General features: G+C 39.7%; 1 protein-coding gene across 3 annotated transcripts; it reads right to left on the reverse strand.

The window, feature by feature from the left end:
• Positions 1-247: 247 nt before the first annotated feature.
• Positions 248-49,522, reverse strand: BACH1 (BTB domain and CNC homolog 1). Of its 3 annotated transcripts, none has more exons than XR_008820007.1 (6): positions 45,232-45,386; positions 32,168-32,465; positions 27,190-28,578; positions 25,229-25,435; positions 1,513-6,584; positions 248-445 (listed from the first exon to the last, which is right to left on the reverse strand). XR_008820007.1 is itself a non-coding variant. In XM_056327191.1 (6 exons), exons 3-6 carry the CDS (start codon positions 32,405-32,407, stop codon positions 19,722-19,724), a joined length of 2,298 nt encoding a protein of 765 aa, XP_056183166.1. In that variant the 5' UTR covers positions 32,408-32,465; positions 45,979-46,130; positions 49,395-49,522; the 3' UTR covers positions 16,680-19,721. The 3 variants fall into 3 exon arrangements, 2 of the variants coding, with proteins under 2 accessions (XP_056183166.1, XP_056183165.1); XM_056327191.1 differs by lacking the exons at positions 248-445; positions 1,513-6,584; positions 45,232-45,386 and adding exons at positions 16,680-20,183; positions 45,979-46,130; positions 49,395-49,522; XM_056327190.1 differs by lacking the exons at positions 248-445; positions 1,513-6,584 and adding an exon at positions 16,680-20,183.
• Between the last annotated feature and the right edge of the window lie 22,567 nt (positions 49,523-72,089).

Raw genomic sequence — 72,089 nt, forward strand, 5'->3', positions numbered from 1 at the left:
TGTCGCACCATGCTGGCTACACCCAAGGGAGCCGACAGATGCCATGACATCAATCCTGCAAACTCCCTGGTGCGTTCCAGCACCCACCTGAAGCATAAACAGAAAATGAGGCCAAAAGAACCCCCCCAATGCCCCCGACCTGTGAACACCCTTTCCAGAAGGCAGCTGTCCCTCCAGCAGGCCAGTGTGCCAGGGTTCCAGCCATTGCTCTGAGGAGCGAGGCACACAGGCGTCCCTTCAGCACTCACCGTGACAGCCCGACCGGAGCCTGTTGAACATGTGTTGCTGGTAACAGACAGGACTTAATCCTAATAACTGTGTGATGCAGATCCTGCCAGAAGCTCAGAGTTTAACGCCACCCAGACTGATTTTCCAGCATTTGCTCATCTGCTTGTTTCAATTGCTCTGTAAAATTTTCACTCGTTCCAGCTGCAACCATACGGGCCTGGTAAAGAAAAGAATGCATTTGAAATGACGTGTCAAACAGACGACATGTCAAACTGCAAGCAGCACCTAAAGGGCCCAAGTGCTTGTGGGTGATTTGAGGGTACACGAATGCAGCGTATGTCAGGCTCCAAACATAAGCATCCCATGTATCAAAAATGACTCTGAAATGATTGCTGAAAATGCTGGTGTGGTCAAGCAGCAAAGTAAAGAAAGCCAGGATACTTTAATAGTAAAAAGGCATCCTTCCAGAAGTGGAAGCCATGTCCAAACAAGGAAAACAGAGAAGCATTAACTTTAGCTAGTTAAATATAAAGCTATAATAAGAAAAACACTGCAGACAGATTTTTGAGAATTTTTCAGACTTTTTAATGTGTGGAAAATCAACCAGCCTGTAGAACCTGGAAAAGAGAGAGATGTAAGAAAAATACACAAGTAAGTTAAAGCCAGAGCAGAAATGCTAGATCAATTCTTTGCGTTTATTTTCACCATGTGGAAGAGCGGAGATCCCTGCTTCGGCTTCCAGCCAAACAGTCGACTTGAGAAGATGCTAAATAGAAGTGTCAGTAGAAAAGTAGAATAAATAGATAAAACAGATAGTAACAATTCATGAGGACAAGACAGTTTATGATGATGTCTTAAGAATCTCAAATATTAATTCTTGAAGTAATTAAGTATGGTGTGTTTTACCACATGGCCATCAGAGAAAAAGAAAGTGATGACAACCTCTGAAAAGAGCTACAGGAAGATGTAGGGAGCTGCAGTTTAGTAATTCTGCTGCCTGTAGAAATCAGATTGGTTGAGATTATAACGGGAAGAATTACAAGAAACTTTAGTGATATGATGAGAAGGGGCAATATGACCAGAAGAGGGAAGTTACAAACCTGTTCAAGTTCCTCAAAGGGGTCACCAAGCACGTGGCTGTGAGCAAACCATATTTGGGTTTCCAAAATGGGTTTGTGTAACACTACCTGAACAAAGCTTTTTGTAAGGAATAGGTCCTCTTAAGGATTAATATCAGGTTAAGAGATGGGAAATAAACAGCAGGAATAAATTATTAGCCTTTACCATAAAGGAAGTTGCCACACGCGTTCCTTTACAGATGAAAGAGGAGACATCTCTGTGTTCAACATGCTCATCAATTATCTGGAAAAGAAAGTGAACTATAGGATAAAGATTGCTGATTCAGCACAGTAAAAAGATAAAATGGACTATGAAGAATTGCAGAACGACACTAAACAGCTGGATGGTAAAATAGGCAGATTAAATTCAATGTTGCTGAAGACAGTGTTGCATACAAGGAAGAACAATCTTAATTAACCATACACACTAATGATCTCCAAACTTGCTGTGTATCACTAAGGAAAAAAAAAATACATACCCAGAGTGGATAGGTTTTTGGAAACAGCTCTGTGCTCAGTGGTGGTCAAAACAATGAACAGAAAGTTAAACAAGATCAGGAATAAAGAATAAACCAGAAAGCATTCTTTAACAGTATGTGAATACACATCTTAAACAAGGCATGAAGTTCTGATCACCATATCTGAAAATGGATATACAGCTGAATTTAGGAGGTAAAGTGAAGAGAGACAAAACAGCAAACGTGAACAAGAAACCTGTTAATCTTCCTTTTACATAATGCAAACACTTAAAGGTATCAGAAGAATTGGTCAGGCAGAAGATGTAGAAGCAAAATAAGAGGAATGACATTTTTGAGGGTGTACTTACACGGTGACACTCACTAGCATGTTAAATGTACACCTTGTCTAAAAATCAAAAGGCATACCGAACCATTAAAGAGAAAAATGTAAATGCAATCTCAGGCTCAGGAAGCCCATAGCCTTCAGATCACTGGGAGGAAACGGCAGGGGAAGGATGACACTGTATTTGCCCCAAATGATGTAGCCACTGGCAGGGAGTGCACACACAGCCAGATGGGCCCATGTATGGTCAGGATCGCTGTTCCTACACTCCACATTTTGAAAAAGTCCACCAAAAGGCAGGAACAAATTCATGCAAAATGGTAGGGAGTCAGCTGCATCCCAGCTTTACCAGTGCATGAACAAATTTACCCAGACTCTGCCCAGTCTTTATCTGCTTACCCCTGACATGAATTTGGCAATATCGTTTTCAGGAGACGGAGTTTATTATGAATACCGTACCTGCCATGATTGTTGTCGGTTGGAAATCACATTCTTCCATTTCCATTTCTGTCTGCAACTTGAATACCAGTAAGTGAAGCCAGGAACAAGGGAAATTCAGATATAAAATAACTGCAAGTCTGCCAAGAGCAGGATGCCAAGAAATTCATAAGCAACAACTGTTTTCCCTCCTTCATGATTCTCCCTGTTCTGCATTTGTTTCCCCACATATTTACTAAAAAGGCACATGTTAAGTTCTTTCAGAAAACCTAGCTAATTTGAATTTTATTTGCTGAATGAAAGCATTTTCCGGTTGTATGCAGTATGTCCAAAACGATTGAGATCAGCAAGCAGTTTCCAAAAAAGATTGTGGAAAACTATTACCAAAAAAAAAAAAAAAAGGTAAATTTTTTTTTAAGCCCAATAATTTAACGCTTGTCTTCCACCATCCTGAAGAATATTTCTGAAAGATACTAGGTACTGACAACAGTATAGTACGTTCACATAACTTGTATAGCAGTATTTTTCAATGACCCTTAATAAAGGCAACAGTTTCAAAAATGATCTCAAGGTACAGAGCAGAGAGGGAAGAGTGTGTATTAATACATAAATGAAGATACTATATTTCAATAAAGAACACAAATTTTACTTTGCCTTTTTCAAAAAAAGATGTAATTTGGCATAGAAGTTTGATGTTTTGGATAAGACATTCTGCACAGATACATAGGAAAGCTAAAATGTGGGTTCAAAAATTTGCATTGCTATTCTTAACTCTTAAAAAAATCACAAGTCTTAAGATGAAAAGTTTTAAATAGATGATTTGGCACACTGTCTTACAAGGGGGAATAACTTCAAATTAAAGCTTTAATTACTACAGCATTTAGTAACATTATTAAGGTATCTTTTGTGGTTACAATCCTGTAAAGCATAATTTTAATGTAGCTGAGATGTCCCAAATTCTATAAATAAAAAGTGGAAAGGACCTAATTTATTATACTGAAAACCAGGGGAACATTTACTTTAATGCATTACAGCATGAGCTTTAAATAACATTTATGACAGTCTGTAAATTTATTACCAAAGTAGTTATTTGCATTAGCGGATTCCTGGATATAATCACTCTCCAGACTTCTGCCCTCCCCATCCCAGGTTTTCACTAATTTCAGCTGAAATGATTTGTGGTTCCAAAAAGAAATGAACATCAATTATGGAGTTTTAAAACTCATTTTCAGATACCCAGTGGTGACAACTGTATTAGCCTTATCACATTCTAGTTACTCATTACATTTTCCTTCTTTCTGGATCTTTGGAATCAATTGGCTGAAACGTACAAAGGAACTGGGACGTATTTACTTCTTGGGACTCATAGGAATACTCTGTAATTATCCGAGTGACTAAGACCTTTTTTCTAAACCAGACACATTTACTAAGCTTTAATGCATTTCGTGACAGTGCATAATACAGACCAATACATTTCTGCTGGAGTATAAACTGAGGGTCACAAAAAAATGTAGGGTTCCTAGATTAACTGGGACACAGGTATAAAAAAAGAAAAAGTCAAAGAAGGATAGGGGTGAGATGAGCTCTAAATACAAGACAATAGCTGGTTTTATGCCGAGCGCACAAAACTGCAAGGAGAGTAACATTGTTGACTGAAGGACATCAAATCAAGCTTCAGGGAAGCTTTGCGCTAATCCTGTGTTGTAATGACAGCTTAAAAATTTGGTCCTTTGATGAGTTCTGAGATTGACTTAAACCTCTTTAATTTGGCTTGCTGGTATTTAATCTTTTAACTTTGCATTCTTAATCAAAACTCAAAGCAGATCTTTAATCTTATATGTATAAAATGGAAGATTAGAGGACCCTGACCTGCCTCTGGCAGACAGCTGTTTACTTCCCCTTTTCCTTCTCCTTCCCACAGTAATAGCAAGTGAGAGTCATTTCAAACCTGTAGGAAGGTCTTAGGAGAAAAGGCAAAGTACGTAAATATTCTCTGACAGAGAAGAATTGAAACCCTTCTCTCTCTTCAGTGAAGAATTGAAATCCATCAGAGCCTCTGCATGCGGGTCTTTCAGAACATAGTTAATGTGATGGGAAAATAATTCTCTTTTGCTCAGATTCCTCACAGAAGAGGGAGAGCTATATTCAGATTTCCTTCACCTCTAGAACACCAGAGACATCTGCAGACTTCAGTGCCTACTCAGGTTTAATAGCACACAATATACAAGACAAAGGTGAGTCAACAAAATGCTATGTACAAAGTAAGGAATTGTCTTTACCGATAAAAAACAAATCTGTGAGGATACACCTACCAAACATGTCTGATTTTATTGTAAATTCTTCGCAGTAGAGACAGGGTTTTTTAAACAAGAAATGTATACAGCAACTCCTTTAAGACGGCCGGTGCTCTTACACATCAAGAAGCACCTTTAAACCTATTTAGTACTCAGAGGAGATTATGGTGCCATTAAATCAGGGCACCTTAGATGGCCCCAGTTGCTGGGACCTCACTGTGGGTTCTTATGGGAGCTCACAAAAGACTTTAAACCAGCACTTCAGCAGACATGCAAGGCATCACAAGGTACAATGACATCTCCTTTCCTCTTCCTGAGTGTTTCTAGCCAGCTGGACCATGCATGCAACCTCCAGCATCAGAGCATTTGAAAAGGCAAAGCAAGGACCCTGGACCCAGGTCCTTGGAGCACTGGGCTAGAAGCTTTCTAGGACACCAGGCTGCTTTTCCCTGTGACCAGTCCAGTAATTCATCTCACTTTGCCACAGCAAGACAGCCCCACTCCGGGGTTTTGTCTCAGGCTTAGCATGAGGAGAAGGATCATTACGGTATGAGTGACTAAATTCACGCAAGAGCAAGTGGATACCAGGTATTGCTAATTGCAAGAGAGACCTAAGATAAAAGAAAAAGTCACCTCTCCTTTTGTGAACTTCATTTATTCCCCGTGTTGAGTTCCCTGTCTTGTATGGAAATTTCCATGTGTCTGAGTTGCCTGAGCAAACAGTTGTTGATTTTCACTGCACATAGCTGAGCTGAAGGCATTTAATGTCACGAAAATCTTAATCAGACGCATTAGGAGAACAACAATCTTGATTTCACAATTCATTTTAAATTCCTTACACTCTCCATCATAGTCCTGGAAACACTGTATTTTACATCATGTTATCCTGGTTTATCTGTTTCTGAATTATTCAAATAACTTAAATAGAGGCAAAGTCTATGGAAAAGTAATTTCCTGAAGTTCAGTAAGAGTTTTGAACTATGTTCAACTTAGTTTGATGCGAGTGAGCTAGAATTAAACTTTTCTTAATCTGGATTGTTTCCTTAAAGAGCACATACAGCTGGACAAAATAGCAAAAATTATCTGGGGTTTTATTTAGAGGGGGTAAAGGTCAAAAGGGAAAAGACATTTTCTATACAGACCAGCAAATGAACAGAAGGAAATTCCTCATTGAATAAAAATGCTTCCAGCATGGCTTCTGACATCATGGCTTTTATGCAGTGCATTTGTAAGCATAAATGTCATTCACATAATCCAAGGATTAAGATGAGATCATCTTCCCTCCCTTGAGGAAGATAGCTCAGGGTTAAGAAATTTTTTAGAAACAACCCTGACCAACACAGGTTAGACCTTTCTCCTCCTTCCCTAATGAAAGTATATACAGCTCCACTTAATGATCTCCGTATTTAGCAAGAGGTCTATTACGGTCACCAAATTGGTAAGATATTTTTTTTCTTGCAGTGGCTCCTGTCACAACTCTTGGTCTTTGAAAGGAACATGAAGATCTAGTGTGAATAACAAAGGAGATCTTTAAAACAGAAGTTGGTTGTTCAGTTTTTTTGGAAGTTACAGTTGGGGTTTGCCTACGTGAGAAATGAAGAAGTTGAAGTGTTCTGTAAATATTCAGAAGTGTTCTCACATCCTTCTTATGATTTCTGGAAGTATTAGCAGTGAAGTCAGTAAATCATCATGTGATTGGGCAGTCCTAAGTAGAATGAAAAAAACAGCTGATATTAAAATTTTGCTATTTATTAGCTGTTCGGATGCTCTTATTGTTCTACTGCTTTTTTTTCTTAAATCAGATGAAAAGTATAATTTGTCATGTCAAATTTTTAGTAACTTTTCTCAACATCATTCTCCTCACACAATATTTATAAAAAAACCCCAAACAAACAGTGGCTGCACATACACAAATCCATGGTAACACATGCCCTTCCCGCAGTGTGCTTGAGCAAAACAGACTGGTCATCTACAACATGATGGAGAAAGAAAAGAAGGTGCCAGTCCACCAAGAAATCAGCCTAACAGCAGTCACCCTCTGCTTCCCTCCCCAGTCAGAACTGGCAGAGGTCTTTCACCTTCAGCTTCTGAAACAAGACATTTCCTTGAATTCAGGTTCTACTATTACAAACAGAAGTATTCAATACTTGATTCTTCCTGGCTGTGGCTGTCATCTATACTTCTGTATTACCCCTGGCTCTCTTCCTTGGGAATCTTACTTTACTAAGTAGGTTTCTTTGCAAAGAGGAGGGAGGAAAGAGTAAGGAAACAGTTCTTGTTCCATTCCCTTTTAACTTCGAACCAAATAACTCTTTGAATCAGGCTTTCAGTGGTACTTAAGACTAAAGGATTGGACTCACCTGTTTCAAATGACTGCATGAACTTTCCTTCTCTCTACCTGTTTCTTATTTGAAAGCCTACATTAAAATAGATCAAATTATAATAATCTATTTTTTGTGGTTTTGTTTCTTCCTTTAGACATGATGCTGCGCACAGCCAACAGACAGTAGGAGGAAGTCAAGAGCTGAACTATGGGATTGCTCCCCACAGTCTTGCTATGCTCAAATGCAGCCAAGTACCTTGTAGACAGGGATGGTGAGGGTCAAACTTAGAGCTTCAGCTCAGCTTCTAGGCCCAGCTGACAATCTTTAAGGTATAGCAGATATAAGACAACTGTCTGGACACTAGGCAGCCTCAAGTACCGAATTGGCCTGCTTACAGGCTTAGTTTACTAATACATACTATGGAGCTAATATATATTGGTTCTGCAGCACTTGTGAAAATCCATTTGCTAACATTTGAAACATACAACTAGCAACATTAACCCGCTATACAAAATGCCCAACTGGAACAAGACCTTGCTTTTTAAGCATTCAATTCAATGTAGATTTATTTGAGGAATACTTGAGAAATACAAACCCCGGAGACTTAATCTGCTTTTCACGGAAGCTGTTATCCCGTTGTCTAACACTTTCAGAATATTTGATGTCCACAGTTACTACAATGAATAAAGCTTTAACTAAACAAGATGTCTCCCTATGATTTTTTCAGATTTTCTTTTCGTCTTTCTAACTATGCCAAGAAGGCTCTTGATGAACAGTCACAGGGTCACTAGAAGCTCAGCAGATTTCTGATCCACTGATCTCATCCAGCTGAAATAAATGTCTATGGGCTGTCTGGATGTGCCCATCAATTCCACTTGGCCTGATGTTGAACTATGGGTGTACTAACTTATCAGACCTGTGGAGGTACACTTGGATGAAAGCATCATTCAGTAGCTGCCAAGGCTTGCTTCCAAGCTCACCATCTGGATAGGTGGGTAGTCCAGTTTCAAAGCCAGCCTTACAACAGCCTTTAAAATGCAACACCAAAATTGTCCATCTCAAATTATACAACACAAGAAGAACTACTTCCTTTTAGCAATGTGTAGGTTCCCCTAATTTCAACTGTATTTCCTGATTCATTTTTCCTGAATTAAGAATTCTTGTTTTGTCTCACAAACTTGTGATTCTTCTGATTCATTCAATCTGAAGTTCCCATTGCTGAAGTTAATCTGATTCCTGGAATGACAAGTCTTCTGGGAAAAACCACCACTGAGTCCTTAAACTATAGTACCTACATCCACTTCCAGCCTCCCTTGAATGAAGCTGGAGAGCTGCCAAAGCTTCCACTACCACCATTTAAAGTTATCTTTCCCAGTTTTGTTAGGCTGACTAGCAGCTTTCCATTGCAACATGTAAAGGTACAATGTATGGGAGATCCACATACATGAAATAGTACTGAATGCCTATCTTTAGGCAACCAAATCCCTCTGCCAGCATCACTGATGGCAGTAGCAAAATTATGCACAGTCACAGGTACTTTATCTTGGAGTTTACTAGGCATCTAGTTAGGTAGGGATATTTCTGTGCAGCAGTCAAACTGCTTATTGCAATGACTGTTCCCAATCTTCTTCAGTTTCTTGACCCCTGGAAGAGCACAGAATTTGAAAGCATATGCACTGAGCTTTTCAAGCTAGCTTTAGTTCATTCAGTGTACCTCAACAACAGGAATCCTTTCCAGTTAGCAAAATGCTTCAAATTGTTTTAATACTTATTTTGCAATTTTGCTGCAAAGCCTCGTTTTAACCTACATTTTTGTGCCCTCCTGCCGGATCCGCTAACATTGCAGCCATATTACACTACTTAGCCATGAGACAGTTCAAGCCTCAGAGCACAGCTGAAGAAAAAACACCTGGCCTTATGATTTCCATGCTTGCAGCCTTCTGCATAAGACAGCTGAAACCCATGCATCGCATGCACCAGGGGACCAGACGAGAGGTGACAACAATTCCATGCCATTACAGAGCAGATCTGGCCTCAACAAAAAGAGGGATTTCTAAGTGGCCCGTAGACTTTGGCCACAGTGATGACTGCTGTCTTCCCTGCTTCCGATTATCTGTGAAGGAAGGAAAGGCAGTGGATGCTGAAGCTGTATCTCCTGAGCTACACATGTAGTTTGCCTTGCCACAATAGTTTACCCATTTAGATCCTTGACTGCTCATTGGAACATTGAAGACAGTGGGAACAACGGAACATAACACAAAAGCACTTATTTTGATGACCATCATTTAGTAAAAAAAACCAACCAAACAAACCAAAACCAACAAAAAACCCATACCATACCTAGTCTAATTTATAATTTAGAGTTACAGTTGTAAAAACCTGAAATGATTAAACCATCATCTTAAAAACTGTGAGAGGAGTCATGAGTAGTATTACATCACTTTTTCATGTGTTTTACTTCCTATATGAATAGCATGAAGTAAGTTTTAAAGGGGATAAAAATAGTCGAATAGTATCAGCAAAAGCACAAGACTTCTCTTAAGTCTTGCACAATATTTTTCTGATTTGTAAAAAGTAAATCATAAATCACATTCTAGTGAACAGGGAGGGGAGTATAGTCCTGGATCCTACTAATTCATAGACTTGACAGGTAATGCTGCAGGATGATGGTCCTGCAGCACACACAGAATTAGGATTCTTCTTTTGTATGACTTGTCACAAACTCGGGAGAAGAGAAAAGCAAAAAGGACATTACAAAACCAGGAAGCTTGCGCAAAGGGTGGGTTTTTTCCTTCATTAGCTAGCTAACAACATGGAAGCAAGGTCTGCAATCTAGCTGACTTCTATCAGCATATAATCAGTGATTCTGCACATAAAAGACATTGCAGTGCCAAGAGACATCAAACTTACTCATCAGCATCGCTCAGGCTGACTTGAGATTTAAAGGGAAAATTTAAACCACCAAAATTTAAATTTGACTTTTAAAGTATTTTTTTCAAGCATTCATAAATGCATCATCTGGAGCCACTGTCTCCAGCTGATGCAACTTGTTTTCTAATGGGAGAACAAAAATCCAAGAACTGTTTTTTTAAGACATGAACTTAACATAGATAGCTACAACACGTTCAGCACCAACATGACTATTTTCAAGTGAAAAGCCACCTGTAGAAGATGGCTGTGAATGAACAATTTAAACAATGCAGTGCCTCCTGCAACGGTATGTAAGATCATGTTTCTCCCGGAGGTATTTTCCCTGGAAGAATTTGCACATCAAAAAGTTGTAATGCCAAAATGCCAACTCCAAACAGCAGCTGTTGGATCCTTAAGCCTCAGCTTCAAATCACACCACCTCAAATCCCAAACTCCCAACAATGCACAGCAGCTGAGTTCTCGGCATAACATTTATTTTGATTGACAGATTTCCTAAATTTGTGAGCCTACAAGCAAAATCTCAGCCATAAGAAGTCTCCAAAAGTATTGGAAAGATGGCATGGCAAGTGCCTCAGCTGCAGCATTGAGCCTTCCTACCCCCAGTTTATTTTTTCTCCCATTAAGAGCTCCACAGGGCAATCCAGTCAACAAACAATATTTCTGGGATCAGATACCAGATCTTCAGATCAATATAATGGGAACATAGTAAAGAAGGACTAATGTGCTGTCTTGTTTTATTGCTTGGTTTCATCAGTGTTTCAGGCTACATTTTCAGCATTTTATAGTCCAGTATTATTCTCTGGGCTGAACCATAACCTTTTGATTTTAGGATGGGGTTGAAATAATTTTTGACAGCTCAAAGATTTTTTTAAGCTATTTTTGAGATGGGAATTATACACAGGTCATTTTCCATTACTAAGAAAAAGCATTTAAATTACTTGGGAAATTTCTCGCAACTGTAAAGTAATAATCAGCTTTGAAATAAGGATTTTCTTTTTATGACATCTGTACAGCCTTGCTTTTACCATTTGCATTTTAATACATTGAGAATAAAGACTTTTCTGTATATTGTTCAAAAACAAAGCTGTTTTCTAGTTTAGATTGTCATTTTTAAAGCAAATTGGTATCCCTAAAAGCATTTTTATTACTGTGTCTATAGGAAGAGCTACATAAATGTAACCAATTTTGGTATTATTATGGCAGAAAATTTTGCCATATACACACGAACTAACAAGTTTGCATTTGTTTCTTTTTTTTTTAAGCTGAGAAGGGGGGGAAAAAGGATATGAGAGAAGTTACTGTTAGCATCTGTGTGTTACTGAGTTTTCAAGTATTTTATCTATACGAGTGCTTAAGGACTACACAAAGCTTCAGCTGACAGTTTGTAATTTCTCAATTGTTCTTTACACTCAGGCTTAATCTAGCATACTGACATCAAGGTGAATACTAACATAGTTTCTCAACAAAATAATTAAATGTAGGCATCTTCTATTTTACCTCAACTAATTCCTTCTTCTGCCCCTTTTCTTTGTGAGCAGCATTACACAGCATCAACTGAAAGCTGCAGCTGATGCTGTGTAAAATGTGTAAAAGCAAATCTTTTCTTCCAAAGTTTGGTTCGTTCTGTTTGTTTATACCAAACATTTGGCATCACCTGGTACCATTTGGCTTGTTTGAAAACAGCCTTTTCCCTCTTCAGAGCAGCACCCAGGAAGAAGAGAGTCCACCAAGATGGGGGAAAGAGGGAACAGAATAATCCTCAACTTCGTTTGTGGAAATTACCTCCCAATACCTTGCTGTGCAGCGTGCACAAGGTGGCAAGATCGTAATTTCTTGATCACAAACTAGGGATGCCATCAGATTGAGTCTCTTAAAGCAAACTCGTATGACTTAGAAAGTAGTAGCCTGATTTTCAAACCATCATCTATTTCTGTCCCTATTTATATTTAAAAGGCCCAATGCTGACACAGGACTTAAAAACCTCTTCTCTTTCAGGAAATAAGTAACGTAAGCTCCATGAACTAATAGCACATTTAATATTAAGGCGGCGCTAAAACACTGTTAGGCCAGTCCCCAAGGCAAATTTCAGCATACTCTGCAACTTCAGTATATTCACAATGCAGAAAGCCTCTGGAAATATTCTGTTAATTATTTTTACTGCTTTTCTCTCGAATACAAGCCCGTAAGATATGAGACACTTCACAAATTAAGTTATGGACAGAATGTAAGCTCTTGGAATTCAGACCTGAATTCAACATAGTAACATCAGCAATCAGTATGCCGCATTTGCATCACTAATACATTGAAATACATAAGGTGAGTGTTAAATAGGATTTGCAGATTGAAAAGCTAGATATTGACATTTGCATCCTAAATTATTTTTTTAAATAATTTAAATTCACTTTGCCAGTAGTTTGGGTTGGTTTGTTTTTTTTTTTTAAAAACCAACGAGTGTCAGTTTAGTTGCTCTCACTTTGAGAAGGCCTAATGCAGGCAGTACGCGGCATCATGCTGCCATCTGTAGTTTAAAGAAGAAAATCGACTGCACAATCCAAATAAAAGTAGCCACTAGATAGGCAGCATCCGTAGAATGAAAACGATCCAGGCTTCTCCAAAGCCATGTGATGAAGGACGGATGCACATAACACATTTTTGTGCTCGCATTCTAGCTCACGCCAAGACTCAGGGCCTCAAACATCAGCGAGACCTTCATAAGGAGTCCTAGGTTGGCCTAAGTCGTAGTTGGTTGCCCTTGTCTCCACCACCCCATGCCAAATCAACCGGTCTTTTTGATGCAAAAGTATCTGTTCACATCATGGGCACAAGTAAGAGAAAAAGCAACGGTACATCAGCACTCCTGAAAAACAGGTTCTTAACAGTATGAAAGAGAGATTTGGAAATCTCTATTACTCATGTAAGACACTCACTAGCCCTTAATTTCAAAGCAGGCATCAGCAGCTTGGAAGAAAACAGTTACAGAAACAAAATATTCACATCCCAAATTATTCAGACATCAAGGTTCTTCTAGTCTTAAAGAGTGTCTTCATAAAATTATATACCTTTTTGCAGAAATCTGAGTTTTAAAAAGTGAAATTGTGATAAATTTCCATGAAAACAAAACTAGAAACCTGTTTTCCTGTTAAGAAAATAACAGAAATATTTTTTTGATGCGGAAATCCTGTAAATTACAGACTTCTACCTTCCAGAATCTGACACTCTTGGTTTTATTTCCTCTGGTGGTGGTTTGTTTGAACTTTTAATTTAAAAAAAAACAAAAACAAAACCAAAATATACCACACAGAAAATAACCACCCACAGAGAACAAACAAAGAAATTCCTTGTTTAATTCGGTTCTGACTGAAATCCCACAAGCAGATGACACTTTTCTGATGTCCTGTATAGGCATTATGAATATGTTCATTTTTACCTTCTAATTTTGGAAGGTTATGAAACCACCAATAAGTTTTTCATTAGCAAAAAAAGCACAAGTTACAAGTCTTAAATTACTACTAGAACCTATAAAAACTTATTGACAGTTTTCATCTGTATCCTCATTTTTTAAAATACATCTATAGATACATAGAAAGTTGGAAGCTCTTTACTGGCTGTAGCACTCAGAAAAAGCTTCTCACTAGCTGACACTGGAAGGGTTGTCCAGCACTGGAACAGGCTGCCCAGGGAAACAGTTGAGTCCCCATCCCTGGAGGCAATTTAAAAAGATGTGGAGATGTGGAGCTTAGAGACAGGTTTAGTGGTGAACTTGGCAGTGCCAAGTTAACAGTTGGAGTTGATGATCTTAAAGGTCTTTTCCAACCTAAACTAGTCTACGATAGGGGAAAGAACCCACTACATGCACACAATACTTTAAGAACTGCAGTTCAAGACTATCTACAAGCAAATATTCAGCTTCTAGTGAACTTTACAAACAATCTCAAGACTTCCTAGTGCATCTTGACCACGCAACGTAGTTTTCTCTGCTTGACACTGCCAGAATGGTATCATATCAGCTGTTCTGCTCCTCGGTTTCCTCTAAAAAAACTGATCCAAATGCAGTCAGGAAAACAATGACACATTAAATCCTACATAGATGGCATGGCTCACAGAACATTCTAGGTACTCCATGATGTGTGTCAATCCAGCTGTCTAGCAGACACTAGCACTTCTAATGAGCTCAGGGAAAGTATTTTTCTTTTATATATATATATTTACTGCTTAGCACACTAGCTGGTAATAACATCTTTAAGTGTGAGGCAATATACGATCCATCAAGTAAACCTAATTTTAGACAATACAATCCTAACAGCTTTATGTTAAGTTATAGTCTAAAGATGTTTTTACCCTCCCACAGCCATGTTATGAATGCGTTTCATGAAGTGTATGGTAGGTAGCAAGTCAAAACATCATCTTAAAACCAAAAATAAGACTATAGTTTATCTTGTACTTTACAAATCCTGTTATTGGAATATCTCACAACCCTTACTCTTTATTCCAAAGAGACTTTTGATTATTTGTATGTATGCCTGCAATACCTAGCATATATGAAAGCTTTTTTTTAAATAGCATCCTTAGAAAGCTACAGTGCATTCAGAATGACCATTATTATATATATATTATATTCTTCCACTTTTCTTCAAAACGGTAGAGAAGGGATAGAGAAGTAAAACTACCTTCTCTAAGCTAGAAAAAAAATGGGGGGGTGGTGGGGGTGGTGGTGTGCCAGCATGTACTCTTGACAAGTTCTATCCTGAATCTCCTGGCTCAACAGGACAGTACTTTCCATTCTTTATTTTTAAACCCATGACACAGCAAAACATTTCCCAGCTACAAGTACCATTACCTGGACTTTCATCCACCACCTCGTTCTCCACAGAAACATTTGTTTAAATATCCTTGTCATTTCTAAACGTTCGGTCCCCAAGGTTTCCCAACACTGCTTTCCCTGCCCTATCCCATTTATCAAGAGGTAGGGGGGAAAAAAAATATTGCTAGTGCCCACAATCTGTCAGATTATTTTTAATCTTTTAAAATTGCAAATATCAATTAAAAGGCTTAATGCAGTGTATACAAATTTAAGAGGCCTGGACACCATAATACATGATTAAATAGGCTTTAACAATATTCATATTCATGAAGTCTCTCTTATTCAAACCTCTGCTATAATAGCTCATTTTCCTATCCTTTTTTCTTTTAGTTCTGTCCAAAAATATTCAACCAGTAGCAAGTACCAATATCAAAATCCTCCTTTATACATGCTAGTGAATTGTAGCTTTGTGGTTTTGAGGCTCATTCTTTTGAAGAATAAAAGCAAGAAAACCAAAAACATCATCATGCAAACAACAGAATATCAAACTTGCATCAGGGTCAAGTTTGTCCAGCTTCTATTTCAGTGCTAAAACGGGACAACATTCACTTTGCTCTGTAAAGATCAACTAGTTTATGTTCAAACCTCTGTCAGAAAAGCATTAAAGATATTTGTTCAAAAAAATGCTTCAGTTGAAGTATGCGCTTTTATCTTCCTCACAGCTTTTGGAGAAACTTTGCTATTTCACTTTAAGTAAATCTCACTTAGCTTGGTCATGCTCAGATAAAAATCCACAGCTGACAAAGGGTGCCAGTTATCAGCAGTTCCTTATTTCTTACTTCCTAAAAAAGACCCAGAGGCAGAACTAACTGTACAGTACCGATCCCTGGCATACATACCTTTTAGCTTTCATGCTGTTGTTTCCTGCCGAATATTAAGAGGAGTTTTAACCATGTCACAGACTCTTGTATCAAGATTTTATGTTTCCTCAAAGAGAAACCACACGAACATTCTTGTGCAAGCTAACATCTTGGTTTTTTAAAGTCAAGAAACACACAACACCCTGACTAAATCCAAGTGACTAACAATCCAAAGACAAACTCTCCTGGAGAAAGGATACACAGCTTCTACTGCCTTATCAATTATAAGCAGGAAGTTGAACCTCATAATCATCTTGCTTCCCAGCATTTCCCCCCCCCAAAAAAGACTATTTCAACTTTTAAGAAAGGGTCTGCTGGTGGGATTGGGTAACTTCAGACTTGAAAGCATCAAACACACAGGTTACAAAAAACTTTAAATGAAGGGAGACTTCTAATGAAAAGCTTTCAGAGCAAGGTCAAACACAACACTGAAAGGCTAGATCGAGTATTACAGCTTACTGTTAGGAGGTACGGAGGAAGATTACTATAAATGCAGTTTCTTACTATAATTGCAGTTTCTCAAGGGGTAATTTTTCCACAATCCTTCTGATTATTTAACAGGACCCAGCAGATTTTCAGTTACAAACATACTTCTTGAGCAGCTTAGTAAACATACATACCATTACAACTTCCCCTACGGTAAAGCTCAGTTTCACGTGCTGATCTATACTACACACGTAAGCATCACCTCCAAGTTTTTTCTAGACCAAAAAACCCTACACTATCCCATTAATCAGCCAGTTACATCTTCCTTCCCTTAAAATAAATAAATAAAGCTCCCCAGAAAAGAAAACCCACTCAAACAGAACAAGACACAAAAAAAGTCAAATAAACTTCCAGGAAATTTATTCCAACTCAGTAATATTTGCTACTGTGTATATTTAAGAAGTTATCAACTATATGGACTACTTTGCTACTGTTTTCAGAAATGTTTTAGTAGTACTACATAAGTGAGTAACAAACACACCAGTAAAGACCTCTGCTGCAAAAGACTTGTACAAAAAAGAAAAGCCTTTGTAGAAAGGATAGTGGTTTTTATTGTAGTCTTAGAAAATACTGAATTATGAAAGATACAAAATCAACTGTTGTAATTATCTGTTTATTTTACAATCTGTATGCCACCATACCCTTATGGCTTTAAGATAGTTTGTCCAAAGTATTTTAAAACATGCTTTAACAAACTATTTTACAATTTCAAAATTGAGTATTTCTTTACTGAAAAACAAAAACAAACAACGAAACTCCAAAACATTTACCTGAGAATTCTGTTATCATAAAATTGTCATTCATTCTTAATTTTTGCAAGTTGATGATATAGGCTATAGAAGTCAACATGCAACTTGTAGGTCTACTGTATTAAATAAATATTTTAAAAATTATTTAGATGCAGCTGGTTAGGCAAAAATCTACCCTTAATCTTCAAGTTCATCATAGCTTTAAAAACAAGACATGAATTTTATTGTATGTCAATGTCAGCCATGATTTCTGCACTGGAAGCCCTGCACTGTTTGCTGGGTGGAATTCAGACCCTGGCTGACCACCAGACTGCAGCAGTGGAGCACATCTCTTTGGTGGACAGTCCAGCCTCTGAACTTGGTCATCACCGACCTTGTTTTCCAACATCCACAGCCAAGTGTGGCAGGGGTTTGGGCCACTGGCTATGTTTAAGTTCTCAGCCAGTCATTCTCTGCATAGGTGCTCCACCCCTTTATAACAAACATTTAACCCAAGGAATTCCATTTCAGAAGATGTGTACTATTAGGACAATGCTTTAATGTTATTATCAACATCATTTCAGAATATCACCAGCTTTAAAAAGTGATATTATGTATGGACAATAGAGAGGTTTGGGACTTTATGTTTTGTCTTTTGTTGGGTTTTTGTTTGGTTTTTTTTAACTAAAATGGAGACTTAGGAGCAAAACACTGCCCAGGGTGGCACTTGGGAGGGAGGCAGATTAGTTAACCAGGCATATACAGATGCTGGAGAAAATACATATACAGGATCAACATATATCAATGATAGTCTTTTAAAGGATTTTCAATTCAGTTATCTGAAAATATATGTCCAAAGCAATAGAACTCTCATGGTATCTGCCACATAGTATTTATTTCTGAATTTCAATTACTGCAAGCACTGTGATTTATACAAGCTATGCTCTATTAACATAAAATTTGCCCTTAAAATAATACTACATGATGAAAATCCAAGGGTATCACTAGAGATTTGAATCAACTTTCAATCCCATAGGTGAGGTAGTGTAGTCACTTGTATTATGTGCTGGTTATGAGAAGTAGTTGAAATCTGTCAAATTTTTAAGTTTTGTTTTAAATAAGTGGCTTAGTCTTAATACATTTATTAATGCTGTGTTACCTATGGGGACAGGGAAGAGCTAGCCTTGCCAAGAACAAGTTTTGTCTCACTGCAAGATAAATCTGCAAAGCAGTATTTACAACAGTCCTTTGCTTAGTTGCTGCCTACTGTACATGCACACAAAGACACAAAAAGCTAATATACATTCTGAGGTAGGAAATGAAGAATTCCACTGGCTTGTACAAGATTCTTCATGTTTTGTAAACCAGCAAAACCAAAGTTTTCTGTGGTGAGGTTCAATACTTAGTTCTGGTGTAAGAATAAAATCTCAATAACAAAGCATCATTGGTATACGATATGCATCCACTGCCATGTAAAAATTGAGGAAACAGGGATTTGTTTTAGTGGCTGAATTCCTCCTTCACAAAGTAAATAAAGGAAATCTCTCCAGCTCATTTCCTTATTATACCTTCTATATGTTTACACTTATAGCACAAGCCATTGAAAACATACTACAGATTTAGCCATAAAAGTATCCTGAAGAATAAAATTCTGAAGATTATCTTTACTGGTCCCAGTGATCAAAGAACAAATATATTTGTAAATTTCTTTAGGCAATTAGGCACTGAAGTCAAAGAATCTGGTGCCCGAATACCTTAAAAAAAATAAAGTCTTCCTTAAACTTTCACAATACTTTGATTCCAACTTATCACAAACAGCAGCGAGCTTGAAGGTGCTAGGACAGTAAGTCACAATACAGCAATGACTTTTAGCAAGCATATGGGATGCACAAAGCACACGAATCAAAGAACTGCATCAAACTTCTGCCTTTCCCAGTACGTTGTTATGCCTCCCACAAAATTTAGAGAAGAGAACAGTAAGCTGCAGCACCTCTGCTGTTCCAGTTGTCTTAACTACATGCTGGAGAGCTAAGACAAAGGCATATATTCAACAAAAGCTGGCTCTGGTACAAGGATAGCAACAACAGGAAGCAATGAGCTGTTCCAGAGTACACTTGCCAGAATCTTCTCATACTGTCATGTTATCCTAACCCATCTACAAAATAAACATTTACAGAGCTATATACGATTCTTAAGGTTTGTCTACCAGGAAAAAAGAAATCTTGAAGAGATAAGAATTCCAGGTATATAAGTCATTGTGCATAAACACCTGTTAGGAGGCTTTTCTTGAGATGCAGAGTGGCATTAGGTACTGTAGCATAAGTCAGAGTGAGGACTGCTCTAGATCCGAATTGAAAGCTTCCTTGCAAATAAACATCCGTGCACAGAGTTTATACTTTCCAACAACTTTCTGAACTCTCCTTGGTATTACCACACAGGAAAAAGCTCCTAGGCTGACACAGACAAATTACACTCTAAAACTACACAGAGCAAACCCAAAGCTTGCCAAGTAATATAATGACCATGTAATTGTCAATGTAGTTTCAAAAGATAAAGTTTCACCTTCTCTTTCACTTAGAAAGTTACTTTACAATAATGCTCAATCTCTTTTAGTTGCAATGTTGAGAGGCTGGCAATAGGAAGAGCATAGATTCACTCATCTGTAGTGCATTTGTCAGTCATTTGCTGACAGAAGTCTGTGATACCACTGCTCTGTCCACACTGTTCCACAAGCGAAGTTTTCTCCAGTGTTCTTACAGAAACCGGGTGCAGTTCTTGTACTTGATCATATGCTGCATCACACACACTTTTCACACACTGGTAACAAGAACTCTGCTCATTTGTAGATGTAACACCTGAAAGGCCATCTGCTAATTCTGTACATGGCGGTATCACAAGCTTGCTATCAGATGGAGGTGTTCGTTCTCTCTCCGGGAATAAAAACGAAAGTGGACAATCTGAAGAAGAATATTTTGCAAGTATTTGTATTTGCTCGTGACTCAAGGCTGCTTCCTTACACACCTGCTGGCAAAGTCCTGTCAGATTCTGCTTTGTCTCACCCAGAGTTGACAAAATGTGGTTTCTTTCCTTCAGCAAGTTTTCCTTCTCATTTTGCTGCAAATAGAAAAATAGCCTTTTAGTCTGTATTTTAATACAAAAAACATGGTTTGTGTTTCTATCAATACTAAAACAAAACTAACACTAATCTGATCTGCTGAAACAGAAGCACTTTGGCAATAAGGCGGCAACACAATCAGATGCCTATCAAAAGGACAATCCTAATCACTCCTGAAGCATCAATGACTCAACTACTTGAAGTGATTTTTCAGACATACAGCTCTTACAAAACTCATGCTGGCAGCCAAGAGAGTAATTTGTAGTTATTAAATAAATTAAACCTAGCTTCGCTTACTATAAATATTCCTCAAACACTAATTCTGCAGGGTAACACATTTAAACCATTACCACTGGGTCAACGAAACATAAGCAGAGCAGTGTTCATAGAGGTTTATATTTTAAAAACCAGACATCACATTTTTACTGTTGATACTACTCTGCTAGATGAAAATAAATTCAATTCTCAAGTGCCAAGTCCACTGCAGAACAAACAATGGACTGAAGAGTTTCCAAAGTAAATAGAGAATATAGGAAAGTCAAAGAAAGAAAACATGCTAAAACTGTAAACAAAATATTTTCTCTGGATATGAAGCAATCTGGTGTGTTTCATGGCACTGACTAGAACACTGGAAGTTAAAGAATTTAAAGTAGAGTGACCGAGGAGTAAGATTAGTGATCTGAAGAGACAAAAACAGAGGTACCACTAGGTAGGTAACCTACTATCGGAACAGAATACTGGCTGAATGCTTGCATTTTAATTACACAGATAACATGTTTAAGAGTGGCAGATACCTCTCAGATATGAAATAACACTGTCCTTGCTCTGAAGAGCTTACAATCTAGCTATATAACGCAAAAGGATTTCCCAAACAGAGCAGTGAAAGGGATTACAATTCACTAATGAACACCAAGTAGAAAAAAAAAAGTATCATTCATTAAATTAGCTTTTTTTTTTTTTGCTTCTACTTTAGTGTCAAATTTTTCTGAGACTTCTGATACAACTGGCTGAAGATGAAAGGACATTGATAACAGATCTAGTGATAGAAATAAGCAACATCTGGAATAAAGAAAAAACAAGGAATTGGCAAAGGACCGGAAACAACCAGGACCATAATGAAGCAGTTTAAAGAAAAGAACAAAACAAAAAAAAAAACCAAACATGCCATGACACACACATTTTTAGTTCCATAATTAATTAAAAGAGGCGGCAAAATTTTGAAGACATACAAAGCTTTAAATAGTTTTTAAGAAAGAAATTTTAATCATAGGGACTGTATGTTAATTCACTCTTAGAAAACTTAATTATTTTCAGTCCTCCTCACACCCTCTTTTGCAGGAGAAACTCATACTGAAACCTCTACAATTTTTTTTTGAAAGAACTGACTAACATTAAGTGGCATTTTGCAAGAGAAGCCGTTGTTGCCAGTCCTTTTTGCCTAAAACTATTAGAAAGAGTGCTTAGCTAATAAACTTCTACTTGTTAGCACGCTGGGAGCAGCTGTTGCCAGATCTCCTAATCTGAAATCACTTTATGTACATTTTGGGTATGCACTCAACTGTGTACTATGGACTGATGAAATTATCTAGACTGCTTTTTAACACAAACTTCAACATTCAGAAACAGTTATTCCAGTGTAAATTCCCCACTCCCATCTGAACTTACTAACAGATTAATACACTTAAATATTATTGTTTTATTTTAGCAGCATTATACGACTACAGCAGAGTAATACCAGCTAGTTTTGAAGTCATAATAATGACCAAAGAGAAAGATCTTTTGGTTATCCTAGTAAAGAATCTGTTTAGTTCACACACTTCTTCTCCCTGCTACAGCATATATAAAAAGATCCCAAATACCTTTCTTGGTCACAGCTTATAGTATGTCACTCACTGACACATCCTCCTCCTGAACTACAGAATCTTCAGGAAAGTACTGTTTCTGGAGGACAGCTGTCCTTTACACTGCTCTCCCTTACAAGTATCCTCATTTTAAAGCTTTGAGGTGAGAAAGTACAAGGCACACGAATATACACAGGTCTCTGAAAGCACTGTTTCTGACAAGCCAACACCTCCTTGAGCGGCCTGCATCTATTCTTAGATATGGAACACTGGTGAACAACAAGAATACGTAGGTTCACCTGAAAGATCAACAAGCAAAGACTATGTGGGGGTCAAAAATCATCAGTACAGAGGGTCAAGAGAAATGACCAAACTTCATTCTCCCAGGTAACAGTTAGATTCAGCATCAAAGAGAATTTTTTGTCAATACAGGAGAGCTTAATATAAAGACTTTCAATTTTACAGAATCACTTGGGTGAGGAGGTATCTCAGGAGGTCTGTAGTCAGACCTCCTGCTCAAACAAAGTCAGCTCTGAGTAAGATCAGGCTGCTCAGGGCTTTGCTCAGTCACGTCACGAAAACATCCAAGGATAGAGCATACACAACCTCCCTGGTCAGTAACCTGCTCCATTGCCTGCCTTCCCCATTGGAAAAAAAGTGTTTTTTAGTATCCAGTTAAAGCCTCCCATTTTAATTTATGACAATCTCTCTTGTTCACCTGCTGCAAAGTACTACCCTCCAGGAAACTGAAGAGCTTCCACTCTGGATAGCTACATGATCTTGAGGACTTCCCCATAGATATGGGCAGGTGGCTATTAGGTCTTCCCACAGCCATCTCTTCTCCCAGCAGAAGCCCCGTTTCCACTGCCTCTCGCTATAAGAGAAGTACTCCAGGCCTGACCATCCCAAAGGTGGCCTTCACCTAACCTTGCTCCAGTTTGCCAATGGACTTCTGGTACTGGGAGGGGTCAAAGCTGGGCAAAACATTCAGTCTTACACGTGCTAAGCATAGGAGTGCAATCCCTGCCCTCAAACCACTGGCCCAGGACACTGACAGCAAGCTGAGCATGGGTCAGCAGTGTGTCCAGGCTGAAAGAAAGGCTATCTGCCCAAACCACCAAGGTCCTTTTCAGCAAAGCTACTCCCCTGTCAGTTTCCAGCCTCTTCACATGCAGGGACTTAAGTCTGTTCCACATAAAGGACTTCCCAATAAACATACCACACATACTGCGCTTTAATCTGAGAGAACAAAAACCTGATAAGCAACAATGAAAAATTAATACAACGCAACATGCCACCCATACTGGAAGTCAGGATGAGTAATTCAGCCAAACAGTATTTCCTAACAGGCTATAACACAGAGAATTATCCACTTGTCAAGATTTTTCAAAGTTACAGCTGCACCATATTATCCTCTTTCAAAGCCACATTACAAGGATACCATGAGAAGATCAAAGACTAACAGGTCTGAGACACATGACTGACCCAGAGAAGCAAGACTGTGGCAGGAGTTATCAGGCATGAAGCAACCTGGATGCACCACATGCCTTTTGCAGATGTCTCTTTTCTTCCACCCACCGGGAAATTATGCCTAGACGGATCTTAAAAGTTTCTGTATTTCACACAACTTACACAAGTTTGATGTTGCATAATAACAGTTGCAGTCAGACATGCTCAACAGCTCCAAACAAGGTCTTTTCAGGAAGTTCTGAAGATATTTAGCTGCACACTTGGAAAAAATAAGCAACTGGAACATGTCTGTGCCTAGAGCACGATTCGTAACTCAGACCTCACCTCACAATTCTCAACACTCCTCGTCTAGATCTTGCACAGCGGTATCTGTCAAACAGCAGACAGTCATGCTGTTCTAGCACAGGTCCACAGAAGAAAGGATATTATACTTTGATTATCAAGCACTTAGTCAACTACAGGTCTAATCTTGCAGATGAACCTCTTCATTCCTGCCCACCCACCCACCCCGCCAAGTGTTGCACAATATTGACAGTTACGTAATGAACAGAAATGACAGTATGACAACAAACGCAGGCAGAAAGTTCTGAACTGTCAGAAATGCAACTTCTCTCTAGTCAGTATAACTATTAGTAACACCATCACCTGACTGCGCTCCCTCCTTGAATATCATCTTCATTCAGCACAGTGAATTACTTGCTCTGTCAACTCATCAGGACTGTATGGCACTGCAGGCCTTCCCTCAAAGCTTATCTCCTTTGTTGCAGAAATGCATGTAGTGAACGATGATGGAACACTTCAGGAAACTAAGTTTTTAGGCCCACGGCACTTTGCTCTACTTTTAGTTTCCTTTTCACTCCAAAGTTGTATGGAGAAAGGTGTAACATGACTGCACATGTTCCTAGCTGATGCAGATATCAAATTAATGTACATAAAGTCTAAAATACTCCATAAACCAGAATTAAGAGTACGGTAATCCTAAATCACTGAACTATTTAGTGCACATGGTACAATCGACTACAAAACAGGTCAGAAACAAACGCCAGAAAAAAAGCCACTCAATTTTCTTACTAGGAGAACTTCAGATCATCCACATTTCTCTTAGATTACATATTTGCCTTTTTAAAAGCAGAAATCATATTAACAGACGGCTGCAGAAAAATCTGGTTGCATTAATTCCTCAGCTAGACACAACTGCTAATAAAACAAGCATCTTCCCAAGTTCTGCTGTATCTTCTGCCTTTCTGCAAGTGTCTCATTTCTAAGGCTGAAGCCTCAGGAAACATTTCACCAGTCCATGTTTACATGTTACAAGAACAATATTTACACAACTAACAATTGGACAACTGTAAACTTGATCATGAGCAATACCATGAGCTGAAGAACAAAAGCACAAAGCAAGAAAGGGGAAAGAGGCAGAAAAAGTACAGTGGGATGATGGTTTGGGAATCATTCTGTACAATTAAGCTCAATGCTGATGGTCTTCAGAAACACCATTCCCCCAAAATTATGCTGTGGTGCACTTTTTACTTGAACAGGAACAAGTCCACAGAAGAAAAAACCAGGTACTTTAGAGTAAAGCACAGAAAATCTACATGACTCCCTGACAGCAAGTTTTCCAAGCTTGAGTAGAAAAAGTAGTAAGCCACCTCACTCTCAAACTACTGCCAAATATCCAGTCAAGATGTTTAGAGAAATACTCAAGTCAACAGTAATGAATACTTAATACATACCAGTTTTTCAATTTCAGATTCAAGATTCTGTATGCAGTCAAGTTTTCTCTTCCGACATCGCTGTGCTGCAATTCTATTTTTACTTCGTCTTCGGATATCATGAATACAGTCCAATTGTTCAGGAGTCAATTTATGCATTTTCAGAAATGACTGGAAGTCATTTCTGGAAAGTGAGATAATTCTCTGTGCATTAAATGGCAGTTTAACCTAGAATGTAAGACACAGTTGTAAATCAAATGTGAAACTGATATACACAAACACCAACAGGCTAATTAAAAGTTTTCATCTTAAGCATTCTTAACCACACAACCCATCTTCTTTCCTAACTCTGAGACAAGAGCAAGCTCATGTAGCCATCAGGTGAGCTGGATGAAACCCAGAGGTTTCAACTAGATGAGTTCAAGCACAGGTGAAATAACTGAGTACTTTGCACATTTACACTAGATCCTCAAAAGCCTATTTAGAGTAGGATGAAATCTATCCATGCATGCAGCAAATAATTAGGTGACAGGCTCTAGGAAAATAAGTTATGGTTCGGTCATGCACAAAACAGATGTCAACAACCACTTATACAGTCTAAAGTTTCCCTTAAGCTGCTATTAAGACTGCATCCTGCATCCATTTTTATACCTATAGTTTTCTGCAGAAGTTCATCAGAAACAGGCATATACTTAAAATACAGAAGTTACAGTATTGTGTTGTAATTCTTAATGCTGGAGAACTGAGAGAACCACACTTGCTGCTGTGTGCACACCTGAGATTCAGAAGCAGGGGCTTCTGAAACATATATAGATCATGAAGTCCTGATTAATACTGAAAAACATCTTTACCTTTACTAAAATAATTGCCAGATTTTATGAAGTATCCAACTAAAGACACTTTACATCCTTACATTTGAGTATATTAAAGAGCAGAATATGTTAGCTGGCTGTGGTCAAAGATCTGAATTTACTTTAACAAGCAGAGAAACCCTTTTTGTGTTTGGCTACCACTAGTGACAACAGGCAGAAAAAAAGAAAAAAAAGAAAAAGGATAGAGTATTGCCCTCAGCAATGATGCCATCTACTTCTCCATAATATAAAGATGAGGAATATATTTAACCAATTCTGGACTTTTGTTTGGCCTGCTAACTTTCTATATTGATGGTAGCTTCCACTCACTTTAAGTCTTAGTAAAGCCTTGCACCTTGAAAAGAAAAAAACCCCAGTGCTTTAAAAACAACTGAGTTTTCATGACATTAAATGATCCATCATACAGAGTCATACTGCAATTCCACAATTCTAAGAACTGTGACAGAAATCATTCTAGGCATACAGTAAAATGTTTTGGTATTGGACTACTTACATATGGCATCTGCCTAAAACACTGCCAAAGCAGTGACATAAAGAAGTGCCAAATAATTTCAGCAGTTGGAGTAACAAATGTATGTTTCAGAGAAGGTGATACTATTAAAGCAGTCTTAAATACACAGCTACTGAAGCCAGCTTGAAAACTTAATTTTCATTTCACAGAAAATCTGAAGTATAACTTCTCCCACCTTTTCTCCACAACTCAGAATACAACCAAGAAAACTTAAGTTTCTATAAAACAAAGGTTCCAAGAAGTTTGTTTTCCTAAGTTTAATTGAAGTAAACAAAAAACACATCTAAAAACAGAACGTCCATGCCTCAGTGTAACGCTCACAACTTCTTCTGATAAAAGTTTTTCCAGAAAACTATCTGAAGAGATCTAATACCCAAGAATCTACCACTTCAGTATCCTTGGGCGGGGGGGAATGTTTCCCTGAATTAACAGTGATCATCCATATAAACCTCTGAATGGTTCAAGTTTCATTTTCCAGATTTTTTAAACAACCAACCTCAATCACCACCACTACCACCCTGGTCCCGAGAATCAGAATTAGGTTTTTCAATAGGGCCTTAAGAGACAGGGAAGCAAAGGATACACCAGGGTTTTCTTACCTCACATTCTTGTTCTCTTGCTGAACAGGATTCACTGTCTCCCTCAGTGTCTGTTTCCGAATCCTCTCCCAAACTTATCACATAATTATAGGGACACGGTTCTTGTTGCTGTCCCTGCATGTAATCTCCGCTGCTTATTTCGGAGCTGTTGGAGCATCCTTCAGTATTAAGGTTGCTTATAAAAGGGCAGTTGACAGAATTCAATGTTGTAAAAGTTCGTTGAGAGCAAGGTTCAGGGCTTTCACTGATCCTGATACCCAGCCATGGACACTCTGATTTTTTCCCAGAATATACGGGCTCAAAACATTCTTTTGGAGCTGCAGGTGGTAAATGTATTTGACAGGTTTCGGTGCTGTAAATATCACTCCAGAACCCTTTTGCTAGATGTTCTGCTACCTCCCTCTCCACACTGCTTCGATCACCAGCTGGTGTAACATTAGCTGCTTCCTTAGTGCACAAATCAACCTTTGAAGGCATGTCATCTTGACTTTCAATTTTGTCATTCCCAAGCGCAGTACCCGATACAGTTTTTTCAGCTAAGACTGTGTTGTTTTGCATACTACTGAAATTCAAGTTACCATATTGCTCACAAGTATGTAAAAAAGACACAGAATTGAGTCCATGAGGTGCAGGAGAATTTTGGGGGAAAGCAGCAAGATCCATTTTCTCCACAGGACACGACACGTTCCGAGTCACAGAATCTCTCTTAGACTCTTCCTTTTTCTCGGTGCCTTCCTCCCCTTGTTCCATTTTTACCTGAGCCTCTTCACATTTTGAGACCAGCTGCATAGGTACACACTCCTGAGCTTTTTGTATGCCATCATTATCAAATATTTCCTTCTCAAGAAAAGTTGCAATTGGTGGCACCTGAATGTCTTTAATACTGGAATTGGACTCCGAAGTATGAACTTTGTCATTTCCAAAAGCTTTCTGGAATTTCCTATACTTTGGGCATTGAGAAGATAAGCTGGGAACACTACCCCTTTCTAAATGTACAGGATCGCATGTTTGATTGGCATTATCTTGGAGAGCGGGCGATGATTTAGCATTTTCTTCATCTTTACAGAGCTTTGTGTCAGGAGTTTGGATATATTCCTTCTCTAGTTCTTCTGCTTCATCATCTATTTCCAGGTCTCCGTCATCCACATTGCCTGTTTTAGGGTTCGTTTTCTGACAACGCTGTGTACAACACTTCTTCCTAGGACATTCCTGCTGATCCAGTTTAAAGTCCAAAAATTTGAATTTGAGAAACTGAAAGCAAGACTCTTCAATGTTGTGTACACCCAAAAATTCAGCACATTTGCAGACTTCAGACACATTGTCTTTATTTAAAATAAGTTTAGCTGTGTATGCAAACTGAAGCAAAGGACTAAATCCTTTAAGTGTTACCTATTTAAAAAAACAGAAAGAAAATATTAGTGCAGCCAATATGGGTTTAAATAGAGAAAAAACACAGAACCCAAACCTACCTGTGAGAAAACCATGCCAGCAGGACAGAGTACAAGACAAAAGCAACAGATTTTTTCCATAGAAAACCTGACCATGCTCATTTTGAAACAAATCTTTAATACAATTTTATCCTGTACATTTTGTGGCAATTATCTTCTTCCCTGTGATCAATCACTTAATAAAATGTTCCAACAATACAGTACCAACAAGTGAAAAATAGTGCTGTACAATGAAAACCAGTAACTGGATTCCAAATTTACAATGGTATCTTTCAAACCCAAGTTGTACATTAATTACTCTAGAATAAGACCAAAACGCTATTGGTATTTAATTGTGCCTTTAAAAAGCATTTACTGTTATTTGCTCAGACTTATGCATTATTGATATAAAATAGTTTGGAAAAAAAAAAGGAGTTTGACCACACATGATTATTCATTACTATAGCCACCTACTCCTTTTTTCCTCCCACAGATGAGAAGTACTCTACTCAAAAACTGTACACCAAAACTAGTTATTCTCAGTTTAAAGCCTCTTGGGAGTAGGTAGTTTAATTGAACATTTCCAGCCACAGAACAGCTGCTTAACAGGGAATCTAGAGATAAAAACTATATCATCACAAACTGAACACAATTATCTTTCTGTCTGATTCCTTAGTGTTTTCATGCATGGAAGCTGTATACAGATCACTATATTACAAATTATTTCCTTTAGCCTTTCTCTGCAAGTGAAGGCTAAAGCAGTATGTCCTTTATAATTAACTATACATGCAATTTAATTTAGGAATCAGTTGAAGTTTGGGGTTGTTTTCTGTTTGCTTTTTGTTGGGTTTTTTTAGTGGTTGTTTTTAAAGAACACAAACACCACATGAAAGGAAGTTGAAGAGATCTGCAGAGACAGTTCAGCAAAGCTGTCTGTAAAAACTTATTACCTATCTAAAGAATTCTTAAAATAGCATTTGAAATATACTTTGGAGAGAAGACTACTGATTATACCACCACATTAATTCACCCTTAGTAATGTGGGGAGGGGAGTGTAAAAGACAGTTTATCCATAAGCTTGCAAGAAGCCTTCAAACCTAGTATAGTCAATAAATCATCAAAGTGGGTGTACAAACAAGTGACATTCATACATGAAAATAGAACACACATCAGTATTTCAAAATTGTATGTTCTTTCTGTACAAGTTAGAAACTTAGGGCTAAAAACTGGAAAGATCAAGAAGGGAAAAACACACTGTACTCCTTTCACTTTCTCTTACACATTTCTAGCTGGCTATCCTCAAACAAAGCAGAATGCTAGAAAGGCTCTTGGTCTGACTGACCTAGAAAAGCAAATCCTGAAGTAGTCATTTATTTAATTTGTATTTGGGCTGAAAGTCTGAGTTAAAAACATTGGTAGAAAAACACCACAGTAACTACACCAAGACATTAATACTTAGTCTTTACAATATAATACATATGTAGCTCTTTAATTCCAAAAATATTTTGGTATGTCAGACTGTGGACTGGTATCTTTCACTTTAAAAATTCAAATACTCTGAATGATTAAAAAGATTAATTTTTTTTAATTGCTTGTCAAACCATGTGATCAGTGTTTGCCTCTCAAATATACAGCTTCATAAACTGACTCATTTTGAACTATTTACCAGTTGCCAAAATCAAGTTGCTGGGTCTTAAAACGATTTTACCAAGTGATTAGACCAAACGATTAAAAGATTTACTGTTAGTATTTTAATTTTTTTTACTGCTTCAGTAGATTCAGTTCTTACAACAGTAATACTAAATTATATTAAGAGTCTTCTTAAGTCTACATTGTAGCAATTATTAGGATTATTAGATTCCTCCATTTTCTTTACAAACTCTGGTCCCTTCTAACTCAGGCTTATTTCATGGATTCAGTGGTTGGGAACACTGTTGCTTTGTACCAGAGACTGGTTTTCCCCTCTCCAGCTCCGACATACATTACTTATTCTTCCCCCTCTCCGAATTTTACATACATTCCTGTTCTTCCAATATCCTACTTTTTCCCCATTATCCCAAAGCAAAATTCTCTCTTCAATATCAGAAGTTTTACAGCCCACTCATTCCCCTCTTTTACTCCAAATCATGCCTTTGTGTCCCCCAGCATCCTACTTCCCTTCCACATCAGCTCCCATCATTATTTTTCTTTTAATCTGAGAGATGTTCAGACTATCAACACATTAAGCCATTAGGGAAAAAAGTATAAGAAGAAACGAACACACAGAGACACAGCAAGAAGCTTGAGTAAAGGTGACATACTGGTATTACACTATAATGTAATTTTGTAACAAATTCATTGATCAATAATGAATCACAAAGACTACTGAAGCTCTTTAAAGAGACCGCTCAATGCCTTTCAGTTTCCTATAGCTTATCAGAAAGACTCTGGTAAGAGAAATTCCTTGTGCTTACCTCAGTATGTTACAAAGCCAGCAAGGTAATCTCTGCGTTAAAACTCAACACTGTCTCATAAATAAACAAGTCTATAATGTCGTCTCCAATGGCACTAATATTTATTAATGCACACGTTTCCTCCAACTTTAATGTTTCTAGTTGCCAACAGCTTTATGTTATTCCCCATCCCAAAAATTAGTTACCATAAACTACCTCCCAGATAGCCATTGATTATTTAACAGCTAACTGTGAAGATTACACCTACCATGGGTGCAATCAGAGCACTTGGAGGCTCTTCACTCTTCAGCTACAAGCACAGCATTTTGCATAAAAATCCAGTCACTTGCTTGCCTCATGCCTCTTATAATACTAGCTGGAATCTTTACAAGTCTTTGATACTTCAGATATGTAACAATAAATTTTCTTTCCTACAGATGTCAGGTTCTGGCTCACTCCCTTTAAATTAATCTGATTTAAGAATACGTATTATATGAGTAAAAAGAAAAGCATGTAATTGCAATAAATTTTTTCAGTCTTAAAAGTAATGAAACAGTAGGAAAAACAAGCTGCAAAGGATCAGTATGTAAAAAGGATGGAGAAATCAGCAGAATAAAATTGTTAAGAGCAATAAGCAGCAAGCAAGGAATATAAGCACAGCTGTATTACTCAAACATATAAAACCAAATCTTAACAATACCGATTTAAGGGTATTACCATTTTAACCTTTAATTTGTTTATTACTCAAGAAGTATTCCCTTTTCATATAGGAGGACTAGTTCTGCAATATCTCTTTAACATTTAAGGCCTGTTTTTTTGACGGACTTATATGCTCTGAAACATGCACAATTTTAAAAGTAGTATGTACTTAACTGAAAAGATCTCCCCTGTACATTCCCTAAGACAGCATTCACGTATCTTCAGTCTGTAACATGCCCTCTGATCTGTTCAGCCTTTACCTCAACCAACAGCAGCTTGACAGCTTCAAAATTCCTACTCTTCAGTTCTTAAATCCCTTACGTTAACTTCTCAGTTAAGCACCAGCCTGCTGTAAACTAGAACTGGACAAAATGGATTAGAAGCACTGGCAGGTAAAATACAGAAGGGAATGACACTCACCTCTTCAGGTAAAGTGATGATAAGATCAGCATCCACCTGGCCCACAATTCTTGCAAGGAAGTAACTGCTGCAAGCTGCAAGCACAGCTTTGTGAGCTCGAAATCGCTGATCTTCCACTAAAATAGTAACATCACAAAGAATATCTTGCTTTCTCTGATCATCAAGGCTGAGAAGTACATTGGTACTGTGTACTGAAGATTCATATGCAAAAACCACACTATTCTTCTCACTTAGAGACATTCTGTATCACAAATGGTAGTGTAAGTCTCAGTGGAAAGCATGCTTCTGTTCTTCAAATCTAGAGGAAAAAAAAAACCCCAAATTAATTGTACACATTAGTCATATCCCAAAAAGAACCTACTGACACTAAAACACAGGCAGCCAACTTTTAAACATGTATTGCCTGTTCCAATTCTTTTTAGGACTAATACTCAGTATATCATACCTGTTAATATATAAATACATACTCATGGGCATTTAAAGTACACAAACCCTAATAAGTACATCTTAAAGTACTGCTTTGGTAGTCTCATAGATCAAAAAAGGGAAGTTTTTCATGTGACTTCAGTGATAAAGAACAGATTTTTCCTCAGCAAGCGACTGAGTCATAACTTTACCACTATCCTAAAGATTTATTTAAGCTTTCATTTTAGTTATCAGTGTATTCTGACTCCAACACTGAAAACGTAAAGAGAAAAAAAACATGTATTAAGTCAAAACACACCAAAATACTCCGTGACTTCCATTTACAGATTCACCCAGTACAAACTAAAATATTTGTGTTCTACATTCTTTCAAAAGTAGTTTGGTAAACTCATCAGGCATCGGTAAAACACTCATTCTCTCTAGCACGTTGGTGTTTAGGTTTTAAAGCAGATTTGTTCTCCTATTTTCCACCTGCCTTAATTCCCTAAATGCAGCCTTTTTTTCCCCGCTCCTGCTCATGACTATTTGATTTGTCATGCTTGTTAGAAGTTTGCTTTCCTAATGGATCATTATGACTCAGATCACCTGGCAATGGAATCCCTATTATAACAGAGCATCAAAGTTCTGAAATAACAGCCTTTATTGCATAACAAACAATAGTAAGAGTTATATGATATTTAAAACCTTGAAATAAGCTTACATATAAAACAGTCCTGAAGCTGCTCCTCACTTCCGTAGTATTTGGGGGCGGGGGGGAGAAAGGGAAAAAAAAAAAGATTGAAGAGAAGTCAGCCCTCCTACAGAGTACAAAGTTCAACAGCATTTCCAAGTCTGATCTTTAGACTGTATTTCTAAATTCCTGTCTTCTTTGGATCAAGCCTTTCTTCCAGTTTAAAGAAAAAAAGAAAGAAAAAGAAAAAAGCCTAATAAGAAGTGTCCTTGTATCTAAAGCTCGATCAAGAAACCTCATAATCACATTTGGAACTGTCCTGCAAAGAAAACGTGGTGTTACTACAGCAAGTGTTACCTTAGCAAACCAAGCATTCAGATTACAATGGACTATTCTACCCAGGAGTTACTGTAACTGAGCACAGTTGCTGAGACTCACTTCAGCTGAGACAGGACTACCCGATCATTACATTGCTCAACAGAGGTTGTTATGATATGTCAGCTCCCAACAACAATAAAACTGTAGCCAATGCAAATCCCCAGTTTTTAAATATGGGAAACTTTCACAACATGGGGAGGGGGAGGAGGGCACGGCCATTTTTAAAGGCAGTGGGGAAAGCCAACCGCTCTGCCAGCTGTACTCCTGGTTACTCATTACTCAAGTTTTTTTTCATGGCATACAGGTGTTTTCAGTGATGTTCTGCACAGAAAGAGAGAAGAGAGATCCACATTTCCAGTGTCAGTAGTAGCACAATACCAGCCTGGACTCTGGTGAAGTGCAGAGCATGAGCATTACCTGCCCTTCCCACTCCCTCATGGAACTCTGTACACTCAACTTCAGTCAACTCTACCAACAGAATGTATAGATCATACCTTGGCAAAGATAAACTAAGTCTGTTTTGGAGTATTTCTTAAATATACAATATCGGGGTTTTGTTTCTAAAATGAAAGTTCTGAGGATAAAAAAAAAGTTGCAGAAACTAGTTCTCCCCACTAATAGCTATACCACATGTTGTTAACCCTAAAGGGCTTATTTTTGGAAGCAAAAGAAACAGCTTAAATGTTTTCATATACCTAATGACAAGACTACAGAGATTTGTTTACTTAGGAAATATTTAATTTCCAATCAGCTTAAATGGGAATTATTCAATAATTCCCTGTGAAACAGTTACTTATTAAATTCTACTCTTATAATAACTTATGAAAAGCAAGCAGTGCAATATAAACAAATCACGTATTCCTAATTTGTTTGCTCTATATCCTTAACTTATCATATGCCTCAGGTATTACAACACATACAGTTTAACAAAGTATGACTCCATACTTGTTACTGCAAGGTTTTTTTAAAAAAAAATAATCAAAAGGGAATAGAGGACAAAATGGAAGACTAAAGCCAGGGTGGTGGGGAGCACAGGGAAATACTCAAGATAAGGACATATTTTAGGGCGAACACCTAGGAAGGAGACTAGTTACAGAGAGACCTCCGAAGGTTCTTTCTTCTTCTGAAGTGCCAAGTCCTCCCAACCCTCAGATAGACAGCCCATGTATGATATATGCTGCTCTTGAGTCTTCCCTTATAAAATAATCAGTTCCAATAATATCCACTTCAGCTCAATACACTTTCATAGCGTGGAAGGCTAGAAGGAACAGTAGCTTGTTTATATATAGACAGATACACAGAGGACAGTCAATCCTCCTTTTCACTTGATGACCACAAGGCACACAACATGCTTTCAAAATAGTATGCAACCTACTTGAAGCATCAATAGTGAGCTTCCAATGTTGTTACTGCCAAAAAAAAAAAAAAAAAAAATCAAGTTTCAACACTGAAACACTACCTTCTGTTTCTCAAGACGTGAAAATAAATATTTAATTTAAGTATAACTCAATTTAGCACTTTACTCTGACAGAATGTTGTACTTCCCAATGTTGAAGACTTCATCAGCCAAACTGTATCCCCACTATATTTAAACAGGATGCAAGGTTTTTTTGAAGTATCTAAAATATAAAATGCAGCAGTGTATTAAGCATTTCAAAATTTAAAAGAACCTTTAAAAATACAAACAAAAAACTCACCACATTCAAACACTAAATTCCTCTCAGTCTTCTTTATAAAATCTAACTGTAAAACTAACCACATACACAACACAGAAATCAAATGGAAAAGAACCAGAAGACTGAAAAAGCTGGTGAAAACAAAAAGCATCAAACAGGAAAGGGAAAATGTAACCACTGTAAAAAGCTGTAACACTGTAGAGAAGTACTAACAGAGGTCAAACTTGTGAATGTCTTAATTCTGTTCTCCAGTTGTGCAATAAAGGCATGGTAACACATTTATCATATTTGTCATGACAGCCAACTAGATTTTCTAGTGGCATATGAGTACAAAATACACTTGTCCATAAGTAGATTTGTTATATACATATCCACAGCAATAACACTTTCTGTTGTACCAAAAATGAAAAGTACATCTCTCTTGTAAACTGTTTAATTTTTCTTCAACTGTTCTCCTGGAGCACTCAAACTCTTAAAATTAGTTTCACTTATGGATGGACAGAGAGGGTGACAAGGTGTGGAGAAAACAATTCACTGGCACTTTTTAAAGCCGATTTTTAACTCACAAGCTCATGCTGCAACTGTCCTACAAGGACAGGCCCTTCTAGGCTTTCTTCCTCCCAGTACAGGTATCCATTTTATGTAATTATGTAGTCTCTGTATTTTAATTTGCTACAAATATCACCAGATTAATTTCCGCTCCCCCCCAACAATTCAAATGAAAGGAGCAACATGTTACCTAAAAGGCGGCAAACTGATACTACAAACAACAATAACACAAATTATTTCCTTGGAAGCCAGACTAAAACTCCTATTCTACCATGCTATTTTTGTTCTCAAATTAACACCTAAATAAAGAAAACTAAAAGCAGGTACAGATAACTTGTAAAAGTATTTCAAAAGTCAGCAGATGACTGTATATTTAAATCACTGTTTGCTTAGTCAGTGCCAGTGAACAACCACATGACTGAATGCAAAAGACTCAAAGAAACAAAAACATCCAAGAACATTCTTTAAAGATATTTGATACAGCAGTTACCATCAAAAGTAAGTTTTGGAAGATCTTTTTGGATTCTCATTAAAATAGTCCTTACAATGCAGGTTGAAAGGATTAAAGAACATGAAAACTCACTAACTACAAATCCTCAGTTAGTGCAAGAAAACTAGTACTGTTAGTACAAGAGCATTCCTCAAATTCCTCTCACCTGAAATTCCGCACACCTAACAACCTCATTGTCTTGAGAGGGAGAGGGGAAAAAAAAAAAAAAAAGAGAGAACGCATATGAACACATGCTAATATAAAAACTACATAAAGAAACACTTGCAGCTGAATCAACCAAGCATGCTATTATGAAGTTCCCATTCTTTAGACAGTGACTTTGAGATTAAAAAAATGTTTTGACTAAGAGGAAAAAAAATATTTTCTAAATACTGGCTATAAAAAAAACTTTATTCTGCTTTATCAAAGTGAAGCAACTCAGTATTTTTTTTGGCGTACAAATCAACAAGAAAACTATACCTAGCCGTTACCTGTAAAATGACTGTATCTTCAGTAAATTTGGACATCTCTACTTTTAATTGACCAGATACATACAAATTTATTTTCTAAGAACATACAAAATTCTTATTGTCTTAATGTTAATTATCTTAATGAAAATTTGCACCGCAACATTTTAAAAAGGAATATACATTTTCTCAAGTACATCAAAGCAAGATCAAGACTCATTGGCAAATACAGATTTCATCCAAGGCTCATTTTTCTCATGCATTCAAATTATTAACGTGGAGGTAAATTTGAAGTCTAGTAAGTGTAAGGTACTTTAAGACTGCAGGTGTGCTCATCTGATCACTTACAACCTGTTACCACTCTCACTCCTAGCTGACTGCAGAACAAATAGTTACTTCCTTCCCCCACAACCTCTGCTTTAGTCACTTGGTGCAGATCCTTAGGTAAACGATAAAGTCTCCTCGTTCTATACATTTTTTTAAAAAAAAGTATATATGCAAAAGATGACTATTATGGCTGACACCAGACAAAGCTATAAGGAACTGCTGTTGCTATGTTACAGAAGGAAAATAATAATCATATTACCTTGGAGTAGATAGCATAAGAATAGGAACATATTACTAGGATATAATTCATAGCAGTGTGATATATTCCTCATCCACACATACAAATCTGGCACAAGGTAGATTAACTGATGTGCTCAGTAGCACAACTGCAATATGTAAAAGTCTGCTCTCAACATCCTGTGGTCAACACAGTGTTACACGAGGGGTGAAGGAAGCTTTGAAGCATCAAGCTGTCACTAAAGCTGACAAAAGCACGCACAGAAACCAGCTTACCCCCATATATCTGTGACAGGGCAAAAGAACTGCTTGATGTTTAAACAGGTGTCTGAAAAATCAGAGAATCACTGGGTCCTGGAAAAGAGTTCTACATTGCATTTCACAAAAAAACCCCACATGCTTTTGAATAATAGATATAGGTGTAGAAATAATGTATTATATAATAATACCTACTTTAAAATATAATATGTACATACATAGTAAAATAATAAAAACAGTAAATGCTTTTACAATAGGTCTTTCTAGCAAGTCACTCCTAAGAGTCAGGATTTGACGCAGTACCACCGTCTCAAGTATTTAATGCTGAGGAGCAGTTTTCCCCATTATGCAAAGGACAGTAAAACAGTCTTGAGCATACTGACATACAACACTCAATATGAGCATCTGCCTTTTTTTGTTGTTGAGCCCAAACTTCACCATGTGCCATAATGATTAAATCCTTTGTGGTTGCAAAAAGCTGATTAACAGAAATCCCATTCAAAGGGGAAAGTTACATGGCAAACCAAAAGCAATAGCAATAAGATGCAGATGTTAAGACAACATTCAAAACCTTGGTACAACAAAGCAACTGTACCACCCATCAGCTCACTGCAAATATTAAAATCAGCAGCAATTATCCCATGTCACTGCCACTTACCCAGATTCCCACTGGACAACTAGGAAAAAATTCCAGCTTTTCTGTAGAGAATTTCTAGAACATGAACGCACTGTCCAAAATGTTTTATTAATAATGAATGTCAAACATACAGGATCATAAAAATCAACCAAAGTGACTAAATAAATAAAGCATACTAATATGCAATGCAGTGAATTAAGAACTTCCTCCAAGCAGAAGTGAGGATTTAAACAGTATCCTGCATTTTGCATCAATGTTACAGAATCCCCCAAAATGCCATATTGTTTACAACTAAGCTTTTCAGCACTTTAAGAGACAGTTAACACCAATTCTGTATGCCTATAGCTGGTTAGTTGTATACTTGCACCATTCTTTCTGAACAAAGATGACAAAAATAGGCAGGCAGATACCTCCAGCTGTTATGACAGCTGCCAGGAATTTTACTACAGAATTAACTCAGACAACAATAAGACAGCTATCAGAAGTTAATTCAGTGTCCTTTACTTTATACTCAAACACCACAAAAACTGAAAAGGGTGGTATTTCAACATACAAAGAGGCACGCTTTACAGCTAAATAGCTTTTTGAACATTGGACCAGCTGATGCTGGAAAGATCCAGTGGTGGTGTTAGAAGAAAATTCACAACTAGAAAGAATGAGTGAGTCTCAGAAATGAGCTCCATAGGCTCTGAGACACTTTAAGGTTGGCTAAAATGGCCCTTAAAACTGAGATACAGGTTCCAGAGTGCAAATCACTGCCATTACTTCTTCTATTTACATTATGATACACCTATGATTTGTGTACACATTTACCAAAATACTTTTTGAACATTCTGAGTTTGAATGTTTAACATGTCTTTAAAAATACCAAATCAGAGCACAGAAATACATGGAAATCAACAACGGTCACGCCTTTCCTACTTTAAGGCTTACATTTTCAGGAAAGATATAGCCAATTTGCCAAACTTACAATTTAAACACTTGGTGGTAAATCTACGGACCTGAAAAAGAAAATCCACTATCTAATGGTCACCAAGATACAATGGGAACCCACAGATACTTGGATTCTCTCCAGTCTAGCATCCAAACCTAATGACTGTCTGTGAAAGACTCACTGTCAAATGAAACACAGGACTGTACTTTGTTACCATCACCTACAATACACTTAAAAGCAAGCAGGGCAATAAACCAAAACAAACTGACCTGTGGTTCTTCTGTCTTAAGCTCTATTAAGATCACAATAATAGCAGCAAGAGCCAAGAAAAAAATACAGGAGCTACAGGAGTTAGATCCTATCAATTCAGTGCTTTCTCTTTAAGAGCAACAGCCTCTTACTTCTTTTCCATCAGTCCATAAATCCATTTCAGATACTCCTAAAGAGAAGAGCTAACCTTTTATTTCTAGACCTAGATATCAATTATGTTGCTCTACCATCACAATCAACACAGTCTACATGTATGGGTTTTGGGTTTTTTTCTAACCTTCAGCTACCATGCATTTCCTGTAAATGATCCAGCCCATGAGTTACCCAGTTTACTAAAAAAGTATTCCTTTGTCTTTACTTACTTAGTGAAGAACCATACACTAACACCACGCTGGATATCAATCCTCTCTAGTAATCACAGTAACTGGCAGTTGTACACAGGTAAAGTTCTTGAAATAAGAGAAAGCAGACAGTGAAGCTTTCCTTCAGTAGCTGCAGAACCCAGGTGTGACACCTTTGCTGTCACTGCTATCCCAGCTGGGTGAACTTGGATGCACAACCAATGCAAATTCAGTTGTGATCACCATCATGGTATATCTAGCAAGATCAACCAAGCACACAATAAAGGTCTGCTCAGCTATCACAATGCTTGTATCATATCTGTACTCTTTAGAAACTTTGAATTCCTGAGCAGTTGGAAAAAAGGCATTGTAGACCCTGCCAAAAAAGAAAAAAAACAGTTTGGAGAAAAACTCTGGGTACTATTTCTGACTCCTACGCTGATCTACTGAGTAACTTCCAGCAGGTCACTTATCTCCCCCAGTTCCCTGAGGGTGGAGATTTACATTTACTTTATCCTACAAAAAAATTCTGTCATCCACAGCTGTAAAGTACAAAGGGACGACAGCTATCATTTACTACTGCTAAAACAAGACAGTTTGGCTACAAGACAGTTTATTCAAAATACACTGCAAAGGCTTTTTTCTCAAGTGTGGCATCTATGTCCTTGCCCCTGGCTACCTCTCCTTTTAAGGAAATAAAGTTATGTTACAGATGAACGCCTACAGCAGCTAATAGCTGCTGATTCACGTTATGCTGACAAGGAATGAACAAGCATTTTAGTGTTCATGTTTATTGCTTCCCCATCTTCAGTTCAAAATGACTTTAAAAGAAAAAACCGATTAAAAAAGCAAAAAGTAAGCTTTGCTTCGTAAAGGCAGTGCTTTCACCACTAGAAAAAAGTAGGTCTCATCTTCAGATGATTAGCATATTCATAATTAAAATTCTAAAGTGTATTCTTTATTAGTCTAAACACCAGGATGATATTGCTCACAGCTTAATTACATAGATGAGCTTTTAAAAAAGTATTCGGCTGTATTTCTGCAACATAATTCTTACCACAGCATTTGGACTCTTTTCAAGTCACAAGTGAGAATTAAAAAGAATCACGGGAAGTCTGGCAAGTTTTAAGTCTGCGCTGAGAGTCTTAATTTGTTTTTCCAGGTTTAAAGCCTGAATATTCATATTTTTTTTTTAATATTTGCAAGTTATATGAGAACTCTGAGCTCAAAGGAGCGCAGTGGAAGGGTGGAACCTGAGATTCCTAGTAGTCACAAGGATCCAGAAGGTGGGAAAGGAAAAAAACAAAGGACTGATACCATGTAATCATAGAAATATTCCACAGAGCAGAAGTTTGAATCGTTTCCATCAGAAGATGATACAAAGCAGCCCATACCAAAGCCAGAAAAAAATATTACTACTTTGCTGTTCACCATTACTTTTCACAACACTAATTGCTTAACTTTTGGATCAGGGGTAAAAATCATGTTGTGGGACATGGTTTGTTGCACAGCTAAAAAATGAAATGGGACTGAAGGTATTTCAGAGACTCCTTTACAGCAAATTCCCATCACTTGTAACCCTTCGATTCTGCTGGTATTCAGAGTTAACTTTGAGAAGATTACAACAATGGACAGACTTCTTAGAGGCATGGTTCACCTAAAAAGAAAAACCCCAAAACACGTAACAACAACAAAAAAACCAAAACCCCACAAACACAATGCCAAAAAAAAAATTACTAGTAGAAACTGTGTGTGTGTGTGTGTGTTGTTTTTTTGTTTGTTTGTTTGAAGAGCTAGGTTAGATAATAAAATATTCACTTAGTATAAGGGCTTGACTGGCATAACATACAACACTCAACTAACATCTACTGTCAACCCTCATCTTTACTTAAAGGACAAACACCTTTGCATCTATAGCTACATATTCTACTCTGCCACAGTTAAACCACAAGAATTATTTTAATGACTGCCAGAATCCATTCACAAATATGTATGTCAAAATGTTTATAACAAATGAATTTATAATAAATTAACCATCTGAGGTTCTAATGTATCTAACTCAAAGACAGAAGAAACCACCTGAAAGAACTGAGAAGCAAATACATCACAAGTCAAAGGAAATTCTTTCAGGAAATTATATTCATAATCTTGTTTCTGGTACTAGCTTTTTAACTCTGATTTGTTTACACAACTGTTCTTCACAGTATGCAGAACAAACAAAATTCTATGAATATTTTAGATCCAAGTCAGAAAGAACTTCACAAGCATTTCTATGAAAACAGGTTCATCAGAACTGGCAGTACTTATATAATAAGAAAGAAAAAAAAAAAAAAAAAAAAAAGATGCAGACTACCAGACTTCAAATGGTAATTCTAGTAAAGACCTCCACCAAATCACATAAAGCTGTGTTTCACTTTCTGCATCAGGAAACTGTAGACCATTTCCTATCTGACACACAATATTAAAAGACACGGCCTTACTAGCTGAGCTAATAACGAAGTATTTTTGGGATGGTACCATATACAATACTAACCCTAAAATAAGTGTAAACAGGGAAAACAGACACTACCTATTTACTTATCAAAGTATTAGTCAACGGGTCAACACTGGAATCCAGACAAACACCTACAAACATTATCTTGACAGTTCAAATGAAGTTATTCACAAACAAATTACCTCAATATGATTCTAAAGATTAATTTAAGACACAAGCTCTCATTTAAAGAGATTGAGTGACTGATACCCTAAGGCTACCTCTTCTGCTCTCCAATGTATGTCTAATGATTAAAATCAATTTATTTGTATTTCACCAATGCTTCTAAAGTCAATTTGCCCTTCATAGAGCCCCCCTCTTTTTTAAAGCTTCAGTAGCTGAGCCTTACTGTGACCTGCTAACCAACATTTATACAAAATATGAGGGCTTCCCTTCATAGGACTTAACAAAAAAAAGACTTACTTTCACCCTGAAAAGGGCCTTAACCAAAAAATACAGCATACTGCTGGAGATGGAGTTACTTTTGTGACGCAGCCTATGCGTTGTTACAGCAAAATGAGCCTTTCTGGTTTGGCTGGGTTTTTTTTTTTCCCCTCTCCACACTGCTAACCTCTGAACTGGAGGTGGGGGGCAGGGAAAGCTGCAGGTGGGCTCTTCATACATTATCCCCACTGTGGTCATACTACAGTGAATTCATACAACTTAATGGCTGTTTCAGCAGTTATTTTTTGCTCACTCAAAGTTTTGGTCCTACCCACATTTTTGCATTGACTAACATGTCACCTATGGTTTAACTAAGGAGTGCGTATAAACAGGACTTACACTATAAATACCACTAAGGTTTTTTCTACCCCTAAACCTCCCCCATGAAACTTTCAGTGGTCAAATTCTAAGGGACAACTACAACACCCGCATTCAAACATAAACATGAATCCTTTGACTAGCGCACCTCTCCTCCCGCCTCACACTAGCATGCCTAGTGCAGGGAGAAAGACAGGTCTATAATTAAAGGACATCTACGAAGAATTTATATTAACACCTCTTCTCATCTCATAGAAGTGGCAAAGTGGGGAGGGCAGGGGGGGAATGACATGACAAGGAGACCAGTTATCTTTCCCTAAAACGTAGAGCAAACTTATTTGGGACTCACACAACCCATTGCAAAGGCATGCCCACTCTACACCCAATGAGAATGCCACCTGATCCAAATGATCAGGCAAGGGGTATGGGTTTTAATACTAGACAAGTCTTACACTAACCTAAGTTCATTACTGTTCAAAATATCCTTAGCATAAGGATTTTTGAACCTACTAAAAGCAAATAAATATTTAGCACACTAAGATCTTGCAGATTTTTTTAGTATAACACACTCCAAAATACAGTAGACGGAAGTTAAACCTCCACTTGAGCATTCCAGTTAGAGTCAGGAGTGTGCTAACGAAGCCAACTTACCGAACACCCCACTTACTGTGCTTTTGTTCATTTCACAAGATGGACGAGGCCAACAAGAGTAGGTTCTTTTTTAGACTAAACTGGGAAATGTACTTTAGAATTACTTCTAAACAAGTCCAAATACTAAGGGATTCAGTGGAGTTAGCTGAAAGGAAGCCCTTCCGCCAAAGCATACAATATGGATATTGTTTTCAGCAACAACTGTTTCTCTCTGCAAATCTGCCACTTTTAGGCCTCACTTTTTGTTAACATCCACACAGGCTTACTCACATGGGTTAGGACAACCAAGAGTAATTATGCCATTTCAGTAACCTTTAAAGTTAAACTCATAAACCACAAAATACGACTTGGAGTATCTTAGTTGCTTTCTTTGGAACTCACCATGGTTGACAGGAACATACTCTTTTGTTTTCTCTTCAGTGTGGCATAATATTTGAGATTAAAGAACTGACCATATTACTAGAGTATTCAGAGTGCTGTGTAACTTTAATTTACAGTGCCTCTAGACTACAATTATTTCGTTACTAGTCAAATGTTTTTCACACACTAGAAGTGCCTTGTTGTAGTGCCTCAAACTGATGTCTGTCAGAAGTTACCACATGATTAAACTGTACACACGTTACCTTTACTCTTCCTTTACTGCTAGAACGTGTGCTCTTTCCTTTCTTAACTCAACAAGCATTTAGAGGGCCCAGCTGTATATGAATCTGGGATCGTGGGATCGCTGTTACGTTGCCATACTAAGATGGAAGAGTGCAAATAGAATTTGACAGAAAAGCGGGTGACGGTTGTGTCACCATCGCTGCCTCTCCAGCACGCCCCGGAGCTGCCGCGCACCCGCCGCACAGCACAGGGCGGACAGGATCCGCACCTCCCCGGTTACCACCCAGAACCCACCTCCCCCCGCTCCCGCGGAGACCGGCGAGCACCGAACGCACCGGCTGCGGGTCCCCGCGGGCGCGGCGGAGTGACGCCGCACCGCCAGCCGGGCCGCGCTGCCCCGCCGGGGGGGAGGCACGCCCGTGTCACCGGAGCGCGCGGGGCGCCCGCGGGAAGCGGAGACGAGAGGCAGAGTAACGACTGACCCCGCGGCGGCGCCCCGGGCGAAGGGGGGCAGCGCGGCACCGAGGGGGGGAGGGGGGCTCCGCCCCCACCCTGCGCCGGCCCGGAGGCCCCACGAGCGCAGGAGCCCCCCCGCCGCCCCCGCCCGGGGTCCGACAGCGCCCGCCCACGCCGCGGCGGGACGGGACACCTCGCCGGCCGCGGAGGGGGGTGGGGTGGAGGAGCGGCTCTCTAACGCCGTGAACGCGCCTCAGCCTCCTCCACCCCCCCCGCCCGAATGGTGTTGCCCTCGCCCAACCACCACCACCACCACCCGCTTCAGCCCAACGGGCACCGGGCGGCCGCGCCTGCTCCCGACGGCGGCCGGTTCGGTTCGGTTCAGTCGGCTCGGCTCACCTCAGCGCCTGCTGCCGCTCCTCCGCGCGGGGCCGCTGGGCAGCGCTGTCACCGCCTCAGCCCCGTCCTCCCGCGGCTCCCCCCGGCCCGGCCGCCCCTGGCACAGCCTGCGGCCCGACTGCGGCGCGGGCGGTCAGGTGACTCCCAACAACATGACCCGCCCGCCGCCCCTGCCCCCCGCGCACACCCCGCCCGCTGATTGGACGCGGCGCTCCCCACCGACGCGCAGCCGCCCACGCCGCTGGGTCGTGCGCATGCGCGCCGCCGGCACCCCGCCGGCCGCCGCTCCCGGGGGTCGCGCTGGGCCCTGCTGCCCGCCTGCGGCCCCGCCGGCGGCCTGTCCGCCCGCCCGCCCGCCGGGGCAGCGTGAGCAGCCGTGGCGGCCGCGGGGGGTGGCCTGGGCGCGGGGCCGGCTGTTCGCCGCCTCTCTGAGGGGAAGGGGCTCCGCGGGCGGGTAGCCGTGGCCGGGTGGGAAGCGCTGGTCGCGGCGCGGCGTCGCCCGAGGCCCCGCAGCCGCCGCCCGGTGTGGCCGCCGCGGGGGGACGGCGGGGCGGGACGGGCTGTATGTGTTTTGCTGGTGTCAGACTCTTGCGCTGCTGGACACGCGGCTCGAGGCCTGTGCTGGGAGGTGCCAGCAGTTAATAGGCTTGACAGTAACGCGATTAGTGACACGTGTGTGCCAGGAAATGTTCATCTAACGTTTTGTAAAGGTGCCATCCTGAGGGAGGTTTTGCGGGTATAACTTACTGGGTCGCTGGGTTTACGTCCTGTGGTCCAGAATGCTTTCCAGAAGCTCAAACCGCGTTGATGTGAGAGTGATTTGCTGTCAGCAGGACCCACTGACAGACCTTGTCCTCGTTCTGGGTTTGATTTGTCAGCCAGCTACCAGGCTGTGCTGCCTAAGAGGAGATAAGATGTCCAGTAAGGCAAAAAAATACAGTGGAGCAAGCTGTGGTGAGGAGATAGTCTTCAGCTAACAACAGACACACCGGTGGTAGAACTGAAAATGGTGCGGTGTTACGTTTGAGCTAGTATCCCAATTGAAAGGCAGATCGGGGTGTCCAGTGCTATGTGTATGTGGCTTGTGTACTGTTTTCAGGTCCCAACAAGTATTTTTGTGTGTGTCATCTACAGGTACAAATTCAGTCTGACAGGATGACTTAGAAACTGCTGCTATGTGTTATCCTGTCCAGGACCAGAGAATTTTCCGTACTTTTAGGCTCTGGTAGATACTGTGTCCTGCTAAGGAACGTTGAGTAGCAGTAAGGTCTTTCCTTCTGCTAAAAACAGCCAGAGAGCAAGCAGCTTTGTTCTATGCAGTGTCATCTTGAAGGCAATGCAAAGGGAAACTGATTGAAAGATGGAAAAAACCCCCCACCCTCTATTCTTTTCTGTATTTAAAGGAAAAAAAAAAATCTCTGTTGGCCAAATCGGGGGGAGAGTAAACTCCCATGGACCTGTTTATTCAAGGACACCACTGAAGGCAACCTCCCTCCAGAAGCGCTATATATCCTGAATAAAACATTAATGATGGCAAAAGGTGCACTGCCAAGAATACTAATGGAAATTTCATTGCTCTGACATTTTGACAAAGTTTAACCGTTTTATTTACGTTTTAATTATGCAATTGCATTTATGCCTCCTATAAAATAAAAGCAGATGAGCAATATACAATCTGTTTTACGCTGTATTTAAGTGTCACATAACTTTGCTGAGCTGTTTTTACAGTAGACATTTTAAACTTCATTTTAACCTTCCTGAGAATTTTTGGGGAAGGTGAGCAAAGATCTTGCTGGTAATATTTAGTAATGATAGGTGTGTATAAAAGGGGAGGGAGTTCCCCTCACGTTTGGGTGTAATGACTGGCCTTGCATAATTCAGAAACAGATGAAACCACGGGGAAAAATGCTTATGGTGGAAAAGCATGGAATGTTTTTCTTAAAAACATACTTTTATATATTACTTTACTCCTACATACTCTTTCCTACAGAGTTATTGCCATTACAATGGTAATGGTAATGAAATTCTTCTTTTATTTACTTTCAGTGGCAAGCCAGTTAGAAAATACACAGGCAGGAGGTCTGAGGGATCTAGAACTGATTCCACCCCCACCCAGTGAACCAGTTTCGTTTTCACAGAAAAAGAGAAAGGAACTTTTCAATAGCTTTCTTCAAAAGTCATTATACCAGATTAAAACTGATAACAGACAGGAAATCCCTGCTGCTTTATTGATTTGTTTGCTAGCTGAAAAGAGGGTTCTGAATGGGATTTTTTTTTAAGTGGGGAGTGGCTGCATTTCACAGGCAGGCTTCACTTTTCTTTGGATCATTTCTAATCCTTTAGGCTCAGTTTTGTAAGGTGCATTTTGTTACTATTTCTTTGTCTCCATTTCTTTAATCGGACATTCTTCATTAGCACCCAAACTAAAAATGACAACCCAAAGCACTGTAAAAGCAGATGTGCAACCATACCCCAAGCAGTAGCTCCAGATTACTTACTTGAGGGTTCCCAGTTGCTCCTGGCTCTGAGAATTTATAGTGAAAATTGTGTGTGCAGATGAAAAAGTCTGATAAAAGAAAGCTGTCTTTTCCTCTGTCGATAACATTCAAGTGAGATGTTAATGCCTTGTCTAGATTTGCACCAGGTGAAAATCTTGTCTTTTTATTACACCTGCTGTAGGCCTGGCGTGTAAACTGCAGTTGTCTTCCAAAGCAACACACCGTTCATTTTACTCTTACATGTGCCTGGATTCTTAAGCGTCTTTATTGTGGGCTAATACAGCCGAGTAACAGTTGTCTTTTAATGTGACAATCATGCAAAACAAATAAAAGCAACATCAATGAAGCAAACAATCTACTGTGTTGGCTGTACCTGAGATTAGTCAAGCAACTCTTTCTCTGAAAGGCCTGCAGCAAAGAGGATTATATACCAATATAATCAGGATTATATACCAATATAATCATCCACGCTAACAGCCAGGACAAAAATGTTGCACCTATGCCATGCTGGAGCTAGTGAAGCAAAGAGGACATCAAATCAAGAGGTACTGAAAGAGTATAAAGAGCAACAGCAGTGTAGAGGATGGGATCAGGCAAGAAATGGAAGATTCAAAAATATTTGCTGAATTAAGAGCAAATCTGGATATTCACTTATTAATTTAAAAATACACTTGTGGTTGTTACATGTTCATTTTACACACGGATCTTGTGTGCATTCTCTGAGATGGTATGATGCCTTTGAGGTGAGAAGAATCCACTGTGAAGAGGAAAGATTGCCTCTCCACTACCCCCTTTCCCTTGGGAATTCTCTGATGAATCTGTTCATGTGTATTTCTGCTAAAGGAACAAGTTATGTCCAGTGCTTTGTAAATCAAAATGACCCCTCTAACAGTTTTCTTTGTATGTAACACAGCTGTTATTACTGTGTTTATACACTCCACAGTTTTGATTAAGCAAGGAATTATTGATGGCCCCAATTTGCTAAATACAGCTATGTTATAAAATGAGCAGCTGAGATGTTTTTAATCTAAGCAGGAATCAGCAAAATTGCACGTGATGGAGGGAGGGTGTGGTTCTCTCTGCCATTCATATGAAGAGTATATTGAACAAAATTCTGAGGCTTTCAGTTTTGACAGAGGCTAATACAGATTTACCTTCAATGACAGTTCGATAACTGCCTTTTACCTTAAATGTTAAGAAGGCAACATTTAATTTTTTTAGTTATTCATTAGTTATTCATTGGTCAATGTATTCACCAATACAACCAGAGCTTCATTACAAAATAACGTAAGCAATTTGTTGGCAAATAAATTTAAGAACAGCTGTTTGATAATGATATCCAAATAGTACCTTTTTGCTTGAGATTTGGGTACTACCAATTCTTAATGTGTTCTGAATCAAAGTTTCTGCGGTTGCTCTTTATGTTTTCTGTGACTTGTAGTTGTCATGCTCTAATGCATGTTGCTAATTCCCAGTCCCCTAGTACAGTAAAAATTGAGTTGCAGAAATACAGGATGTTCTTGATGTTTAAGCATAAGCAGAAAACATAAAACACCTACCACTAAGACTAAAAGGTGTGGGGGGGTTCTGCTCTTACACTTAAGATTTTTGTAGGGAAGAGAGGGGAACAGAAGAGAAAAGAGTATCAAAACAAAAGGAGCTTACCAAGAAAGGATCTTCATCTCTTGTTGATGTGAGGGATGACGCAATGCTGACTTCCCACACAGCAGGGAATGAAATTATGGCGTAACAGCTTGCTTCTCACTCGTAGTCAGACCAAAGAACTGAGTAAGTACTTTCGTCGTTGAAATTAGACACAACTGGAGAGAGGAAAAATAAAAAGTCCATTTTTTCCCTAAAAAGGAGAAGTAAAACCAACAAAAAGGAGATCTGGAAGCTAAGCTGAAAAACGAGGAAGTACATCTTCCTGCAGATGAATAATGAATATTTTAAAGATAAAACAATATAAAAACAGATGATAAATGCTCACATAATTAGCAAGATGAAAGAAAATAAAAACAGTAAGAGGAAAACAAAGAAAAATGTCCTTTTTTTTTGCAATAGGTATTTTTTTCTGATAAATTGACAACATTCATGAGATTTTAAGTCCCATTATATCAAATGCTGTTATTTCCCTGTGAAGCCTGGCTATAGTTGTGGCTTTGCTAGTGGTGTGCACGCTGGATGCACCAGCCTCAGCTAGCACTAGTTTGTGGCTCAGTTTCACTGAGCTCTGGCTAGTCTATGGTAATGGCCCAGAGAGATGAAAGTGACCTAATCTCTGGAGGTTAGTTGTGTTGACTAAAGGGCACAGCTTAAAATAAGGAATATTTAGGCCATCTTCAATAATATGTGTGATTTTTTTCTGCCTTTCTTCTCTATTCCTGTGCTGAAGCTGGTTTCGTACCATAGAAACTTGGCTAATGTATTCTCCAGCAGTAAATTGCAACATATCTCATATCTATATGCTAAAGATGAGATTGATCTCACCTGTCTTTATCCATCTAAAATTTAGCTCTCTAATCTAAGCTACTTATCTAGGCTGCCATGCACTCAATGGAACTAGATAGGCATCTCCATGGGGTAATTCTTCCCTTCCTATGGCAGATGTCTGAGAGAGGTGTGATGAAACTCCTTTTGGAGATGCCTGTCTCATGCCTGTGTCTGTGGCAAAAGTGTGGATAACTGGGTTGGGCTAGAGGCATAACTCCCAGAGGACTGCACATTGATTGAACCTGTGCTCCCATACTTCTGCGGGATGTGGGGGTCAGAATCCTTCAGAGCAAAAGTGTTGTGGGGTCACTGAGAAAAATAGTTGCTAAAGGCCCATCTTCCTTTCATCTGGAGATGTCCAATTTTGTCTGGCTGAGCAGGACACCTGCCTCAGTGTCAGGAGAGGGTTTCTGTCTTTGGTCCCTTACCTACACTGTACCAAACTGATTATACATACGTAAGAATCCAGCATTTCTGGTTGTCAGCCAAATGAGCGTGCAGATTACTGCAGTAAATCAGGTGTAATAGACATACTGTTGTCCTAGAAGCACCAGGTTTACATGCATAGATTGAATGCACTGCATATATGGAGTACGTCTGATGCTTTCCTGTAAGCACTGGCCATAGCGGTGTAAGCAGCGCTTTACATTCATGCACGTGCAGTAATTCCAGTATTTCCCTGGAGCCACAGATTTTCTTTGCATATATACAGCACGTCTTGCACATCTGCAAGACATGCTTGCAGCAGTGGCAGATGGAGTGGGACAAAATCCCAGCTGGGACTGGTCTGGCCTCTGGAACAACAGATAGAGCTCGTGGCCTGCTTCTGGTGTACTCCTGCGCTCGTCGACACCACGAGCTGTGTCAGGAGTCACCTGGTGGAAAGTGCCACCCTGGCTTCACTGAGCAGAGGCTGAAGACCCTGTTGTACGCACATCCACGTCAGATACGACTTCTGTAGGCTATAGGAGACTAGTCCATTTACACTCTGGTAAATGAAAACCAAACCACTCCCTCCTGTGAACTTGTAAACACAAAAGCTGTGGTTTAATCTAAACTTAGATAACATTTGCTATCTGTAAATCAAGCTATCAGGGAGCTACTCTGTCATGTGATGTATCTAAGTGACTGAAACCACTGGGCTATGTCAATATGTACAAGCTGAAAATCTGACTCTTATTTTAAAATGGTTTTTGAAGTCATTAAATACATTCTTTTAGAATTTATTTCCATACTGTCTGTTGCTGTATGTGTGTGGTACTGTTCTTAGGAACACACGTGGTTATTGTTTGTGGTTTCTTGCTTACAAAAGTCTTTTGTTCATTCTGGGAAAGCATACTGTTAATCACAGGAAAATATTTTTTAATTCCCTGTTTATAAAAATAAAGAAAAAGTGCTTTTCATCTAGAAGTAAATCCTATTCTAGTAAACTGTCTTTTAAAATTCAATTATAAAAGTTATTATCTTAAATCTAAAGCTAATTTGGTCCAAATTCTCAGCAAAGCATCTTGAAAATGAAAACTAGCCTCTCAGTTAAAGCTGCTTTTTTTTCCCAGGTATTATTTTTAAAACAGCAACCTGAAATTAAACAGTAATATTTCAATGGGGGAAAAAAAATGGGATTTTTTTTCTTGAAAATAATGAGATATTATTTTTTATTATTTTGCGAGAAGGGTTATGAACTGTGTATAGACAATGGCAAAAAGGTGGGAAACAGATTTTAAAGTGGAAAATAAGAGGTCTGCTTAGATAGGCTGGGGAAGGTGTATGAAAAGACCAAAGAATGAGAAATGCAGTAGGACAGCTGAAAAAAACTATCCGAGTACTTAGCTTGAAAGAGGAAAACAATTTATTCGTGAAAAATGGATTTCCTTTCCTGGAAACCGGGTGTAAAACTGTTAATGACTGTAATTTTGCAATCAGCAATGCCTGATCTGAGGGATCTGGGAAGACACCAGGATTGCTCAGGATGTGAGGTGAATTCATTGCAGCCAGACTGTCCAGCCCAGGCATTGTCACACAGTGGCTCTTTTGAAGCCTGGGAGAAAACCTCAGCGTATGTGGGAAAGCCAGTGTATGTCATCCAGGGCTCGATGAGTGTGTGCAGTCCTAAGTACTGCTGTGGGATTGCAGCTGTGTGGGCTTTAGACGAATTAGCTCTCCGCAGCAGAAAACCACTAAGCCTGAAACCAGCAGAAGCCTAGTGTTCAGCCAGCTGCACATAGACTCACGGAGGCACCGAGGTTCTGGGGAAATGGGGGGGAGACCTGGTGAGACACCTCATGCTTGGAGGGCTGAGGATTCACAGGGCCACAAACTAAACGCACAGCAAACTCCACCGTCTCTGTGTGCCCTTCCCCTACGAAAGGGTCATGCTGGGGGAAGAGAGCCATCTCTTCAGAAAATAGCCTTTGCTGTACTAAGGAAGGAAGAGCCACTCTGTTTACTTTAATTTATATTATAGTCTATTGACAGTCTCTTGAATTAGCAACTTGGGATGGCACGTGCTCACTTTAGGAGGACTAAGATCTGGTAGTCCGTTATTCCCATGTGTGTCTGGTTCCGGGCTTTTCTCTTGCTTTCACTCTAAACTGCTGTAACTGAGGAGTCTGCTCATTGGTGCTACGTTATCAGGGCTATCTGGAGTACTGGTCTGTTGCTCTTCTAGTAAAGTGCAAACCCTCCCCACCCTGCCCCAGATGAAAACCCTGGGAGCGTTCCTTATACCCATGGAAGGAGGTACCCTGAGTTCTCTTAAAGGACAGAAGTATTTGTGGGTGAGGCCCTTGAAAGTGGGAAAGAAGTGGCCTCTCTCTCACACACATGCAGATTCATAAATCTGTGCCATACTTGAAACACTGAAACTTTGGACTGACTCCCTAAGAACTGTAGTCATACCCCTGAGAGGAGAAGGATGTTGAGTCATAGTGAAGAAAGGAAAGAAAAGCTGAATGTTTTTTCTATTACAATCATCCCAGAGGTCAGACGCAACGAAGACAGACAGATGAACAACAAAAACACTGGTTAAATGATTCAAAAGGCTAGGTTTTCTGGCATTAGACAGAAACATTGCAAGCTCTCTGAAAGAAATTATGGAAATGAATTGTCATTCCAGTATATATAAGCATATTTGCCTTTTGAGTCTAATGCCTGAAGAAGGATTCATTTAAAAATGTTTTGGTAGAAAGCTTCTGAAGGACTTGCACTTAGGCTGTCTGAAGGCTACTGTAAATATAGCAGGACCAGAACAGTGAACAACGAAATTGCATTTGCTTTTGGAGGTGGCTGACAGTGGCATAAAGTAGAGGCTTTTTGCAGCATGGTAAAACGTATTTTTTTGAAGGTACCTAATTAAGCTACTCTTTTGCTTAAATAGGTTCTTGATGATCACCCAGCTTGCTTTTGCTACACAGGATGATTGCAAAAGTGACTGAGGTATTTGAAGACCTGGCTAAGGCTGGAAAGCATACCAAAATTAGGAAAGAATACCATACATTCAAATATTTGGGTAGGTTTTAATTTCACAGCATAAGGTTCTTACTGAAACTTATTGCTTCTGTATTGATCACACAACGATTTCCAGGATGATAGTTTGACTGTTTGACATACTAACTCTAATGTTACAGCTTTCTGGAAAGGGTATTTATTTTTCTAAGGTTGTACACTTTCCCATTTGTCCTAACAGAGGAAAAATTGATTCAGTGCCTGCTTGTTTAGAACTGCGTATCAAACGCCCCACAAAAGAAGCTGTTCAGTTTCTGCAACTCATTAAAGTTGGAATCTCAATTGAGAAACTGGAGTGATTACTAGTTTGTTTGTCACTGTGGTGATCCAGTAAGAGGAGGGAGCCAATCTTCACCCGTCTGCTGTGTCTATCTGGATTTCCTCCTGTTCTCAAGTGACTGGCCACTCAGCTCATCGTGTGCTTGGGTGTGACTGCAAGCCGTGGTGAGTCATGTTTTAAGTGCACAACTCATACGGAAAGGAAAATGAGGCCAATTTTAACTCTACTTTTGATTTTATCTCTAGCTTAGTTCTGTGAAAGTAACAAAGAGCCCAAAACTGCTGCACACTGCAAAAAGTAAACCAGTGCAAATAAGACACGGAGGAGGTATCATCATCAATACCTAAAAAGAGAGAGAAAAGTACCTGCAATTTTCTGTATTGGGTCTGACTGTGATGGAGTCTCTTCTTGAAACCAGTGTTAGATGATGCACAAACTAGTGGTCATTTCTTCTCAGAGGATGAAAGCTGCTGCAAACAGCAAGCTGACAATTGGAAAGTGTACTTGCAAATCTGGAACTCGTTATATAAACGATGGAACTGATTATATAGTGTCATTTCCTGATAACTTCGTTCTTTGTTAATTTTTTTGTCTTATGAGGTGTTGCCTTGGACACAGTGGTCAGACAGTTTCCTTCTGTTCCTGCTTTTCCTCTCCCTTCTTTGAACAGCTGGTGCTTCACACCTGTGGAGACTGGTTCTGCCAGCACTGGAGGAGACTCACAACCCTTTTTAGAAACATTTTGGAGTTTCGTGCAAGGTAGGATCTTCTTGAAACCACTTGCAAAGTTTATCTCAGGAACACCCTTTCTTTTCCCATTTCCCTTCACAGAATCACGGACTGGATGAGGTTGGAAGGCATCTCTGGAGGTCACATGGTCCAACCCCCCTGCTCAAGCAGGGCCACCCAGAGCTGGTGGCCCAGGACCATGTCCAGATGGCTTTTGAATATCTCCAAGGGTGGAGACTCCAGAACCTCCCTGGGCAACCTGTGCCAGTGCTCAGTCACCCTTATAGTGAAAAAGTGTTTCCTGATGTTCAGGTGGAGCCTCCTGTGTTCCAGTTTGTGCCCATTGCCTGTCACTGGATACCACTGAAAAGAGCCTGTCTCTGTCATCTTTATACACTTCGTTCAGACATTTGTACCCATTCGTGAGATCCCCCCTCAGCCTTCCCTTAATGGTGATGAAGTACTAAAGGAGAGCTGAAATAGACCAAGGTGCCTAGTCAGGGACTAAGGTGATGTATCTACTCAGCAAAAATCTCTGGTGCTGTTCTTGCTACTGTCAAATGATTAAAACACTTTTTGACACTTGCTGTTTTTTCAGGCAAATGTGTAAATGTTGCACTTAATGACAGTGTAGGTCTTGGGAGCCTGGATGCTGTTCCAACCAGAGCATCTCTAGCCTGCTAGCTTCTTAAAACACTCGCAAAACCACGTGAAAAAGTCAGTGAAGACTTATTGAGACATCCTGGATCACACAGCAGCCTCCCATCACCTTATGTTTTGTGCCAGATTCAATATCCAAACTGGACAAATGGATCTTAGGCCTGAGTGTAGTTGTGAAAAGCAGCCTATGGGTGTGTTGGTGATAGTTCCAATTGCGTATTTCCTGAAATGAACCCGTATCTCTTGTTTGCAGAGCTCACGTATGGTCTTCAGTGCCCAGAAAAGACCAATTGAGTTACATTGTTGTAAATTGGCTGCTTTACCTCTCAACAAGCATTTGGAGGGGTGAAGAAAAGGAGGGAAGGCAGAGGGAGCGAAGGGCTGCCGCTCTACCAGAAGGGTGGGAGAGAATCAAATTCTTGTGGGGTGCTTCTTTGCACACAGACTTATTTCCTGATAAGGACAATCACAAACATGACTTTGAATTCCCTGTGAGGTGTTTTCCAACTGTTGTTTAGCTTAGGAGATTAATTTTCTCATATGATTTCATATGCCGCTATGCTCTCCTTTCTCCTGTACTAAATCCTCATCTTTTTATCTACCTAGCAAATTGTGGCTGTATTGACTCAAAGGCTACCCCAGCATGTAGCTGGCTGTACTAGGAATTTGTGCAAGACCATTGCTTATAGTTGGGTATACTCCATAGGAGGTCGAGACCCTTGCAGCCTTTCAAAGGGATATGACCATTTATAGGGTCTCCAGAGCAATATCTCCTCTACCTGCTTTTGCCAAGCACACTGCTGCTACTGGGGGTTCAAGGGGGAGTGCTCAGCAGAGCAGTCTGCTGTTGACTGACCTCTCCAAACACCCTTGGTCAGGTTAGGGTATGTGAGTGGCTCACAGGAGTAATATTCTCAGGGGGGTGTTGTACCTGTGCATGTTACCCATTTCTCCTCACGTCCATCCACCTCAGAATGACTTGGAAAAACTGGGATTCGGGGGTTCAGGTGTAGTTTTGCAAGTCATGGTCAACCTGTTTACATCTCTATGTGCAGCCACAGCAGAGCACAGTCATGTTTGGTCCTGATAAGATACAAGCCTTCAGCTGAGTGCTTGTTTGCATGTCTTCCCACCACGTGAAAGCAAGTTGCTGCCTGAGAAAACACAAATGCTTTGTACTTTGTGACCAATGCTGTAAATCGGAAAATGTGGTAATTGTCTCACATGAAGTCCTTCTAAGAAAGAACAAAATACCAGTGTTCTAGTTAAATGCTTATGAATCACTACCCAGTAAAAAATGACCCCACCTGTCACATTTCACATACAGTCTGAGGAAAAGGGGAGAACACACTGAACTGAGCAGCTAGTGACTCTGTTTCACGGTGGTTATTATATGACACCAGGAGATACATTATACTGCACATTCCTTTCAGGCAGAGGAACATAGCAGCCACTGCACAGCTGACAGAGTGCTAGGAGAAGAAATCTTAAAATGATAATTTAAGTAATAAAAATGTGCAGTTTTTTGCATGCCAAGACTAGAACACAAATTAGGTGTTTTTCTCTAAGATCTTAATAAATACACGCAGAAATTGCATATAGATACACAGTGGTGACTACTGCCTTATTAACAGACAGCAAGGTGGTGTGGTTTAGCCCCAGCCAGCAACCAAGCCCCATGCAGCTCAGTCCCCCCCAGCGATGGGGATGTGGGAGAGGATCAGGAGGGTAAAAGTGAGAAAACTCATGGGTTTAAATAAAGACACTTTAATAGGTAAAGCAGAAGCTGCACGCCCAAGCAAAGCCAAACAAGGAATTCATTCACCACTTCCCATGGGCAGGCAGGGGTCCAGCCATTTCCAGGAAAGGTGGGCTCCATCACATCTAACCATTGCTTGGGAAGACAAACACCATCACTCCAAATGTCCCCCACCTCCTTCTTCTTCCCCCAAATATTATTGCTGAGCACAACATCACACAGTATGGAATATCCCTCGTGTCAGTCAGGGTCAGCTGTCCCAGCTGTGTCCCCTCCCAGCTTCTAGCACACCCCCAGCCCGCTCGCTGGTGGGGTGGGCTGAGGAGCAGAAGAAGCCTTGGCGCTGTGCAAGTGCTGCTCAGCAATGGCAAGAACATGCCTGGGCTGTCAACACTGTTTTCAGCACAAATCCAGAACACAGAACCCTACTAGCTACTCTGATGAAAATTAACTCTATCCCAGTAAAAACCAGCACATAAAGCATAGGTAAGGATGAACAATCCATTGGCATTTTTAATAATGTTTCTGGAACAAAGCAATGAATGAAAGAGAAGCATTCAGGAACACAAATGAGCTGCCACTCCAGCGGGGAACATAGGCTTTGTGATTGGCATTTATAGCCTATGTAAGCATGTTTATGCAAAATTACACAGCTCTAGGGTTGTATGGTAAATACTCCAAAGGGAGAGTCAAATGAAAAATTGTATATGCCAAGCCCCTCATCTGCTAAGGCATTTAAGAGAGTATATGTCAATAAGCAGAGTAATCCCACTAAGATCTGAATGAGCAAGCTTTTAAAAATCTATTCAAAACATACCTTGTTCTGTTGCATATCAGGAAATATCAGGATAGAGATTTTTCTCTTATCATTTTGATTTGTGTTACTTTAATACCACTTGGCAGTTTCATTGGTGGCACAATATGATTTAGAAGACTGAAATAATGTAGCAGAGCAGGAAGGAAACTTGCAAACACCAATCTTAAAAAACAAGAAATAGTAGATATTTTGTATAAAAACAGTCTTGAGAAAATGTTCTTGTGAAATAATCCTTAATAACCAATTTTTCTGTCTTTGGAAAATTACTTTTTTCCCCAGCTGGTCCTTATGCAAGGTTTCTAAACCTGTCTGTCAAAGTTCATTTGGATCAGCTAAAATGTAAACTGATATGTAAATAAAACACAATTTGAGGCTCTACCAGTTCTGTCTCATTGTGCAAATCTTGTCACTTTGCAAGAGGTCATGTGTCAGCACAGTCATGTTTATTTGTATTAGTGGCTGTTCTTCTACCAACAAGAAACTTGTAAGTGCTTTTATGTTGTTGGCAGTTGTATTTGTAAGGGCATAATGACTAAGCTTCGTATGTTTCTATTAATAAAAAGTTGGCCATCATTGATATGAATACTTGCTGTTGCATAAAGTGAGAAATACTTTAGATAACCACTTAAAAATGATTAGAAACTTCTCAAATCACATTGCAGTATAGATTGGTTTTAAAAGTTCTCAGCTGTACAGTGCCAAGGAAGCCTTAATTCTGTCAGAACATGAACAGCTTGCTTGTTTTTTCGTTATTTGCCAATTGCAGTGGAAATGATGCAGCACAAAAAATCTGCTGACTGACGAGTCAGTTGTATTTTCTAGGTACTTTCTGGTCTTGAAATAACACTATAGATTATCAGAAGTGGTGTTGTTGTTTGAATTCAATTTCTGCCAGTTTTTTACGCTGCCGATGCTGGTAAGAAGAGAGAAATCTACCTTAGAAGCTACTTCTTAAGTCATATCTTGTTATTTTCAATATTAAATACAAAATCATGTTTAAATTAAATGTTATCTTATTTGTCGTGACATTCCTTAAATGACATTGTATCTTAACAGTTATGTGAAGAATAATGTTGTGTGTTGTAGAGCCGTGTCCCCACAGAGCAGGGGAACAGCCAGAAGGATGTGAGTTAATGTGGACTGGTGCAAGGGGACACAAGTCCACCAGTACACTTATAAATCAGTATACCCCAGTGAACATTAATAAAGATGATAAGGTTTTCAAACAAAAAAGACAGCACTTTGCCCAGATGAGGCCTGTGGTGGGGCTCTCTGACAAGCAAAGCATGATCCTACAGGCCCTTAGTCCAAAGCGAACGCCCTCAGGGAGAGCTGAGCAGACTCACAATCCAGGAACTTCCCAGTGGTTCACAGACCCCAGCCTTGAGGGGGTCCACTGTGCTCAGTGTCTCTCCTCAGAGAGATCACAGTATTAGCTGGGATCTGTGCACCCACCTGCACTTCCACCCTAAGTTTAGGCAGGACATCTAGCTCATGCCTAAAAAAAGCTTGCATTGGAAAATTAAAGAACATTCTATTTGCAAGCATTGCTCTTCAGTGATTCTTCTGGAGAGCTAGAAGATGTAAAGTGTTAAACAGAGAAAAAGAGGAGGGAGGCAACTTCACAAATCAAATAGCTAGTGTGTTTTAAACACACTGCATTTGGTACAGCCATCAAACCAGCAGTTGTGAGCTGATGATAGAGTAGCACAACTGCAAATACTGGACTGTGAGAGGAGTTTGGAAACATACCTAGGTATATATGGATATATCTGGTTATCTAAAACTGGGGTCCATTGACACCCAAACTGTTAAACCAAGCGATATGCTCCTTGCTTCTCCTCCTGAATACCGCTCAGTTTACTCCGTCCTTCCCTGTTTGACCTGAGCATCCTCTCAGTACCTCTGCCTGTGCTTCTCAGCATGCACAGGCCAGCCGCAGCCCAAGAAGGTAGTGCCTCATCCCTGCTGAAGTGCTCTGCTGGAGTTTAGGGTGTAGGAATGCTGAGTGGCATTTCCAGTGCCCCAGCCCATGAACCCAGCGCACCTGATGGGCAGAGGCAAGGCATGGCCTCCTGCAAGCTGCAGCACCTTGCCTTCTGAGTGGGGCACCTAGCTGGACACAGAAAATACTCAGCCCTTTACCTCAGGGCTGCAAATTATATCAAAAAAATAATAGCATAAAGTTCGGATGGGAAGCCCCAGCACCTAAATGTTAGGGCTCTGTTTCTTGTTTGCTCTCCTGCTCACAAATTTTGCAAAATTTGCTGCATAAGGACCCACTTCCAACCTGAGAAGATCCGTATTCATCCTCCATATGTGTGCTTTGACCTGTTTAACCTATTTTCTGGTGATGGGGACACTGTCTTTGAAGCTGACAAGGTTCTCCATTTCTTTCCTTTCCGCATTTTTTTTAATGATTTTGGTACAAAATGGATTACAAAACTGCCATCACCAGTTTTCATTAGTTCTTCTCATCTCCTTCTGTTCATTAGTTCTCCAGACATTAGCCTGTTTCTGTTGACCAAACCGCTACTCTCCTGAACACATCACAAGAATGTTCTTTTAATCTGTGTGCATTATTTTAAGCTTGTAATTGGTGGGTTATAAAAATAGGCAGCAGGACATTAAAAATGTAAAAATTGGCTTGGATTAAATTGAGCTTGTTCAGATGCTGTCAAGATTTCAAACAGCAAAATACAGCATATTGCCAACTATGCTAGCTAACTTCCCGATCCGAGATGTGCGTGATTCACTGACTAAATGCCACCATAGCTGAGCAAGTATTATGGGAGATATATATATATATCTATCTGTGTGTGTATACATACACATATATATAAAATGAAGCTTCATTCAAAGGAAAAAAGTGATATTTAAGTAGGTAATGCCCTGGAACACCCTTACAGTGAATGCATAAAATTTAACCGCTGATGGAATGAAGTAGAATTAGTTAACAAAAAAATTCTCCAGAAAACAAATTGGAAGTGCTGAGAAAAGTTGTATTGTTGCCTGTTGAATTTTAAATCATCTTGCTTATAGAAACTGTTGAAGCACAAAATATGTTTGCATTATTAGATCAAAGTAGGAAATAAAAATCTGGGAAAATGGGTTCCAGGCAGGAAAGGTACCTCTAGACTATCAGTGCCAAAGCAGACATACCAGAGAGAGTCCTGTCTGTACCCTACAGGTCATGAAAGAGAAATAAGGTTATACTGGGCATAAAAATGGTTGCTGTTGGCTAAGGAAAAAAGGAAAGAAGGAGCTCAAAAGAGCATTGATGAAAAATAAATCAACTGATCAGTAAGAGATGGGAAAGCAGAATAATTATAAAACAAGTAGTTGTTGCTAGAGACGTGCAGTCAGGGTAAAGCTGCCCATCAAGAAAGTTACTTGACTGTTAATAAATCAAGTGTTAATACGTTGCTACCAATAAATTCCATCTTTTTAATAAAGTTTTGGTGTGGGTACTAAATTAATTTTTCTACAGAAGCATCCATCTGACATCAGGTTGGAGCAGTTTTAAGAAGAAATGCAATGAAATCATGCAATTCACAAAAGGAAATGAGGAAGCAAAGTTCTAGCAGAAAGAATAGGTAACAGAAAAGTTCAGCCTTGGAACTGTTTATAGGCAGCATTAGAAGTAAACATTTCTGCTCTATCCAAATGGGCTGTCAGTTCATACCAATGATGCATGAATAAGCTGCACACAGATTTTCCAGAAATAATTAGGCAGAAGGAAGGATGAAATAGGAGCTGACTTCACAGGCTGCATAGCCCAGCTTTAAAGAAAATCAGTAACAAGATCCAGGAAGGAATCACCTGGAATAGCAACTGAAAGAAATAGCAATCCAGATCAGCTGGTCAGCTGTCAGAGTGAACGGACAAAGTGGGCTGCAGGTGGGGGCATGGCAGAGGATGCTGGGGAGCCTGGGTGCTGTCCTTCCTTTGGGGGTGTGCTCCTGCTTGGAGTCCCCAGGAGCTCCTGCAGCAGTGAAGGTGAGTTGGCAGAGGTGTCCTGGGTTTTTAGGTCCTACAGACCAACTCTGGGGAGGAGGGTGGTAAGAAATCGCTGCGTGCTTTCCTCCCCCTGTCCTCTGCACGTGAAGGAAACGGTCCAAAACAGTTTTCCAGGGAAGCCCTTAAAAGACCATTGTACACTGTCACAAGGTTTGCAGTGTGTATCGATCTTCTTTCTAGATCTTTATGACTCTGCTAATATAGAATAAAAAGTCTGTTCTTAAGCTGAGACATCATCAAAACCCTCTGAAGGTCAAAGAGTTCAGATGAGCAAACTTGTTTGTAGGGCATATTTCCTGTATTTCTTAGCTCAAATGACTGAGTAATTTCTTCTTTGAGCATATCAAAAAAGCAGTCCTACCACTGGTCAGCTGTCTGTCTCCAGGATTTCCAGTTATCAGCCTTCAGACCAGAAGCCGTACAGAGACAATATTTCTTTGGTGATTTTTTGTGGTTTTTTCTTTCACAGACTACAAAAGTACCAAATGATCTTTTTCCACTTTGAAGAAGCTTCAGGCTGAATGCTGAGAAAGCTCAAGCTCTTCTTGACTACAGTTGCCTATTTAGTAGAGACAACTGTCTGTTTGTATCCCAGACATCTTCATTGCAGCACCACAGTAATATTTTTGTAAATTGTTTTTTAACAGGATAATTTCCGTCATGTTTTCCAGTGTACCTCCTCTTACTTTTGTGGGCTCTAGAGCTTCTGTGGAGTTGTGGGAGCATTTCCTCTGCAGGCTTGAAGTCTTTTTGGCTGCTGCTTTGCCACCTGATGGTACTTCTGGAGCCCTGGTGACAAAAGGCCACACATTTTCTGTCCTCTGAAGACCTCTCTGCCTCTTGCCAGTCACATGAAGAGCAACAGGCAGAATTAGCCAGGCAAGACTGTGGAGCAGTCCCTTTTGTGCCACTTTCCCCTGAAAATGTTGGAGGTGGCTCCGTAAGGAAGTCACCCAGACCCGGACTGTGCGTGGTGTGCGGTGGGGCTTTATGTCAGACCCCTCAATTCAAGAGGGCGATGACTATAGCTGCACAGAAATACCATAAGGATTTCAAGTTCCCTTTCATGTTTGATTTCAAGTTTGTACCCATGCCATACCCACCTGTGTGGTTGGCAGAATACCTTGTTGATATGTATTTGCTTTCTGAGAGGAGTTTTTCAAGTGAAGACAGAACAATTTGGTGCTGATGCTGCTCGGAATATGAGATTTAGGTACTTTTTATGTCCACATAGCATGGCTCAGAGTGCCAGGGGTCTCAGTCTTAACAGCATTCCCGGAAGGTTAATACTTCAGTGCAGAGAGCCAAACTTTAAGTGAATGAATGGCTCTTTTATACACATGCAAGATGCAGTAAGGAAGAGGCCCATGGAGACCCAGCTGGTGGGTGACTGGACCCCGAAGTCCCTACAGTCAGTAGAAAAGTAGAAGACCTTACAGGAGACCTTACAGTCTGAACAGACACCTACTCCCTGCTGTTGACTCTGTTCCCAGAATAGCATCAGGCCCAGATAACATGCAATCCGAATTGCTCACGTCTTTTTTGAACTGTGGCACTTTATGTGCTGTCCAAGTCCTTGTCAGATGGCAGAGCAGATCTTCATAAAGTCTAAATTTTCAAAGGTGAAGTCTGGCTTGCTGTGATGTACCAATTTTGATTTATTTCAAAAATAAGACATTTAGAAAGTGCTATTACCCAGTCCCTGCGAATGAAGCCCTGAAAGACCACTGCGTGCTATTTACCCAAACACTGCTTAGTTTTGAAAACTTAAATTATATAGTGAGCAATCTAAGCCCGCTGTGGATTACTAATTTTCTTCTAACCTCATCCTTTAGCTGGTATTGACCCCTGTAACTGAAATGGTATTTAGAAATGTGTTTAATAAATAATTAAATGAGGCTAGAAGTTTATTTATTTTTACATAAAAGTCATCAATAATGCTCCAGTAAGGCTGAGGCTAGCTGAAGATGATGTGTTTCATCAATCCTCTGGTTGCTTCAGACAGATATGAAGTAATTCCTACTCTTGAAATAAGAAAGTGTGTCATCAGACAAAAAGCTCCAAATGCTTAAGATCGTACCAAAATAGCCATTTTGTTTGTTCAGCTGTACATATCATGACAGGTCTGAGCTCACTACCCATCTATCTTAAAAAGGCACTTGAAGTCCCTTATCTTTTGTAAGCATATGTTCTAATACTTCTGACTAGACAAAAAAAAGAAGAAAAGAAAAAAAGAAAGGGTAATGGGGAAAGGGGTGAGGAAGGGGCAGGGGAAGGGAAGAAAGACAAAGAAAGAAAACCTTTGGTTTTGATTAGTAGTGATTGGCGATAAAGGAAATCAGAAAAGTAGCAGTGTGTTCTAGCCAAATTTAAAGGCAGAGTCTTCATCCTTCCTGGGTCCAGGTGTTTGATCATTTTATGTTTGAATATGACATCTGCCTCTACGATTTACAAGGATTAAGGAAGGCTATTGACAGCACGGGAGAATCAAATTGGGATATGAAATCACAGGCACAATTGTCTATGGTCATATATGCCTGTCTGAAGCATGGGGAGAGCCACGTGTGTGCTGAACAGTCACCAGTGCAGTGAAGCTCTTGGGTTACAGAGTGAGCTTAGCTAGGAAACATTTTAGCTCCAAGTCTACTTACCACATGCAAACTGAAAGTTTCATATGCTTATTACACGTCTGTATTTGAGCAGGCATTCACGTGGAGGGCAGAGGACATGCCTTTTACCCAAGCAGTCCTCCTCTGCCCGGTTCCTACATCCCCAGCAGAGAGGAGTTTCTCCAAGAAAAGGGTGCTGCAACCACAGCTTTGAGAAACGTTTTTATTTCTCTATCTCATCTTTGAAGCAGCTGAGATCTCCTCTTACTGGAAGAACAGGGAGTGGTGTGTGATGGGAGAGGAGGAATGGGACCTATCTGACAGAGACACCCATGGCATTTTTGTCCTAGTTCAGTATTTCCAAAGAAAAGAAAAGCAACAGGAGTATTTCTAAAATTCTTTACCAGTATTACGCTGTTACTCTTTTAGTTAAGAGCCATTTCTGGGTGTGTTTTATAGTGCTTTGTAAATATTTGACATTTCTTCTGTGTTTGCTTGTGTTTTTTTAAAAAAACTCATGTAGTTCCATATAATGACCCTACAGAGCCACTTCATAAGGGTTGGCATGGCTGCACTTGTGCAAGTGGGAACAAATGTGCTTACCAGGAATGACAGTAAGAGAATGTTTTTTGCATTACTTTTGACATCTTATGCCAGCATCTGACTTGTTCAGCAGCTGCAGCTGGACCTAGATCCAGCTCAAGGCGCTGGAGCAAGATGCCTGAGTTTTGTACACACCTCATAGCATGAAGGTCTTCCCTGCTGTTAGATGCTGTGAGGACCTCTTTAGCTCATTGACAGACAGCTCGATGGAAAGGCCCTGACGCAGCGTGGTTTTTAAACACTCCAAGCACGTAATTAAATTCCAGTGAACTTTTAATAGTCCAGCTTCAAGCTGAGGTGCTGGTCTCTCTGGCCTCGATCCAGCAAAACACTCCAGTGCATGAATAAAACTTCACCACTGTGAATATTCCTGTTGGCAAATCAGTTGGGGACTGCTCATTGCTTAAAGTTAGGGATGTGTTCAAGAGATTTGTTTGATGTGGCCACAGTAAGTGCTGTGTTGAACCCAGGCCTAAATCCAGTTTACCATGTGTTGCCCTCTTGACATTGCTGATTACCTACCAGGCAGCCTTGCTCACTTAGATGTGGATGCCCTCATTTCAGAAGCAATGTTAAGCACATCTAAATGCCACTTTCTCATGACAAAATTCCCTTTTAGACAGTAATTATATCTGTGACAATTCCCTTTTAGATAGTAATATAGTGGTAGATTTACATCAGAGCATTCTGGCTTCTAATTCACAGTCAAACTGTGAATTAAAAGTCTCTTGAATAGAAATTATAAGATTAGGAGAACATCATAAACACCTGAAAACAGTGCACATACAGGCATACTCAGGAGTTACAGAGTTATCAAAACTTGCTACTAAAAATGTTGTACACTGCCTTTGGTAGAATCCTGCTTATGTTTTCTTTTGTCTTCATGCCTCACCTTTAAACATAGTGTAACTAGAATTTTCTCTCTTGCCAAGCTTCAGCCAAGTGACTAAACATAAACCTCTTATTAATTAAAATGGAATTCTGAAACAGCTAAAGTAGAACAGCAGACTATCATGCTTTTTCTGCTCCTTTTCCTTCCAAAACATTCTAGGAACCCAAATATTCCAGAAATGTGGTTGTTCAAATAAACTGTGGGGTGTGCAAGAGCCACCAAATTCGTTGCTGGTAAGGCACTCCCAATATTCTAGCACAGCCACTTTGGGCTGTTGAAACTCGAACCGTGGCTGGAACGTTGCCCATGCATTAGGGCACCCTTCCGAAGTCTAACACTTCCCGTGTTCAGATTACTTAACCTAAATGCAAAGAGAAAAATAGGAAGGTAACACCTGTGTTTTCTTTTAGAAAAGTAGCTATGAATACCAGGCTGTGTGAGATTTAAAGCATATTAAAATTTGCCAGCAAAAAAGAGGTAATCAGTCAGCCGTTCTGTACTGTGTTACTTAAAGCATATCGGATTCTTAGTCTTTGGACCATTAAAGAAATACTTTTTGCATATCAGTTAGTACTGCCTAGTACTTTGAAAAATTAAAGCTGCATGGGCCAGATTTCCGGGTACATATAAATCTAACCGAGCTCAACATAAGTACTTTGGATAAATAAAAATATTACAATGTAATTTGTAAGTATTATGAACTCTTTCAGCTTCTCTAGGATGCCAGAACTCATTTAACTTGGGTGCTCATGTTAACTGTTGTCCAATGTGTTGTAGAAAACTACACCTTTGTGCACCTATCTTTAGTGTCTTAAAAATATTGGATATCACTCTTTGGGCAGTTTGAGATGTGATCAGATGGTGAGAAATTAGTATACTGCCCTGCACCTAGATATAGAATTAGTATCCATAAACACTGAAATAAACAAAACTCCACTTGGTCAAACATAATTGCATACCCAAAACATTTACTGAGCTCTATTTGCTTTGTCCTAGGTGGTAGATGGGACATCACCCACCAGAGGGAGCTCATACAGTCAGCTGTAAGGGTATCTTTAAACTAAAGAGAGCTATTTAAAGAGTTATAAATAGAATTAAACACATTTTTAGCAGTTAGTGCATAGCTAGATGTAATTTATGTCAGATGGGAACTGTAATGTGGGTTTTTTTCCTTGAAAGAATACTTCTTTTTTGAAATTATTTTAAAAATGTGTTCACATTCTCCTTGGTGCAGGTAACTTCATGAGGAGGTACTATCTCATATGTGAGTAGCGAGTTTTTTTTCTGATTAGACACACAACGATGGAGTAAGCTCCCTAAATAAGCCTAATATTTAGAACAATATTTATAGGAGTACGTTTGAACATGCCTCCGCCTTCCATGAATATTAACACTTGCCTCATATTTTTTTTCTTTACTGACTTATAATCAGTAAACGTATATACTGGTGTACTTGTAGAACAAGAATACAAAAGGGCCAGAAGGCAGCCAAGGGTTTTAGCAGGTAACGTTTTCAGATGATGCATTTACTCTGACTACTTTTAGAAATCCAGAGTGTTTGACTTATTTCAGCTCTCCAAGCACAGCAGAGGAACGTGGCAGGCAGGAGTCAAAGGAGCAAGCTGGGGAGGGCACCGCAATGAAACGGCTGTGGATAAAGCCTGTAGGCACAGGGCAACCTGGGCTGTGCACTGAGGTGTCTCATGCACTTGTAGGAAAGTCATAGGACAGAGGTGGAAGTTTTTTCCATCACAGAACATCACATCACTATCCCTTCACGTGGGTAACTGGGGATCTAGTTAATAAAAGCACCAAACTTTACTTGTGCAATGAAAGCAGCAAAAGCCCATTACTGGGGATTTCAGTACTGAAGTGCTCTAGCTTCAGTGTAGTTTTTACTATACATTGACTATTTACTAAGGCTGGAAGTTATTTAACTTTAATATAAATATAGCAGTTGGCATAGTATTCGGCTCAATAATCATTATGAGTCCCTTCCAACTTGAGATAGTCTATGATTAGCAGAATACAGTCATATACTGATACTGGTTATTCCTCTTTCTATAGAAGAACCATCTGCAATGCTGTGAACATCTTCATCACAGCACAGCTCTGTTGAAATTAGACATATTAGATAAAAACATTAATGAAGTAAATAGTCCAGTATAAAACGTTTGTGTGGACTAGGCTTGGAAAAGCCTTGGGAAACATCCGAACAGAAGCTTAATGCTGAGCGAAGGACTGGTGCAAGCCATAAACTGCAAGAAAGTTAAGGCACAGAGCTCACTTACCAGTTCCTCTTCCTAGCTGTAACTGCTTCCTTTCCATCATTTACAGTTCTCATATCACTTCACTCATTCTGAGCACCCAAGGCACAGTCTGGCATTTGGCTGCACATTTCTTACATCAGCATACACATCCTCATTTCATTTCCCTAATTTCTGTACTAAAATTTAATACAAAATTCAGACAAATCACTAAATCCACAGATCACCTGGTCTCATATTTTCCCTAACCAGTTCCAAGAAAGCAAGCACACCTCACAGCCAGCCCCTGCAGGCTGGTGGGGTGCCTTGCTGCTGTATACCAGCAACAAAACACCAAACTTTGTACAACTGTGATGTTTGGAAACCATCTCAAGTACACAGTGATCATCAGACCACGTCATGGGATCACCAGTCAACCGGATCTGAGCTCTAGACCAGTGCTGCTTACTCGGTAGGGGTACAGATACATGGGTTGTGGTTCGGGGTGGGATTAAAGGAACTGAGGTTTAGAAGGGGGAACTGATGACTGACATGTAGAAAAGCTGAGTGACTCATACACTAAATCTTGTGCTTTTCCGGTGTTTCTACCACCGGACTGTGCAGTCTAGAAAGCCTGCACTGAGGTTAACAGTAATCTGTGAGCGATTGTCATCTTTCATTCATACGGGTATGAGTAACGCATGACATTCCCTGTAAGGAGCACTGAAGAACCTAGCAATGACTGGTGGTGTCCCAAGCAAGGTAGATTTTTTTATTCTTATAAAACAGTTGACTGCTTTGAATTTAAAATGTCAGCTGCACAATTTTGGTGTGCATCTGAAGAATCATCTCAATAACTCCCAGTTTAACACTGCAAAATCAAGGGATTGAGTGGAGGAAAGGGTGAGGTCTCCTTTACAAGCTCCTATCCTATGAAGACAGGCTGAGAGAGCTGAAGTTGTTCAGCGTGGAGAAGAGAAGGCTCCAGGGGCACTTTAGAGCAGCCTTCTAGTGCCTAAAGGGGGCCTACAAGAAAGCTGGAGAAGGACTTTTTACAAGGGCATGTAGTGACAGGACAAGTTGGAATGGCTTTAAACTGAAAGAGTGTAGATTTAGATTAGATATTAGGAAGAAATTCTTTGTTGTGAGGGTGGTGAGGGACTGGAACAGGTTGCCCAGAGAAGCTGTGGGTGCTCCATCCCTGAAAGTGTTCAAGGCCAGGTTGGATGGGGCTTTGAGCAACCTGATTCAGTGGAAGGAGTCCCTGCCCATGGAAGTGGGGGTGAAACTAGATGGCATTAAGGTCCCTTCCAACCCAAACCATTCTATCATTTTATGATAAGGTCAAGGCTGCCCATCCAACTCTGCCTTGCTACTTTCCGTCCCTCCTCAATGTGCACTGCAGTACAGTCGTGCAGCCACAATGTCTGGTCTTGCTGCAGAGAAGCCCAGCAGGATGGACAACAGGGACCAGCTTTTTGGCACTTGTTCAGTAACAGACCTAGGCCTTCATTGCTGACACCTTCCAGGCCTGTCATGAACACAGTTAATAGTTTCATCATGGGTTTTTCAAGGATGTTCATCATATTATCCATGTATATACATGCCAGAACGCTCTAACAGGAGGGAGAAGACCCTCAGTGCTGTGGGTGAACGTGTATGTCTGTGGAAGTATGTGCATGGGAGAGAAAAGTCATACCAGTACCCAGGTTTTTTCACCTCTCCTCACAATCCTGCTGTTCAGGCCCAGCTTTCCTCCTGCTACACTACCTGGACCAAAATTCCTTTCCGTTCAACCCTCTTCTTCAGTCATTGCACACCCTGCACCCTCCATGAGAAGAGAGACAAGACTTCTCCAGACAAGTCTTTCCTGCTCCTCTAGATGCTTCAGTCTTGTGCATTGAACAGGCGAAGAATTTTACGGAGGGAAACCCACCAAGTGAATCCATGACTAAGACTGCGACTAGCTCGTTTCTACAAGGTGGTCTGTGGTAGCGTTGGAGCAGCAAATGGACACGTGCCAGAGCTCCCCAACCGCACAGCCCAAAGGAAGGCTGAGAACACCTCTGCCTCATCCCCCTGCCTGCTTGCACCCAGGAACACTGTGTGATGCCCACAAAAGCCTAGGTGGCAATAAGGCCTCTGGGGGGAGGTTACACTCCAATGACCATTAGTTCACAAAAGCAGCCAGAATGAAGACGATCCTGGAAAGGGAAACAGTATATAAAAAAAAAAGCCAACAAACCCAAACCTGCAAGTCTTTATCTTCCAGACTTTTCAAATGTAAAATCGTGCTAATGTCTAGCTGGTTTTGGCTGCATGAGTCATATCCTTGCTAACTGGAATACTTAAACTGAGCTTGTTCAGCATTTGCTATGATGGAAGGAAGTTAGTTAGTAATAATAGGAAATAGAAAGCACAGGTCTTGTTTTCTTAAGCCCATGTACTTCATTGTTTTCTTAAGTGGTCTGAAGCAAATGCCTTTGTCATCGTAGTGGCATGCTTACTTTTGCTAACCTGAATAACCTGGATAATAGCAAGAAATGCACTTTATCTGTGTACCAGACTGTATCTACATAGCTGCATGAATTTAGCAACTACTTTTGTCATCCAAGACTTCTACATGTCTTTCCTTGCCTTCTGACCGCTGGTGAATTGCCAGCAAGAACCTCAGATTGTGCTGCTGTTTTGCAGAATGCAACTGCAGTTGTCACAGGCTGCAGTTGGAAGATATAAAATCGAACATTTCATTGGCAGTTATCACTCGAAAGCTGAAACTGGCTTCTACATTCTTGGGTGAAATATGATGTAAAAAGGTCTTTGAACTAATTGTTACAAAACTATTTTTTACAGTGCTATACTTACAATGGACCTAGCTAGCAGACCAATTTAAGGTCTCTCCTTAAATACTGAAAGAACATAAATCACATTGCTCGGATGCAATTCTTTGCAACCTGCTCCAGGAGAACCTGCTTTAGCAGGGGACTGGACTAGGTGATCTCCAGAGGTCCCTTACAACTCTGACCATGTTGTGATTTTGTGATATTGTCTATTTGGAAAATACAGTATAAATATGACAAATATTTTCTTAAAATTTTTAATTTCAACTATTGACTCAGCAGAGCTATGGAGTTGGAAGTAGTACCTAGAGAAAAATTCAGCATATCAAACTTTGAGATTTATTAAATATGAAAATGTTTATCATTATTAAGCTTTTGATAAAAAAATTAAGAGATGGGTGATAGATACAGCAGTTACCTCTCAGAAGGCTGTTCTAGCCATTTTTACTCTTTGCAACACTTGAATGATTTTCTGGGTTATGTTGACTTTTCTGCATTTTAATTTCACGTGCCTATGAATATTTTTTGAAAATTACATTCAACTACCTTCCTGTGTTTGAATCCTATCTCCCTTGCTATTTCTTCTTTAAAAAATTGTTTTCATGAGATACTTTAATTTTTCTTCCTTGGTACTTGTATATCAGTTTTAGTCATTTGGATCGTGGTGCGGTTTCTCTGAGTCATCGTTTTCAGGCACATGAGCATCCATGCTGGCAGGCATATATTATATACAAAGCACTGCTTTATTAATTTCACCATAACTAAAAGTAGGAGGAAAATCTCATTGCAAATAGCCACAGTTCAGATTAAATACAACTCTCTGACTTCAGTTACTTTGGAATGTTTTAAAAGTTCCATATTTATCCAGGTTGGTAGCTGGATCACACCTCCAATTTGGTGTCTGTACA

This window comes from Falco biarmicus, chromosome 2 (assembly GCF_023638135.1).
Source record: "Falco biarmicus isolate bFalBia1 chromosome 2, bFalBia1.pri, whole genome shotgun sequence".
Classification (NCBI taxonomy): Eukaryota; Metazoa; Chordata; class Aves; order Falconiformes; family Falconidae; genus Falco; species Falco biarmicus.

Bases quoted from the DNA above. Each gene is read 5' to 3' on its own strand.
- BACH1 (XM_056327191.1), bottom strand. From the start codon at position 32,407: ATGTCTCTAAGTGAGAAGAATAGTGTGGTTTTTGCATATGAATCTTCA. The intron at 25,436-27,189 runs GTAAGAAAACCC...CTTACATTCTAG, and splicing joins CAAGAGAACAAGAATGTGAG to GTTAAACTGCCATTTAATGC. The intron at 20,184-25,228 runs GTATGTATTAAG...TTCTATTTGCAG, and splicing joins AATCTGAAATTGAAAAACTG to CAAAATGAGAAGGAAAACTT.